The sequence below is a fragment of the Clytia hemisphaerica genome, unplaced genomic scaffold (assembly GCF_902728285.1).
Source record: "Clytia hemisphaerica strain Z4C2 unplaced genomic scaffold, Clytia hemisphaerica genome assembly, whole genome shotgun sequence".
In the NCBI taxonomy this organism is placed as follows: Eukaryota; Metazoa; Cnidaria; class Hydrozoa; order Leptothecata; family Clytiidae; genus Clytia; species Clytia hemisphaerica.
The window spans coordinates 265,204-337,292 of NW_027104495.1; the positions used below are offsets into that span (position 1 = coordinate 265,204).

Sequence of the window (72,089 nt, forward strand, 5' to 3'; positions counted from 1 at the left end):
TACATATTTCCTCGACCTCTGAACTGACCGACGAGAATGTGCGGATGGAATTTTAAGGATGGAATTTCGGCAAATCCAGGAAAGATTGTTGAAAATCTTTTCCCGAAATTCTGATTTCGTTGATCTGAAAGAGTTGAAAATTTGAGAAAAATGCACTGTAAAGAAGGGTATGAATCTTACCAATTTTTTGCTGCACTGTAAGGGTGCGATTCTTAAAGCCAATTTCTTCGCCGCACATACCGTCAATTGGTAAACCCACTATCCCCCCCGGGAATGATACTACCTATTGATAAATATTGTGTATTTACATATATACACATATCAAACAAAATTGACTTTAGGATTATCAATGTTTATACCTGTTCATTGTTGAAATCTTGTTGTATCTTACTCATTTGGAAATAATAAATCACTCCAAAATATAATACCATTAATATCGTGATTTGAGATACAAGCAACATTATTACTACATAGATCTGAAAGAAGAAAAAGAATTGGTAGAGTGAAAAACTTTTCAGAGCTGTTTTTTAAAAGTTTTGAATGAAAAGTTTTGAATGAAAAGTTCTCTCAGATGGCTCCTTAGTTCACAGATGTGGAAATTGTATTCTAATGAAAAAAAACTATCAAGATATCTCGATTCTTAGAATCTTTTTTATCATTAGACGAAGTGCAACCTCGTACCCAGGGTATTACCAGCTTTTCTATGTTAATTGTTTGAGAAAAGATACCGGGTGTCCCAGAAAAAAGTCCCCCTCTTTGAAGTGAAATTTCTCGAGTTCCATGAACTTTTAAAGAATCAATCCTTTTGCATTGGTAAGAGGAAGGATAAACTTAAATTTTGAGGGGTTGTTTGTCAAATTTGGTTAACTTCTTTAACAGTTCATAGAACTCGAGAAATTTCACTTCAAAGAGGGGGACTTTTTTCTGGGACACCCGGTACGACTACATCCTCAGTATCTATCAGAAACGTAATAAACCCTGCGATACACAGGTACAAGGCTGTAAGAAGTGTTCACCGAAAAAAACAACATCTTCTTCAAGAATTCAAAGAAATAAATAAAACCTACATTCCCAATTTGCAATTATACCATCAGTGTTCTTTTTAGTTAACGTTCATCGTTTTCTTTCTTTGGAAAATAATCTAGTATTTGAATTCGTAACTTGAAACTGTGAAGATAACATATTCCTGCGAAATTACTATTTTACTATTTCAATTTGTATTAGAATTTCAAAGAAATCTCTTAGTATAGCCGGGAATGTTATAAGAACATATAGACTATCATTCTACTCCATGATAAACGTATGAGAATGTTAAAGTTTTTATCAGAACATGAACGCGTCTCGTCAGAAAAAAAAACACAATCAAAACTACTTACTGTACTATACTATAGAAAAAAGATAGTATCGAGCGTAAAAAATGGTTGCGACAGTGAATTCATTTCAGAGAATTTCAATTCATAACAGAGAATGCCTAGCAGCTGCGCATATTATTTATGTATAAAATGCTTGCTTATTGACTGCAAATTATTAATGATTTTATTCATCTAATTCATTCACTGCATACTGTACTTCAATCAACTTTCACTTCACTATGAATGTTTATATTCACGTTTCTCAGAATCGATTCTTATCGGTTAAAAACTGACTGATCTTTCCATTTTTCTTCGAACAAGACTAATAGTACCATCCATGAGCTTAGCCAGGGGTTAGTATTAGAAATAAAACTCTTTGTTTACTTTAACAAAACAAAAAGGAAAAGTCAATATTTATTTTGATTTTCATCAGTAAACTAGAAGCCTCTCGAATATAACCTGAAAACAGCTGTGACTGGGGTTCAAAAGTGGACTTTGTCAGGACCAAAAATCGAAAGATTTCTCATTTTCAACCCGAAAAGTCGACCCTCTCAGATACACATTTTGAAGATTAGTAAATTTGATACCCTGTCAGATATCTTCAGAGCCTTAAAAAAGGGACCCTGATCATCAGCGGCACGTACCCGTACCGAATTTTACCTCAGTGCCTCCCCCAGGGGTTTGGGTAGAAATTTTTATCCAAACCTATGAATACTGTAAGAATATTTTTTAAGAATAATTCTCAACTTTCCAGTCTAAAAAATCTTTTTGATTATGTGCACTTAACCTTGTCTCAACACATTTGGTGAGGAAGTAAAAGTTGTTGCTTCAAACAACCTCGGCTGTACTCAAATTTCCACTAATGTATACACGTTTTCTTTATAAGAACATCCAACAATTTTGAAGCCTTCGGATGTTCTTAACTTTTTTCGAATTTTAAGCTTAAAAAGGTTCTTATTTTCCGCCATTTCTTGAAAACTTCTGTCCATTTTCCTAAGAAATCAGGTGTTTTTAAGTCCACAAAGCCTTAAAATGTTCTTAACTTGTTCTTGAGATTTTGGCTACCGAAGCCTTATGTTCTTATTTTAAAAACGTACGTGTATAGATAAATATTCATCTCCAATTTGAAAAAAAGGTGCGATACAATTAAAAGAGGCCCTTTGCATAAAAAATATAGTTGTTGAGTTTACCATATACCTTAAATATTTTTCCAATATGCAACTCAAAAGTCCTCTCTCGCGACAAACATAATTATATAGACGCATCATCACTCTTTCAAAATTGCATAAATTCAAGAAAAATGACAGATCATCACGTGTTGCGTGTCTGTCTGAAAACTTCGCATCTTGAAAATAGATGGATTAAAAAATAATCTTTCCATGTTATTGACTAAAAATAGTGTCAGTTTCATAATAGACATCTCATTATCGTTGGACGATTATATGAAGCGGTGCCCAATCCTTTTCAATTTGAAAGATGTAGATAAAAATAACTTTGATCTTGACTTTGAACAGAAAAAAATACTCCTTGAATTTCCAGCCCCTAGGAGCTGACGGTTAGCTTTCGATTAGTTTAGATCCTGACTATATAACTGAGGACGACGCACTTTCACTATCCTTAATTTTGCGGTTATTCCAAATTGCTTCACTCCGCAGTCCTCAAAAGTAAAATCGCTAGTAATAATGTCCGCAATAGATGTGCTAATTTTCTAACAAAGCCTGAATTCTACAATAAAAACCAATCAAATTTTCGCTTCATCATCAATTTTCAATAAACATGTCTTGTGACAACGTTCCTTTGTTTTCAATTGGATTTCAGAATGTTTATTTGGACAACTCTTTAGATACGATAGTGAAGTAACCAAGCTTCCACGAAGAGTACTGATATAACTTTCCATCAAATTTTTATCATGAACGACTTTATCCATGCCAGTTTTCAAGATTTTCAACCAAGTTTCGATAACGTAATTCAAAACATAGAAAATACGGAGCCTTCGAATGCTTGATTCGGTTATACCTTATACATTTCCCTAATGGGTATATAACTAGGGTTGATCACAGAACTATCCACCATATTTTCTTTAGTCTTCTTCACAATTTCTTACTCGAAAACCACCTCTGTATCTGAATCAGTTCTCCATCAAAAATCAAAATCTCCCTCTGGTTCCGTATATTCAACAAGTTTTCGTTTTTTAGCCAAATCTTGTTTGACGGGTGACTCGTCTGATGATCGCTGGCCACTGTCGCGTCGAGGTCCGCGTCGCTGGTGAAAATGGTCACCTGAATGACGTCGGTTATTACGGCCAGGATCATCTGAAAACAACAAAAAAGTATATCGTTATTATGAATTATGTTCTCTTTTATGCACTCTACCCGGGGGGGGGGGCAGTGGGTTTACCAACTGACGGTATTTGCGGCGAAAAAATTGGCTTTTAGAATCGTACCCTTATAGTGCAGAAAAAAATTGGTGAAATTCATACCCTTACAGTGCATTTTTTCAAATTTTAAACTCTTTTAACCCTATTAGCCCCAAGCTTTCTTGACTTTTGTATCCCCAGGGGGGGGGGTAGAATCTACCATCCTCGATTATTTTTGATCTAGGAGAGCTACGGTCATGAAATTTGGTACAGATGTTCTCCATCATGACACAAATTTCCTGGAACAAAAAAAAATTTGATGACGTCATTCAAAAACCGCTGACGTCATCACAAAATTTCCACCTGTCGGCATAAAGCCAAAATATATGGTTTACAAAAATGTCTATTACAATCGAACCAATAATGATATTTAAATTCTGTTTAAAAATTCTGAAAGATAAAAGGTTCTTCTTTAACATAATTGCCGGTTTTATAGTTTCCATGAAGATTTTATCTTAAAATTTGTGCTGAAGATGAGTTAAATTTTCAAAATTTGATGACGTCATTAATGATGACGTCATCATTTAAAAAAATTTTTCTCTAATTTTTCAAATTTATATTGTCAATACCTATCACGTGTCAAAATTTGAAGATGATTGAATAAATTGTTTAAAAGTTATCAACAATTTAAAATAATGAGTTTTAAGCGATTTTAGCTGGGTTATATGTCATGTTTCACAATAAAGTCATAAAACTTGATCTGGACAAGCTATAACCCTAAAATTTTGCAGAAATACTCTTAATAAGATTTTGTTTAAAGTCAGAAAGTTTCAAGTCGGGCGAAACAAAAAAAATTTCTTGTTTCCGGAAACCGGCCGGGTGAAAAAAATTTTTTTTCTGACTCGGCCGCAAAGTTTCGTTCGTTAGTAGTCCGTACTTGTTGTAATTTAGGGCATAATTTATGCTGTGTTTATACATAAAAGTTATTCTTAAACTCTATTTCAATGAGCCATAAATTATCAAAAATAGCAAAAAAAATTATTTTCCGGCCGGCCGCATGATAACTTTTTTCCTTCACCCGCATTCCGGAAACAAAACACTTTTTATCATTCGCCTCGTTTAAAAAATTTTTCTCCGAGATATACGCAAAAGAACTCCAACGTGGTAGATTCTACCCCCTCCTGGGGCTAATAAAGCAAAAAAAATCAACATTTTCGAGCAAAATTTGCAATTATTCCCAGATTTGCTGAAATTTCCACCCTTACAGTGCATTTATCAAAAGTCCAAAACACCCCTGTGTCACTTACCCGCTGGGACCCCAGTCCCACTGGATAAATAAGCAAAAACTTCGTCCCCGGTGGGAAAATACCCTTGAATTTCAGCCCCACTAGGAAATTGACTTTGATTTCATCCCCGCGAGACAGGGGTGTAAAATAGTACGATTCTTAAAAAGAACAGAAATTTTAGCGGTTTTATCTATACTGGTATTTAGTGATCAATTCTTTAAAAATGTACCCTTTATTGAAATGAGGAGCTAGTTTTCAATAAGAGACTGAAGAAAAGGCGGGTACCTGGCCGAACGTTGTTATGCCGTTTTGTGTATCTGTTGTCATCAACGTGGTAAGGTTGCCGTCTTGCGTATACAACTTTCAGAATACAACCATCTACTTGCGAACCATGTAACTAGAGAAAATAACGGGGTTTCCATGGTAAGGGAATATGATAGTCAACTTACGGGACTGAAAAGCTACAACAATCTACCCACACATCCTCACTAGTAGAGGACTTTAGTTTGCAGGTCGCTTTTCAGAGCAAAAGAAGAAATAACATCCAATTCTATTCTGGTTACCATCAGGTCGAGGAAATTAGCTTTCACTTAAAGTTTGAAAAGAGAAACAGGCTTAGAGATTGAGGAAAAAAAGACGTCCATGCAAGATCGGGTATTGTGTCGGGAAGGTTATTCAGGTTTTCCGGCGTAAGTCGAAAGATGATGAATATAAAGCATATCATCTCAACGCAATGAATATCGGTTAAATATGGCACAGAATTACTATTTCAAACTCAAAGTCTTCAAATATTTCCCGCTTGGACCTGCAAATAATTTTTTTTGTTTCGTGGGTGAAATTTATATCAGTTAGAAACAGGCAGCTTGCTTGAGGTTTGCTTGAAGATATTGCCTAACTGGATTTTGCTGAATCGGACTATAATACATCTAAAGCTAAACACAATAGGAGTGTAGTTGAAAATGTCACAAACTATCATTAGTGCGAATAGGAAAAGTAGGAAAAAAATATCGAAGCACGCATATATAATTACGTCATTCATTGCTTTTTCAGCTGCTTCTGGAGTAACAAAATCCACGTAACCACATCTGTAGAAAAAGAATGGAATAAAAAGTGTTTTGTGAGCCAATATAACAAAAAATGTCCGACTGTTCAAATTGATGACATTTCATTGACTCAATTCACTCTAATGATATCAAATAAATAAATGTGTCGCGTTAAAACCAAGACGTTAAACCAGTTTCATCAGCCCCAATAAATTACTTTTCTAAATTGCAAAGGAGACGATTCAAATGACGTCGACTTTGCTTTTACCCCAGGGTGACCCAAAAGAAGGTATAAGGGTTTAAAGGGTAACTGTGTCCGATATAATTTGATTTTTCACTAGATACTTTTTCCGTTTATTGTAAAGAGGAAAGATAAACTTAAAATTTGGTTTTTAACATTTTTCAAAAGTGAATTTTGACTTCAAAAGCTTATAACTTGAGAGCCGCTGAACTAAATGAAAAAGTTATACACCAAATCTTAAGTTTGCCTTTCTTCTTTACAATGGAAAAAAAAATTAGTAAAAATTCATATTGTTTCGGACAAAGTAGCTCTCCAAACCCTTATATTTTTTTCTTGGTCACCCGGTACAAAAAGAAAATCATGTAATGCTTATATCCACAGTATCGATATGGGGTGGTAGAGCGTATTACGTCGTAATAATCATACTTTAACTTTGAAAGCCAATATAGAAGGTTTTTAAACAAAGAGTGATAGGGCGAGACCAATTTAATTTGTTGTTCTACGCGCATATCAAAATATGAGTCGGTCGGTCGGTAAAATAAAAATAAGATTTTCATTAATCAAGGAAAGACATAAGGCTTTAAGTAATATTTTCAAATAATCTTGGTCGAAAATTCATCATTCATCTTTGATGGAGTTGGTAATAAAATCTTTCGTGCATAGAATTCACGATTCTAGATTCTTTTCAACTTTTTTTAAGTGTAAAATTTTTTAAATGACTAGTATTAGAAATTTGTGGCATAGGAAATTCAATATTATTATTTTTTCGTTGGCAGCAAATGCTGGGTCGGTCGCGCCCGTAGAACAACAAATTAAATTGGTCTCGTCGCCTAGTAGGTAGAAAATATTACCCTTTGTCTTGGTCGAAGTAACTGCTTCTTTTGGACGCTGAAAATAACATCAAAGTTGATTCAATTCCCGAAAAAAGAAAAATGCAGCGCTGTGGAAAATGTTGGGGTTATCTGTTATAAGTTCCGGCTTTAAAAATCAGTTTTATTGACAATTGAATCATGCTTGATTATGGACATTGTTATCAATAATGTTTTTGGGTGAAATAAACAAAGAAACATGAGGAACAAGCCCAATGAAAATCTGCAAAAACGGCGATTACTGGCATATTCCCGTCATTTTCAGCCAGAAAGAATTTTCCAAAAAAATTGGACTCGATCATATTTTTTAAATCAGAAAAAACTAATAAGCCAATTTTGAGAAAAGCTTGTAACGGAGGGACGGACGGAGGGACAAACGAACGGATAACGGTTAATTTATAGGACCTCCAGGTGGGTACAAAAACACGTACACTCAAATTAAGAATATAAACAGTAATTGAAGATACTAACAATGCCCTTCGAAAGCTTTGTCGAGAATGGCCCTCGTCAAATTATATCCAGTTATGTATAACTTCCTCTAAAACGATAGAAAAGAAGGGTAAATCAAAACATTGATTCACTCTCTGGCAAATTGAAAAATCTGAAAAATACTGTAACATTACCTTTTTTACGCAATTTTTGCGAAATTATTCCTCGCAAAAAATATATATATTTAGAATTTTTTGACAATTTTTGTGAAAACGAGGATGATTTCCACATTGAATTTTGAATTTTTATCGATTTGGTGCCAGAGCAGAGAAGAATTATAGAGGAAAAGTCGAACTGGTCGGCAAGGATTCCAAAAGCTAAGCAATTTTTTTTCCAGTTAACCTGTCCGTTTCTTCTATTGTGATCAAAATGTTTGCGTGGACTCGCTTGTTGTTGATCATTATCTGAATAAATGAAAGGAAGATAAAGAAAGAAGAATTCGATAAAAATGATAAACGGAAATCCATCTCATCTGGAAAATGATGTTTTACACGCTTTTTATTATAAGAATGGTGTTGTTCCAATTCATCATGAATATTCTAAACATTTTGGGAAAATCATACTGAAATATTCTTACGGTATTCTTAGATTTAGATCTAAACTCAGTCAAAATCTAGCAAGTCATACATACTTCAAGCAAAAATTTGGCATTTTTGTTAAAACTTTAAGCATTCATGGGTAATGATTGACAATTTAATGGTTAAATGTCCTAAAAATGGCTTAAAGTCAGTTGCCAAATTTCATGATGGTGGTATTCTTACCCTATTCTTAATTTTTCGGCCAATTCCATCATAAATATTCTTATAAAGTTTATTATTATAAAAAATAGCGTGTACATCTTGTTCTCACAACGTTGTTTCAACGTTTATCTAACGTTCAAAACGTCCATATAACGTTAGATGAACGTTAAAACAACGTTGTCTGGGTAAGCACTTTTTATTGTTTTCGTTCACGATAACCAAAAATAAGGGGGGGGGGGGGTAGAAAAACTTATTATATCAACAATGTCTGTGCATGGGGTATTAGTTCCAGGAAGTTATAATTCCCTTGAGTCTGCTAAATGGCGTGCCCTACGTGCCCTCATTTTTTTGACGTGCCTTCGTGCCCTACGTGCCTAACGTGCTGGCGTGCCTTGACCTGCTGGCGTGCCTACGTGCCCTCCGAAATTTGACGTGCCCGACGTGCTTGCGTGCCCAAAGTTTTGACGTGCTCTCGAATTTCGACGTGCTCTCAAATTTTGACGTGCCCTCGAATTTTGACGTGTCCTCGAATTTGACGTACCCTAATATCTGCTCTTTTTATAATTAGGCTGCCTTAGCTCCCTGGAGGAGGCGCTTATTCAAAGGGGAGCGCTTATTCGAGCGGGGCGCTTATTCAAGCCGGGCGCTTAATCAAGCGGGGCGCTTATTGGAGGATTTACGGTATTTCAAGTCACCTAGAAAGTCGTACACCGATCTAAGTCGTACAAGAGCTAACCAAGTTCCTCCAAGAAACTTCAAATAAGAACTTACGGAATCTTGTAAACTCTTATAAGATCTTAACAAGTTTTTTGACCAGGGTTATACATTATAAAAAAGTTGCAAGTGGATATATAAAAAAGTGTCGTCGGATTTTTTTTGGTCGAACTAGAAAGTGTCGGACTTCTGAAAACTCCCTCTTCTTTTTTAGACTTTTTGTTACTTCAATCAAATAGACAGTAGTCTTTATAAAAAAAGGCTGATTTTTGGGTTGATTCGGATACAGTTTACTTTATTGTTTGCTTCCAATCCGAACACAAAGTAATTCACAAACGAGACATATTCCTTCGAGATACTCAGTTGGTTGGAGTAAAATCAAAAAATAAGATCTATAGTGGAATTTTTTACCGTTTAGTTTACCCCAATTGACAAAGAAAACAAATTTTCTCCTTATTCTATGAAATCTTGGGGCCACATCAGAATTCCAGAATTTGAGGGGACGTCAATACTTAAAGCAAGGCACGTCAAAATTTGAGGGTACGTCGAAATTTGGGGGCACGTCAAAATTCGAGGGCACGTCAAAATTCGAAGGCACGTCAAAATTCGAAGGCACGTCAAAATTTGAGGGCACGTCGAGACTTTGGGCACGCAGGCACGTAAGAACGTCGGACACGTCAAATTTCGGAGGGCACGTAGGCACGTTAGCACGTTGGGCACGTGAGCACGTAGGCACGTCATGCATGTAGGGCACGAAGGCACGTCAAAACAATGAGGGCACGTGGGCACGTGGGCACGTAGGGCACGTCATTTAGCAGACTCAATTCCCTTGTTTTTAATCATGTATAATATTTCCAACTGCCCAAATCATTTTGAAATTTTGGATCTTAACGAACTTTTCATCGAGATATTATTATTATTTCATACCTTTTTCGTTATTAGAGTGAACGAAGCTGAAAAAAAGAAGAAAAAAAAAACGATAAGATCATGCTACAAATGATCGGAGGTAAATTCAGTCGGTGAAATATTGAAAATTATCGGCGATCCAAAAAATATCTGCAATCTGATTAGTTAAGAAGCGTACAATATATCTAGTATTTTACATGTAAACATATAAATTGACGAAAAAATGTTGTTGCATTGTAGCCTGTTGTAGCAGTAGAAGCAATCTAACGTCACTTTGCTAAAAAAGTGTCCTTCTTTTTTTAACCAAAAAGTGCATTTTTTGGGTCACCGGTAAACCAGTTATCAGACATTTGCTCGTACAATATGGAAATATTTCACTCGTTCTGGATTTTCCGTATATTTTCCTCCCCTACAGGTTCGGAAAATATTGTACGAAAAAACTCGAATATACGAATATTTCCAGGAAGTAATTGGAGAATAATTTCGAGAGGGTATGAAGGGGTTGTTTTTCATTTTTCCAGGGTGTAAAAAGTTATGTTAAACTTTCCAGGGGGTAAAAGGCCGATTTTAGTTCGTCCACCCTCACTTTTAACGTATAAAAAGAATTTTTCTTAAGGGTTCTTTCGCAAATTTTCTAAGAACTTTGCCTTGAAAAGGTCCCCCCCCCCTGTATGGAAATTTAATGGAACACCCGCAATGCATTGTTTGATATATCTTACTTGTTGTATGAGTCACGGCGTATATTATCGATCTTCTGGACTTGTTGTGGTGTTTGCTGTTTCACCTCCTGCAAAGTTAAGAAAGGTAACGTCCATATCAAATTTCAGTTTCCCGATGCCCATATTTAGTAGAACGAATTGCAGAATTCTACAAAAGCACAGGTTAGCATAAGAAGCACAAATCTGTAAGTGGGTGCCAACAGCCTAATAAGGCCAAATGAAATTTCGAAAGCGAAGTTTGGTCCAGAGCAGAACACAATTTCAAATTTGGACTGTTTCATTGCCGCTGAAAGGTACATGTTATAACACTTTTAACTGCCGTGCTTTTTTTTTAAGGTGCGACCTATTTGCAACGAGAAAAAATGCTGATTGATAATGTATTGAGATTTCTTAGAATCTTTACTATATATCAGATTATCCATGCTGCTCAAGCTATCACGTAGATAACCTCTTCATGGGACAGGACATTGAAAGATCGCTTTAGAGAGAGGTCGTACACAGGATTTAGCTAAATAGTAGGGGCAAAGCCTTGAAGTTCGGTGACGTCTTTTTTACGACCTAGCCATTTTTAGTCCATCCGAAAGAACAGTATATCATAAGATATTTTTGAGAGGGAGGACACAGATTGGGCCCTTTTTTATGGGCAAAAATCGGAAATTACCCTATTTTGGCCCCTCCGAAAAATCACCTTAAAGTCGATATTTACAAATACCATCATATTATATACCGTTGGATCGGAAATTCTTCGCTGATCAAGAAAAACCTATCACAACTAGTTTGGAATGGATGTATCTCCCTTCATAAGCTATGGAGTGTGGTCTTGATAGAAAAGGGGACGCATGTGGGCCAAAATGTTATTTCTAAAAAGAAGACGTTGATTGGTGCCATTTGCATATCCTCTTTCTAACGTTTCTTTTGTAAGTTGTTCACGTAAAATCAAGATAGCACATAAGAGGTCTTTGTGCGCCTGCACTATTGAATTTATTTATATATATGAATTTACGCTAAAGATGAAGTTGAAGACTTTTTCGTTGAATCGAGCAAAATACGTCATGAATGAACGTGAAAAATAAACACGAAAAACATGTTAATTCAATTAAGCTCAAGCTAAGAATTTTTTCTAAATTAGAAATTATTAGACTTTTTTGTTATTGGTCCCAAATGAAAATTCATGGACCCATTGTTAAAAATAAAATTTTCAATGGAATTAGTTTCAAATAACTTGGATCTCTTTGGGCGCCTTTTCCTCGATGCTCGTGATTCGAAGAACGTTGTTTGGACGGAAAATCGGAGTGTCTTTTGTAACGGCTTTAAAAGCCTTAATTTCACATTCCTTTAAACACAGACCACAAAATACAGTAAAAGAAAAGATAAGGAAAGAAAAACAAGACTTCCTGACCGAAGAAAATGTCGAAAAAAAGTGTGAACAAAAATAAGAAAATTGTAGGGAAATAAGCAAAAAAAAGTTTTTTTGAAGATGACTCGGCAGAGATATATTTCTTTCTCCCTAGAAATAATTTGGAAGCAGATGTCTCTCTATATATTATCATTAGAAATTGATATGGTTGATGGGAGATGATGGAGGAGACAACGAAGATCAAAGAAATTGTAAAAAAGGAATGAGAAGGGGGTTAGGGAAAAAGATGAGGAGGGGTATAATGAACTTCGTTTTCTTCGCAATCCCATCACGGTTGTTACTAAGTGTGCACAAACAACCCAACTGACAAACAAGTTCTTTCAACGCGCATCTAACGTACGTTATGAACGTTAGATAAACGTTGAAACAACGTTGTGTGGCAACTTGAAAGATTTTGATTATTGTATTTTTCTTTTTTAGTTCAAGATAATTGCAAGGAATGAAATACTACGCGTAGAAAGTAATATGGAATTGACCTTTGAATGTCATAAAAGTTAAACAAAATCTTGAAGGGTTTTTAACACGTGCACCTGATCGCTCAAACTACCTGCAATACTACAAAGTCCAACCGTGCTTACAAAGATATCGGCAAGTTGAAGACCACTTACTCCTTGTTATCTAGACAGTCCTAGGGTGGATTCTATCGTACCAAAGAAGTAGTCAGCATAATAATAAATGCGAACATACACACTATGGATACCTGGGAACTAATCAGCCTCCCATTGAGCGGAATTGTTGTTTTATTACACTTTTATGGAATTTACATGTTATGGCGCGTAGGTGAACTGAGTAGTTCAAAATACGTTCTCATTGCATCCTTCTCGTTCAGTAATATCGCTTTTGCGTTCCACAATCTTGTACGATTTCCTATCTATGAGAATTTTCCCGTCGTCTACGCATATTTATCATTAATTGTTGAAGGTCTACGTATCCCGTTTTACGGAACGATGGTGTTACTTACGTCAGAACGTTTCCTTGAAGTTTATTTACATATGAGATATTATAACAGTTGTTTTAATAAACATAAATTGGCCCTAGCTCTCTCCTTATGGCTGATGTTCTTCATATGGAGCATCGGCTCTACAACGGCGTTGGCCTTGAAAGTGCCAATGCACACAATCGCTGTTTGGATATCGATAAACTTTTCCCTTGCAGCACATTTCGTGATTATCATCCAATTCTTGATCGTTTATGCGTATGTCTATAAGAAAATGAGTGAACACAAAAAAACGACTCTTTTACCGACACAGAACTGTCAACCAACGACGACGGTAACGTCACGACGACGTGTTTTTATCCCTTTCTTCATCGTATTAACATTCATTATATTCGATACGGTACCAGACCTCTTTATCATCTTTGCGGGGATGGATTACAGCAGTTGGATTCTTCTGTTGTTCCGATTGGATACTTTCTTTAATGCTGTGATCTACTTGTTCTTACAACCAAGAATCAAGAAACGACTCAGTCGAAGGTTTCGTGAAAGTAAAATAGTAAAACTTCAATTACAAGATATATCTATCAGCTTCACCAACACTGTTAGTAAAGCTACACCCCGTATCATTCACAAAGTCTATCAAAATGAAGATTTATCCATAGAAAGACCAGTAACTTAAACCATGTGCGCATGTTACGGTCCCGTTTCGCTCCCGAACAAAATGAAGCCATTCTAGTGGTTAGAAGTGACGTAATAATGAATCAAACCAATAGAAACTCATTTAGTTTCGAATCAAAACTCAACCATAGAAAGACGAGTAACTTAAACACAATTTCTTGGCGGGTCGTAAAATCCGGGTATGACCAGCAAGCCAGTTTTCATACCTATTTCATATGATTCGTGCACCTGTTACATGCTGCTTTTTATTCAATTTATTGGGGGCGGATGCAAATCTGTAAAGAATCCCCTTCGAGAAAGAGGTTAAAAAAGAATTGATTTTTTGTCATCATTTTAACGACTTGGAATTAAATTAAACTCTTTACATTGTTGTTGCCTTTGTAGTTTTTCTAATTTAATAATTTTCTTAAATTACTGCGAGTCATAAAATTTGTTCATGAAATCGACAATATATTTATTTTGACAAATTTCTTTGATAACAACAAGAGTGACACAAAAAATCAAACTTTGAAAGCAAAATTTGAAAAAAAAATCTACCGTTGTATAATACCTATGGTATATCAGGAATTATTCAATGGCTGTTTTAGCCAAAATGTATATAATAATATCTTTTATATGATGAGCTATGTTGAAACATAATATGATCTTTCAAAACTATTGCTTAGCTCGCCAGTCACCATATTATTGTACAGTTTGCACCAATTGTTAGCGCTTTGCAACAGATATTTCTTGCTTGCTGTATTTTTTGCCAGATTGAAATAGTGATGGTTCTGGCTGCAAATTTAAAAGATTGAAATCCCCAGAACCCTTGTCAAATTTCATTTAAAGAAACAATAAATTTATTTCTGAAGTATGTTTACAACGTATTTTTCTTGGCTAAAATATTTGGAGAAATATTGGTAAATTTGTTAAGTTTTCTTTTGATAAAAAAAACATTTTGACGAAATTAAACATTTTGACGAAGTGTTCTTTCGATAAAAAAACATCTAAAGAAATTTGATAAAAACATCTGATGAAGTCCTTTTTTGATAAAAACATCTGACGAAATTTGATAAAAACATTTGACGAAATTTTGATAAAAACATCGACGAAATTTGATAAAAACATTTGACAAAATTTGATAAAAACATCTGACGAAATTTGATAAAAACATTTGACGAAATTTTATAAAAACATCTGACGAAATTTGATAAAAACATTTGACGAAGTTTTCTAAAACATTTAACGAAGTTTTCTTTTGATAGAAATATTTTGACGAAGTTTTCTTTGATGTTAAAAACATTTGAAGAAGTTTTCTCTTGGTAGAAACTTTTTAACGAAGTTTTCTCTTGATAAAAAACATTTTGACGAAGTTTTCTCTTGATAGAAACATTTTGACGAAGTTTTCTCTTGATAGAAACATTTTGACAAAGTTTTCTTTTGATGTTAAAAACATTTTGACGAAGATTTTCAGTATTTTAAAACAATCAAAAATATATCATAAACAGTTTTAGGCTGTACCTTAAGGAAGCAAACTTTAGACGAGTAATGGTGTCAACTCATTGTCATTAAAATGTCCATCACTGTCAACTACAATTTCACTCTTCTTCGGAAAACGTCTCAAAACCAGGTCGGGAAGGGTTGAATATAAATATGCGGTTTTTCCTTCACATAGTTTAACATTTCCAATATTTTCACAATATAATCATTATCTAAATCACCTTCGAACCGTGAAGTATCGCTTTTCTTTCTATATTCTTCAATAGCCTCTTCGCTCAGTAAATTAATGTCCGGTATCCAAAAATGAGGACATGATTTATTTTTAAAAGATTCGATGATGTTATCAAGTAGCAAATGAAAACATTTTGATAAATTTTCATCGTCTCTTGAAAGCCATTGGTTTGGTTCTGTTTTCTCCAAGGTGTAAAATAAAATGGTTTTCAATAGATAACTCGGTATCTTTGAAAAGGTAAAATCGTTTTTCCGTATAGCTTTGATGGTTATATAACACATCCTAGCTACTGGTGGGATAAGTTTTGAAAGTTCAACTTCATTTTTAGAAAATGAAAGTCTCCATGCCATTTCATCGCCATTTTCAGGAGATTTCGGTACAAGATGACATCCAAAACTCTTTATTGTTTGAACCTCTTCGTTTCTGGGCCATGTCTTTGGTCGATGCTCCCAATCGGATATTTGACTAGGCCAGTCCAAGCAGTGAATTGAAAAAGTGAAGTCGTAATAATGTTTATAGCCAACTATGGTCCTTTCAAATACGGTTACTGCAGGCCCATTGGTCTCCACGGACATACGATCCGTATCACAACAGCTATCTGACGTCATGGCTGTAGCAAAAAAACAACAATAATAATCCCAGGTTTTCTTGGTTTTAAAACTGCTATCTGCTAAGTTCAAAACGATGTTTGTCATTTGTTCTTTCAGTTCGCTGGCGGAAAATTTTTCGTTATTTTCCAAAAGATACACGAACCCAATACACAAGTTTTGATCGTCTTCCACAACTCGAAATCGTGCATTTTGGTCCATTTCAAAACTTGCTGATACATTTTTTGAACTTGCCATGAAATCGAAGTCAGATATATTTCCATGGTTAAAATTCCAAAGCCCTGGGTAGTAAGGCAAGCTGAATTGCTCTTCTACACTCCCGACTAGCACTAAATCAATATTTTGAAATAAATCATTCTTCGACGTTTCATCGTCCCCTTCAAGCGGTTGGTCAAAATGAGCATCGATATTCTGTTCGATTTGTTGGCGGTCAACGGTATCTACAATGTACGTATAAAGTTTGCTCATTGCGATTGGTAGTGGTTTTCGGCGAATGTAACTTAATATTGTACGTTTCTTTTCCGGTGTCAAATTATTTCGAAGCAAACGACTCGTTAACACAAATGCATGTTTGCAACAACATATCATGAAATTAAAGTATACGTAAACAAATAAACAACCAAGAAGGGCAGTGCTTGTAAAAAATAGACCTTCATAAACATCATAAGAAGACTGGTTTTGTTTTGAAAAATCAGATATGTTAAAATCAGAGATGTTAAATGAAGCATTGCCACTTTTAACGTTTTTTATTTGCTCACTTGTGTTTTTCGTTGTTATTCAAGAAGATGAAAAAGTCTCCATGGATACAAGAATTTGAAAATAAAGGATAAGAATCGATCTTTTAAAATTTAAACCATTCATCCCTTTGAAACATCTGTCCTCATAATCTCCGAGCAGACTCTGACTACTCCGCGCTCGTACGTATGCACCCTACTTACGTATGCTCTGGCTCCGTAATCCACATTCGTCACTCCCCCTCGAGCAACCATGTGCTCTGTGTGCACTGTGTGCGCAGATGTATAGTTGTTTTGTGACGAGATTAAGCAAATCGCAATAAAATGAAGACTGAAAGTTCACGATGTTCATAAAGCCCCATGAAGGAAATCTATAACAAGTTTGAAGTCTTTTTATAAGAGCTTTAACAGGTGACTTGCTTTAACCATCGAGAATCTGAGTATTGTATTATCTTTAAGGGGCATAAAAAAAGTACTGTCGCGATAGAGTTCAGCGGTCGCTATTTTTTTTTGAGGGGACCTGGAAGACATGAGGAGGCAAATTATGTTATGCCCTGCCTTTATGCAAAAAACAAAACAAAAAACAAGTGATACGTTTATGGACCTACCTGCTTTTCATTTAACACATATATAATTGATATCTACGTGAGCATGACCGTTAAACAATCATTCAGAATAGTGACGATCTATTAAAATTGTTCATTTGTTTCTTATAAAAAAAACAATGAGAAAACAAAATTTCATGCTCTAGAAATATTCTTTCATATTCAAGACTTCATGAGCAAAAAAAACATCTATCTCATCAAAAAAAATGAGTAATTTGGTTAAGAGCATTAATGTATGATTATTAATAGTGATTCTTATAGATAGATGCGTTTTTTGAGCTGAAAATTTTTTTTTTTACAAAAATCTGCTCGAGCCATCTTTTACCTACTTTCATGGAAAAAATATGAAAAAAAACAATGATCCAATATTTCACAAACCCTTTTTTTAGCCGTTTTTTAGCTGAAATTTAGAATTTACACAAATTTTTTTTTCTCCAAACATCGAGCTCCGTCACATTCGAGGGTTTATAATGCATCTTTGTGCAAAAAATCATAAAGAATGAAAGAGCCAATCTCGAGAAAAGCTAATACCTAAGTAATTGATAATGTGCTTATAAAAAGAATATCGAATTTGGCCAGCTTTTCTATAAAAATACGCCAAGCAAATAAAATTTCATGTCTAAACACACATATTCTTCAAAAGTAAACCCTCATGAGCAAAAAATACTTCTATCTCATAAAAAAATGAAGTAATTTGACTAAGAACATTGATGTATGCTTATTAAAAGTGATTCTTATAGATAAACATGCGTTTTTACCCAACTAAATTGTTTTGCAAAAATCTGCTTGAGCCATCTTTTACCTATGATGGTACCCTACTTTCATGCAAAAAATCAGAAAAAATTAATGATCCAATTTTTCACTAAGTCCAAAAAACCCTTTTTTTAGCCGTTTTTTGGCCAAAAAACTTGCCCAAAATTTTTTTTTTCTCGAAAATCGGGCCCCGTCACATTTTGGCCACCACCATTTTGCACCTTTGTACCAAAAATCAAAAGATTCCTATGATTCAATCTCGACAAAAGTTGGTAACGAACGGACAGACGGAGAGAGGTTAATTTATAGGACCTCCACCCCACCGGGGTAGGTCCAAAAATATAGACCGTAATTGATTGTTATGTTTACAAAAAGGAACTGAGTTAAATGGCTTAACTGATATTATGATAAGGAAGAGTTCTCTCGAGAGTAGATTCTTACTTTGCATTCAAATAGGCTTCTTTCTAAGAACACAATATGGTGAGAAGAAGTTAACTGTAAAGTCTTTTGTACAAGTGAAACAATCTTGGAGTCGTCATGTTCAACAGATTTGTACGTGACTTTTTTCAGACTTTAAATGTTTTTTAAATGTACTTTATTTATTTATTTATTTCATGTTTTTTATAAGAACAGATTTAGCACTGATGTACTTCTAAATTCTCTCAAAGGTAATGAAACGAGCTTAAATTGGGTGATAGTAACGAACTAATAGCTTAGTTGGGAGAGCAATCACCCATTAAGCGATAAGTCGTAGGTTCAAATCCTAGCTTCGAGCAGAATTTCACTACTCTGTGCATTGCACGTATTCCCGCTAAAAGCCATGGCTCCGCAAGACAATCTGTCCAGATCGGCGTACAACTTTGAGACCTGTCATCCAAATTTTGGATAAATCTTAATGAGCTTTTGAGAGCGGTGATTGTGAGCAAATCACACTAAAATCAAGCGCCAACCATAAATATAAACAGTAGAAACGGGTCGGTTTTGGTTTTGCTTTCGCTTTCGTTTTCAAGTAAAAGGCAACGTGGTTTTGGTTTTGCTTTCGCTTTCGTTTTCAAGTAAAAGGCAACGTGGTTTTGATTGTTGGCTGAGCAACCAAGTCAGACCATCACATTCGCCATATTCCTTTAAGGGGCGTGTTACGAATGCGCAAAATGAATGACCTCTAAGCACATCAGTGATCTGTCGATTAATTACTACAAATATGATACGCACTTGGTATGGCTAACAATAATAACATCTAAGGGTTGAGATTTCGGGTTAAAAAGTCTTTTGTTCTGGTTAGAACAATAGATGAATAAGAATTATGCTAACACGGACTTCAAAGTCAACCAATTCTCATAAAAAGATGAAAAGACCAAAACTATCTCCTCCTGGCGAAACTGTTTTAGACTGCGTCACATTAGAAATCTCGTCAGTTTCCTAAAATCTTACACTGGTATATATATATCAATTTTACCAAAATACTATGACTAGTACTATAGGGGTGGGAAGCATCGAGAAATCCAGATCAGCTGATCTGGATTGCAAGATACTTCCCACCGATCATCATATCAGCAAGAACAACTAGAAAAAATATATTAGAAACTCATTTTCTCAACATAGCCATACTGCAACGAATTCCACGATTCTCGACTTCACCTCTGAGCTTGGTGTGTTGATATTCCAGAAGCATTGCGATGTAGTGTAGACACCTTTGAGGAATTTATTATTCTCCCGTGCTGTTCGAGTTTCGTTATCAGCTTCGTTATCATGTTTCCCGAACAAGAGAGTCTGTGACGCACAGTTATTTCCCTTTCCCAAAGTAGTGAATGCTGTCGTTGGATAGGTTCAAAAGCTTATTCCGAATGTTATTGTCATATAGAATTCAGGGCACAAGCATAAACTGACACTAGATGTGATTAACGACAAATCCGTGGTTGACTTTTTCAGTAATTAAAATATAACAATTAGAACTTGAAAATGCATTCAAATACAATGTTTTTGCCTTCGAGATCATTGAACGATCGATCGACTTAGAATGTCGAGAGATACCTGTAGCTTCCTCATAGCTCAATACAAAGACCGTCTCTCCATCGACTCTTTACTCCGCCAGCCCAAAAACATAGAAGTGTTTTAAATTCATTCACGAGGCATAATATAATTAAATGTTGAAGAAGATGGCTATAGAGATAGTTATAGCAAATAGTAAAAGAAAATGGTAGATCATAAATCCACCATGACATTATTCTCTCTCCAGGATGACATAATAGTGAGGTTAAGTAAATTGGTAAAATCACGACGACGAACGAAAATTTAACAGGTTAGTGAGTTTCAACCAATCAAATTTTGTATTTTCACTAGCCTATTACATTTTTCGTCCGTCGTCGTGATTATCCTTAGCGAGTTTATGTATTCGAGATAGATCGAGAGGAACGGCATGAAGCAAAGTTGACATGTCTCCAAAATCACCGTCCACTTTGCTCGACGACGGTAAAAACACCAAAATACCGTCGTCTATTTAGACGACAAAGACGAAAGTAAAGACGACATAGAACCGTGCATCAATTATCGACTTTCTTTTGTATCATTTCACTTGCCGTCGCTCTCGATATCCTCCGATACATAAACTTGTATGCTTAACCTCAGTAATAAGTCAGAGAACCCCGAAATCGGACAACAGACGGAAATGTAAATTTGTTAAAAATATCCATTCAAGCAATACACTTTTCTCGAGATGCATAAATTTATTGCTGTCCTCGTTTTCAAACAGATTTCATTGCTATAAAATGCATCTCGAGAAAAGTGTATTTAAAGGATGTTTAACAAAGGAAAAGGTAATTTTTGGTGTAGACATCTTGGAAAAATGGACCATTCCATTTTGTATCCATAGAGGAGGGTTGACGAACATTTCGAGGTAGATATCCCGAAAAGAGGTTCCAAGGGGTCTGAGGAAAGTTTGTTTTTTTCATCTTTCCAGGGGGTAAAAAGTTATTACTGGGTGTAAATCACTAAATCTACTTCGTCTACCCTTACTTTAGGGTATGGAGAGAATTCATTCTAAGAGTTTTCAGCAAATTTTGCAATTTTTCAGGAGGTATCAACACATTTTGAAGAATTTATTCGAGCCTGAAAAGGTTTGCCCCCCTACCCCCCTACCCAGTGGAAATTAAATGAAATAGCCCAATCTCGTTGAATATTAGTTTTTTTTATTTAGACTAAATGCTTGATACTGACTTTTTCCCGGAGACCTTTCAGTCACACATCTGAAAAAATAGGGGACGGTTTCTAACAAAATAATAAGAGGAAAATAAGGTCAGAAGAAAATGTGTGATTAGACCTTCCCCTTAATCGTGGCTTAGTAAGCTTCTCAAATACAGGATATCTCTTCTTCAACACAATGAAGTGATTTCAAGAAAGCTTCAAACCTATCTTGGTGTCTCAAAAAAAAAAACACCTTACAAAAAGAGAAGAAAAGCTTTCCTTCAAAACAACTCTTTCATCGTCCAAATAAAAAGGAACTTATTATTCCATCACCAAAATATGAAAAGATAAAATGAGAATGAAACAATGAAACAAATGAAAGAATAACGAAAATGAAAAATAAAAGATATCAAGATTTTTACACTGTTTTTCTATATAATCATAAACAGATCATTTTGGAACAGAAAGCCATTTCTCACACAGGAGATATGTCACAAATGCAAAAGTCAGTTTACAAAACGGCTTGAGTGATGTAACACGACAGGGATCAACCAAAGATTGGATAATAGAGAAGAAGTAAATAAAAAATCAGTCAGACTCACACCATCTATAAAATAATGGAAATCTGGCAAACAGTATCCGCAACGTTGGCATGCGTTCTAATGCTTGTACATTGTACCTGCCTGTTTTTCATTCGCAACCGTTTGATATGGGACAAACTACCTGTAGTGGTCAGTCAATCCTTCAGCTGTATCCTTTACAGTTGCTTCACGTTACTCAGACTGCTGCTCCTTTCCACCAGTGCACTGCTAGAGCACATCGAGATCTTCGTTATAGGGTCCTATATACCATTCTACGGATCAATCATACTTCTGATACAAGGGATGACTCGGCAAAGGGATAGCACTGAAATCAAAGCCAGAGAAAGCGAAGGGAAATTAGTCACCTTCTCTTGGTGTTTATATCTCGTGTGGTTGATATTGATTTACATTATTATTTACCAATACAAAGTCTCCATCAAACAAGTGTTGAAATTCGGCGAACATCATTTGACATTGTTCGGCCTTGGAGCTATCATTGTGATGCTGGCATTTATGGCATTTTCACCGTGCTATAAAATGATGAAGGAAAATAGAATCAGGACAACAAGACGCAATGAACATCGATCAAACAGACACCAAGATGTTATCATTGGAACGAACTGCAATCTATGTATGGCAACAATAGCTCCATGGTCATTATCTGCTGTTTTATTCTTGTTCGAGTTGACACCGAAGATTGTATTTTTGTTCATCGACGATACATATCGTTGGATGGTTCTTTGCCGCTTACTTCAACGTATAGTCAACGGGTTCATCTGTATCTCCTTCACACAGAACTTGTGGGACATGTCTACTCCCTCAACTGAAGGTAACCGCAAGAAGAGACAGCAACCTGGTCAATTGCAGGACACAGTAGGTGGGCAGGTTGAGGAGGAAGAGGACGACAAGGAGGATGATGAGACCAAACCCTTCTGCGAGGGGCAACATCTAGAGCAGCATCAAAACACAACCATTCGATATAATGGATGTTTGTATCCAAAGATTTTGGTGGTGATCACAGATGAATATGAAAATGTACGTGAACAAACTTTATTTGGTCAAGATGTCTTTTTCATCCCCACCAGAAGTAAATAATGGAATACGAATGCGGCTGCTAATGAAAACTAACAGTTATACGATACTGTGGTCGGTTACTCGTGGTTATTGAGATAAACAACGGATTATTTATACATTAGAGTCTCCGTAACTCGAACCTCTACAAATCAAATGTCTCCTCAAATTGGGCTTTTCCAGAAAAAAAAACCGTATACCCCCTGTTGAGGAGGTCCATCCCTCTGTGGCTGGAAATGCTGTAACCCCCTGGAATTCCAGGCAATTTCAGGTTTAAACACCTTTGGAATTCTGAATTTTAGTAGGATTTAAAAAGCTACTCCCATGGAATTCCAGTTATTTTTGACCGATTTATGTATCTCCCTATAGAATTCCGCCACATATCAAACCTTACCCCCTTGGAACGGAAATGGACCTCCTCAACAGGGGGTATACGTTTTTTTTCTGGAACAGCCCATTTCTAGTCCCTTCAGATAACAATGTCTTATAAACCTTACTCCATAACTCAAAAGTTGTGTTCCCCGTGCGTGTTCGAGTTATGGAGATTAAAATAATCAAGAATGAGTTGCATCTTATCGACGATAACAAGAAAATTATTGACATACGAAAATGTGTATATTGAGAACAACCTTAGGACCTACATACGTCTCAAGTGTATAAGTGGATAGCCTGATGACGTTAAATACGAAATGGAAATTTGTGTTGGGTTTACATTCATTCGACTTTATCACTGGAGAATAAAGTACTCATTGATAGTGGTAGGCCTGCAGGGTCCTAGAAGTTCATGTACAATATTTTGGTAGCTTCGACTTTTTTTACCTGAAAAGAACGCCGAATCTCTTGGATTAACATTTTTGTTTTGTCCGATGTCGGTTTTGTCGACCGGTTACTCAACAGAGCTGCATAGACTTCTTTTATTTTCCTTGTAGAATATATCCGCAAAATTTTAGAGCTGAAAGCTCAAGTTTATAAAATTAATACTTATAAAACTCGCTGTATCTTGGGATTATGCATTGTATTTTAAGCATCATTATCAAAATTGGTATGATATACCCAAACTCGTTACTTTAAGTTTCCCCAGGCTTCCCCCCACTTTTTGCCAATCCTCTTAAACACGTCTTTAAGATTTAAATGGGACAAATGTACTTTTAACAAGAATCAAAATATTCATACCACTGGAGCTTTTTTCGGTTTTCCATCAACAGTTGAACTTCTTGCTCTTTTGAATGGTCTGTTCCCAGATTCCTTACCCAACTTCAGTTGCTGAAAAAAAAGATTATCATTAGAACTTTTATATTAAGATGAAATTCTGAGTTAATAACTTTGACACAGACAAAACCTGTAAATCAAACTTTAAACACCACTTCTCCCTAATAAACATGTTGCTATTGCTTTTGGCTTAAAGAAAATATTTTTAGAGCAATCAATCAAAGTGGATTCAAATTATCTGGGAAGCTACCAAAGTGTGGAAACCTCAATCTAACCACAACATGTTTTTTTGAAGTATAAATTCTGAATCGACTTAACCTAAAAAAGTAGTGTTTCTTCTAGAAGGATGGATAATTATTATGCCTCATCTCTTCAAAGGAAAAGAACCAATGAAGTGACCTCAAAATCCTCTGTGTGATAGTCTGTTACACTAGGTAAACATGTCAAAAAAAAAACCCGTTTTTTTATTTCAAGTTCAAATTCCTATTCCTAACTTTCATCGAACTTATTCAAATTAGTTGGAAGGAAGACGAGAAAGCCCCTGGCATGGCCATTATGTCACCCCTGTCAGCCCCTGTCTCAATAAACCAGTGGAGTTTAAAAACTCACCGGGGTGACTATAGAAATTACAGGATATCACCGGGTTAGATTTTGACAACTGATCTCTCATAAAAATCTGGATATGGGGAGCTTACCCCTGATGCAAGCATCTTCTTTGCTTTTTCCATCGCTTCTTTTGCATCTTTAGGTTTTACTGGTTCTTTGGAGTTTGTTTCTAGAAAAAGACTTTCAACTGTCAACTTGTGAAATGAATGAAGTGCACATCCCACATACTATAGGCGTACAAACTTCCGTGAGCAGAAACTTTTCAAATCTTAGCCCTTTTCACGAAAGTTAATGTCTTTGCAAGAGCCATTTACGAAAGTTTATGCCCGCAAAAAATTCTTGACAAAATAAAAGAAATCTTTTTACTTAACCAGGTTTGCCAGAAATAAGTTATCCTCTTTGACTTGATATTTTTCAAAAATTGTTTCGTAATCATTCAGAGAAAAGCCTAACTTAAAATTTGGTATTAATTTAATTTTACTTCATTGGTTCAAAAGTTATGATCAAAAACTTAAAATGTCAATTTTAAAAAATGTCAAAACTTTCTACTGTCTACAATATCAAATCAAAGAGGGTAACTTATTTGTGGCACACCCGGTAAGATCAAATGTAAGAGTTATGGCTCTTTTAGCCTGTTTAAAGCCTCACAACTCAAAAAGTTTTTATACAGTTAAAGAAGCGCATTTGTCCCATTAAGCAGTTTTTCACGTGTAAAATTTTCACTTTATCTCTTGATTCGAAAATGCTTTTTTCATCAAATTCACGAAAAGTAAATGTTGTAAATTTTGCAATTTTTTTGCCCTCGCAAACGTTTCTCCTCGCAGAAATTTTGTATGCCTAAAGCATGTTTTAAGGGAGGGCTAACAGAAAAGCAAAAAATGTATGAACCCACTTCTACAAGTTCCTTGATTCAACGAATAGAAAGTCAATCTCTCATATATGTCAGTTTACTCAACAAAGAGTGAAAATATCAAAGAAGAACAATTGAAGCCGAATGATAGTGAAATAGCGAAAGAATTACCTTTTCTTGGAGCTGTAACTTTAATTATCTCCTTCGATTCATTTGCTTGTGATTTTTGGCTGTGTTGCGCCCTTTTCTATGATACAACATGGCATATGAAATGAAATTTATTACTTAAGGATTGAAAAGGGTATTCCCTCGGATTCTTTCCCAAAATTGTGGAGCTCCTCAGAAGCAGCTGTTACTCTCCTTTAGAAAAAGGTGTTAAAGCCCCAATATAAAAGATTTGTGCGACACTCATCTTATGACATTTTATAAGAGTATGGGTGTTATTATTTAAGGTAGGTTACGACATATCTTCCTTCGTTTCGAGCGTAAAACTCCTACTTTTTGAGATATGGGCACTGCTACAATTTTTCCAAATACATCACATGCGCACTGAGGTTTTTAAACAATAGAGAGTTTCGAAACCTAAGCCAATCAGCTGTGTTTTAAGATGCCTTGATTCGAAATCTCTATTGGTAAACTTCTTTTGTTAAGAACTTCGGTTGGAGTCACTGGTGGCCGCCTATAGCAGTGTCTGATAAACCAAGAGTAAGACTTAAAAGCTTGGATATGCCCATTGTGCTGTCCTCCTACATTTTAAGGAGGTTTCCTGTAAGCCTTGATATTTTCACAAAACAACTAACTGTTATTGTAAAAAGACTTCTAGGGTCAGGAGGGGGAGGGGTGAATGTATTAACGATGGGGTATAGGCATATGCACATGTTTGCAAAAGCTTTTCACAAAAAAATTACCTTTTTCTTTAAAATAGCATATTTGTTGACTAATGCTTGTTCTTCTTCCGTCAGTTTGGCTGGGTACCCCATCTTAAAATGTTGTTCTTCGAACTAAAATGTAGCTACACTAAGTGTCTACATCGGCACTTGTATTTATTTCTTAATGATAAATTTCTCAATTTCTAAAAATAAAGAATTGATTTAAACGTATTCCTATTTGAATCACACTGTAATATTCCTAAATAGACTGACACAAAAAAGATAACATATAATAAAAGATGTACACATAGAAAGGTGTTATCAGCGCTTTTTTGAGCTTGAATATCTAAGTTTGAAATGGAGGGGTCACCGGTTCAACTCCAAGCTAGGTCAAAAATTTCATAATTTTAATTAAAAATATATTTTTTTTCACTTAGTAGACACTAGTAAGTAGTAACCGTTCTGAACGTGTAGAAATCTCATCTTAATAAAATGGGACCTAGATTCATGATACGTATATGCCTCTGGGATGTAAAATCTAGCTTGAAAACACACTTAAAGTGAGTTTTTAAACCCCGCAAAAACACTCAAAAAATATGCCCAGAAATTGCAAGATGCGCGAATAATCTATTTTAGCAGCTGGGCGAAATTTAAAGATACAAAAATGAAAGGCGCACAAAAATTAATGGAATTAAGACGTTTATTGCCAGGCACTAACCACTCAAAAATGTTTTGAATGTCAAAAGAGTGGACTGGGCGGGTGGGTAACAAGTCACCAAGCAATTTCAGAAGAACAAGAAGAGTGTACCAACCTCCTTTCAGTGAAAACTAGGAGAGGTAAATTATGGACCAAATAGATAGATGAAATAGAATTGGAATACTTTTGTCAGGAAAAAACCCAGGGGGCTACTGAAGTTAAGCGATATATATCCGCATGTAAGGTATGTAAGGGTGTAAAAAATGGAAAAACTTTTGGTGAAAAGTTTTGGAAAATTTGACCATTTTTTACCTTGAAATATAATAAAATATATAAATTTCAAGAAAATATTGAAAATACACCGTATCGATTATTTGCCTAAACTTTCTCTGCACTGTAAGGGTCCAATATTATTATTTTATAAGAAGCATTGAATTTCGATTTGCATTCATAAATAAAACATCAAATTTGGTCAACTTGTTCCAAAATTAGTGGAGCTTCATAGTTCTTGAACTGTTACATTTGTTTTTAAATTTTGTTGCTTTGATTGGTGCAGTTATCTTCCTTGACCTTTTTACTGTAATTTGTAAAAAAAGTAGAACACAAAAAATCAAGTTTGTCCAGTAGCATCCATGAGACAGTTTTTCCAAAAAGCATACAAAACAGCTTACTATACACAGTTCACAACAAACCTTGATATCTTCAAAAAACTTTAAAACATCCTTTATACAAAAGTTTTCTTATTGATTTCCCAAATATTTGTCTTAAAGAGCCATTGTCTGTAAGAATCAGACCGAGTGAGGAAGTGAATTTTTTTAAATTGGCTCATTTTGATATATTTTATTCCAATTTATGAACAAAAGTTATACTCGATTGAATGAAAAAGTTACTTACAGAAAGTGCTCGAAATCATTAAAAATCGACCTATCAAATTTTTATTTTAAAATTGGCAATCACAATAGCCTTTACATGATTAAGAGCATTTTTCAGTAACTAAACACATAAATTTTGAAACTGAAGGGTTGAAAGGGTTTAAAATCTTCATCAAAATCACTTTAATTTACTTTTACCGAAATTTTCCTCAGATTTTTGGTTCTATACTGGATAAAGTCTATGTAAGACTGGATCTACCTCGAAACCCGTATTTGATGTACTTTTATGAATTTTACCAGATTTTTTGGTCTTTTTCGAAAAAATTTTCTTCATTTCATTGAAATTCAACCTTCCTTTATACAAAAACGTCATTTAGACAGCTAATTATCATTTTTAATGACTGAAACGAAAATACTGATGTATCATGTAATTATGCTTCCGTTTGATTTGATAGATCAATTTTTAACGTTTTGCAGCACTTTCTGAATGAAAGTAACTTTTCTATTCAATTGAGCATAACTTTTGATCTAATGAATCAAATTTAATAAATGACCCATCAAACTTTAAGTCTATCTTTCTTCTTGCCAATGAAATAGGAATGGTTCTTTTAAAATTTTTAGATTTCAACAAAATTAGTTTCAAAGAGAGAAACTTTTTTGTGGCGCACCTGGTAGGAATTTTGACCTCCAATTCTACTTAAAATTGACTGATCCACTAGAAAAACTTTTTATTCATCCAATTTTCTGCAAATCAAATTTTATCCATTTACCTAATGCAATTACACAGGGTATTATTAACTTTTAACTTCTACTGTCAACGGCTTTAACTTGGAACGAGTGGTGAAACATGGAATTGTTGATTTCTGGACTGTATCTTCACTTACAGTACTGTTGAATTTCTTTGAGAACAAGTTTGTCTTGATACTTCAACCAGGTTTATCAATCAAACTTTGTTTACCATGCCACAATCACAACTAAATGCATTCAAAAGCACTTCATAAATACATAATTTCATGAAGTAATTAGCAATTTAATGCCTCACACACGTTGCTCCTCTCAACGCCATCTTTATGTATGCCTCTTTCGTGCGCGATTGAAGCTATCGACTATCGTGTGCGATACTGTAAGTTGGTCTAATATGTCGACATCCCTCTTCTAATTTCGACATCTTCTATGGAGATAGGAATAATAGGAATGTCAGAATCATATTATTACTATATCTAAAGAAGGGTGTTAGAATTAGAAGAGGGATTTTGACATTAAACCAACTTACGGTACATTAAAGGAAGAAATTGTGGTGGGAAGAAAATTTGGCAGATTTGTCATATAATTATGACACTGCTTTAAATTGGGACGAGTGCTAACAGTGGTCAAATCTCTGCCTAACCCCCCATTGCCAGATGGGATTAACAAATAACGAGTGTGTAACTTTTGCGCGAGTGATGTCAAACGCTCCATCGTTTAGCCACTAATTGGTTCTTCTTTGTTCCAAACATTCGCCTGTGTTATCGTGTGTTCCACTACGTATTTTTTCATATTTCAATTTGCCTAATCGATGCGAAAGAGAAATCATGTATCTTTTAATATGCCATTCATTGACAGTGTAGCTGGAACCTCGATATTCCAGGATTAGAAAAAGCTATACCTGTTATCTTTTTTCTTTAAAGAATCAATAAGCCATCAACATTATTTCAATAAATTACACACATTTCCTCAGAAACTTTTAAAATTATCTGCCATTATGACTTTCTTGAAGCCGTTCCGCAATTAACCAATCAGGTAAGGTATTGAAATTCCTATGGGAGTTCTTTTCCGAGATTTGTAAAATAGCTAAGTCGGCAAAAAAACTTTTCCCGGGGGTTTGAGGAATAAATAGAACTGTTATCATTTGTTTTTTATTTAACCATATATTTTTAAAAATTTGCTTCGAATCTTTTTGTTAAGTGTTCGAATGAACTCCAGAGAACGTTCAAATGATTTGAAAAGTCTCTGACTCTAAAATCAAAACAAAAGCAAAAGGAAAAGTACCACAAAAGAAGGAAGAAGGTGGAAGTATTTTATTTTCATGTTTTCACTAGAGTGAAAACCGTTCGAGAATAATTTTCATGAGCTAAAAATTAAGATTATAAATGATCAAGATAACTGTATTATCGGAATATCAGCAAAGGAAAAGGCGAGTAACATTTTCTTTTTGAGAGATTAAGCTGTTGTTAGTTAAAAGGTCGAAACAACCAATAATTGTTCCTTTTGGTTTTGGTGTTACTTTAATAGCTGTGTATGAAATACGAAGAAAAATATTGAAATGCAATTTATAAAAGGGGAGATATATGTAAATGAAACAGGGATGTCTAAATAAACTAACGAAGGGACACAGTGCAATTCTATTCTAAGGAGGATTTATAATAATCTTTTCTAAATGGATTCATAAGAGCGAATGAGTCAAGGTTATAAAATACAGGAGAGTATGTGATTTACGACGAAAAAACTGTTTGAAAACAATTTTGCTTATAATCAGTATTTCGGCTTCCGTAAAACGTTCTGGACCGGTTCGTATCGGCCTGGGCCGGACCATATCGGCCTAGACTGGTCTTACATTGGCCGAACATCACTGTTTTTGTTTCATCAGGTTATTGTAACTTAACAAAACCGGACCTGGCCGTTATTGGCTGATCCAGACCGGACTTGGCCGATCCGAACCGGACCTGGCCGAACTAAGCCGATTTGGGCCGTAGAATTACTTGGCCGATCCTGGCCGATCTTGAATGTGCTCTAAATCGCTTGCAGCGACACATATTCAATATTTGTATCTCTCAGAAAATAAACACTTACAGAGAACGACATCATTTGGAACACCCCCGTGTTGGACCATTCTATCATGGGCGCAAAATAGAGCGGAAACTAAGTAGCACCCTCAGTGCAAGATTGACTCCTCATCTTTATTCGCCCGCACGAATATGCGAGCTAATTATTTTTTTCTCGCACGAACATGGGGAAAAGGAAAGTGCTTGATATTCTTTGAAGGAAAAACGTCAGAAACAAACCCAAAAACCAAAAGATGTATTTGGTTGTTGAGAATCGATCCTGTGAAGATGAAAAAATTTCTACTACCTTATTGGTATATATTTTAGCGTGTTACAAATTTTCGCGAATCGCGAAATTTTTTCGAAAAAACGTGTTTCGCGTGTTTTAATTTCGCGATTGCCGACTTCTGGAAAATTTTCACGTGTATTAAATTTCGCGATTCACTAAACTAGGTATTTTCAGAAAGTGGGAATATAAAGCAAGAAAAAGACTAATTTTGCTTGAAAAACAACGTTTTTGATGTAGAAATACTAACAAAATACTAGGAAAAAAATTTTCGCGTGTATTTAATTTCGCGATTTTGTAATTTTGAAAAATTTAAAAACAGTATTAAATTTCGCGAAAATTAACCAAAAAACTCGCGAAATTAAGTACCCGCGAAAATTTGTAACACGCGAAAATATATACCAATAAGGTATGCGTTTTTTTCGGAATGCTGAAAAACCCTAATTTCGATCTTCCTTAAGGTAAAGAGGTTGGGAGATTTGGGGGTTGGCAAACGATATCATACTCCAGGATGCACCGTCTCTTATTTTCCCCTTATTTTCCAATTTCCTATCTTCTGTCCTGATTTTCTGTATTCTCAAGTGTTTCTAACTGTTTTCTACCGGTGCCCCTACAAGGATCCCTACGGGATCCAAAGTTAAATATCAGGGTACGAAATACCCCTAAGAAGGCCTTCGGCCTTATATTATGACTCTCAAGCTCCAATTCTAACCCTAACTAATAATAACCGAACCCCAGTCTAGGTCCGCAGATTGGAAAATTTCACTTGCATCCTGGAGTATGATATCGTTTGCCAACCAGATTTGGGTTAGCGAGGCAAAAATCGCTAAAAAACTTGTAAAATTGTAATCCTCAAAAATCGAAGTTCCAGCTTCACTGATTGACACAAATCAAATGACTTTGGACGTTCAGTGAAATGGTGGCCAAAATATCGTCCCATGTTTTGTCAGATAGTCCCAAAGAGCAGTTGACGGTATCAAATATAAAAGTTATCTTCTGAAAATTTCATTCTTCTCCATAAATGCAACAATGAAAAAACAAAGAAGCTTTTGTTTCCTGATCCTCTTTATAATCTGCCATGAAGCGTTATAAAATTCCATATTGAAAAACACATTCTCCTACAAAGAGACTTCAAAAAAATAATAATGTAGTAAAAAGTTGTTAAAAAGTTTGTCATTTTATCTTAACAATTTCGTAAACTACCGTAAGTTGGTCTAATCAGCCTAGACAAATGTTAAATTTTGTTTCTGCGCAAATTCATCACATTTTGTCTCGATAGCCTCATACCTACGGAACTTATCCTTAGAGGCAATGGAGCAAGAACAATAGATACTTCACAATACTGATTCTTTACCCCAAAACGAAACTTTTCTATTTTGTAAATCTTTCTTACACTTCCCCATACGTAAAATATAGAGTACTTTCGTTTTCCCCCCAAACTTACAAGGGAAAAAAGTTAAGACCGTGTGTTGTCCACGCGGACTTCCCCGGTATTTATTTGTGTCATGTCATAATGTTATTGTTCTCTTTCTCAGATTATTACTGGCAGCATTTCAATCGCTTACGGGATTGGACAATGGTTGACAATAGATCGTGACGTATAACAATCCAATGACGCGCGACAAATGAAAGTTCATTTTGGGTGGCTTGATAACACTTGTAATTTCTTTATTTTTCTAGTGTATTTTGTTTTTTCGTTTTAGAAGAAGGACTATACGGTAGAGAAATAAGGTTTTATACTATTATTTTTAAATTTGATATTTTAAATGCCTATTTTAAAGAAAATTTCGTAAGTGGGCAGAAAATAAAAACGCCTTTGTTTTGAACGCCCGACTGCCAAAATCTCGGGATTCTGGGACCTCTTTAGAGACGGGGGTTAGACATGAAAACAAAGAACTAAGTAGAATCGACTTTTTCAAACTTATAAAAATACAATTTAAAATATTTTTGTAATCAGAAATTATATTTAACAATTACGTTGAAAAGTAATAATTCGTTATAAGGAAAGATAACTTGTGCAGAAAAGAAAGTCTTCATTTATTGACCCCCGGATTTTTTATCGCATAATTTCTTCTGGAAATCGAAAGTAATTTCATTTGGCTTGTGATGTTTGTGAGCTTGGATGTTGGGAAGCTGCAAGGATAAAGGTAAACAAATTATAGTCTTTTTTCTGAAAGAAAATTTAACATTTGTCTAGGCTGCTAATATCGACATCCCTCATCTAATTCCGACACCCTTTTTTAGAGACAGGAATAATATGATAGCCATTCCGGGTTTGCTTGTTTTTTATTTGACGCTTATCAAAATCTTCAATTTTAGGTCAAACTTTGAAAAGCAATTGTTCTTTGTGTAGTTGAGCTATAAAATTAATTATTTTTGAGTAATTTAGAGCTTTCTTTTAGCTTTCCAACCATTAATATGCGTGTAATTCTACACTTGTCTAAAAATTCGGTTTCAACTAAGGCCATTTTTTAAAAAATTTATCTGCGGACACAAAAATTTCACAACTCATCTTTGATTTCAAGCGCTGCGGAGGAAAAAATTCAGACAGTGAAACTTTCATATTTATCAGAAAAAGAGAAATCCAAGGTGCTACTCTCTGAAAATTCTTTCATTAAAGTTAATTTTTTACTTCATACTTTGGCAAGCATTTTCAGCCTAAAAATGAGGACTAGAATTATGAGAGTGATCCCACGAAAAATTTGACCCTTTTTAGCCTAAAACAGTTATTTATATGCCATGGGGAATTTTCCTCCGCAGCGTTGATTACAATAGGTAGGTTCAGCAATTTTAACTCCGCTTATAACGTTTTTATTGTTTTTTGCAATGCATGTTTCTTTTTCAAAAAATGTCTTCATTCTTCCTTGAATAAGGGTTAGCAAGCCATTACAAAAAGTTGATAAAAGTTGCAGTCAAAATGAAGATATGAATATCTGATTCAACAAAAGCTTGAATTTTCAATTTTCGCAGCATATTTCGGTGCCATTTTATATGCCATTTCTGGGCTAAATTGTCAACCTCAAATGTCTAAAAAGGTGCTATTTTAGCGGAACCAAAATCTCAATATCTCCGGAACCCCTTATCATTAGGAGGTGTATGACCCCTCATTTTTTTTCTTTTTTGAAGCTCTACAAGATGAACTAGGTTTGATTACCACCAGAATAGTTTCAATTTGACCCTGGAATGGCTAAATATGAAAGCTTGAATCGCTGATTAAAAAAGGATTATTCCTTTCTGACCACTAGGCAAAGAAAAACAGTTTCAACCTTTCTATCAATTTCAGCTGATAAAAAGGGTGTCGGAATTAGAGGAGGGATGTCGACATTAGACCAAAGTTACGGTATGTCACAACTACGGAGCACTGACTTCTATTTTAACGACTTGTTCTCAATTATTTTGTTTCCGTAATAAAAAGAAAGTCGTTATTAATTGTCACTCAGTCAGGCACATATCCTGACAAATGAACGGGGTATTTTTCACTTGCGACCATTGGCAAATGAACGGGCATTTGCCAGGATGTGCCTGACTGATTCTGAACTTTGTTTTGAACATGATGCTTTTAAAAATCGAGGTACTTCCACTTGTACTGTAATGAGAAAGCCTCACCACACACATAAACAAAAATCTATACAACAGCCTTAAGATACCCAGAAAACAGAAACTGGTTTGTAAGACTTTGCATACTTAAAGGAAATCTGGAAAATTATTGATAAGGGTTCCTCAGAAAATCATTCACCATGAACCAAAATTTCATGTTCTCGCTGTGGAAGTCTACCATGTTTGTTGATGTTATTCGGTCACGGAAAAATCGTATATTAGTACTAATATGACGTGCTTCCCGCGCGATGCTGTATTGGCGGCCGCCCAACTTATCTGATATTCCGATATGGTGTATTGGCGGCCGCCCACGCTAAAGCTCTGAAGGAGTGGGCCAATATCACCATCGGAGACCTATAGTAGTCATCGTTTGATGTACCGGATCGGTCGGTGGAAACACTGTACTTTGTCTTGGGTTCAGTTAGGTGACAGCATTCTTATTCTTATTCTTATTCTGCGATTACTTTCTCGTCTTACTGGTACATGCTGCTAGTAACAAAAAGAAAAAACAGATTGACATTGAAGATATTTCGATTTCATGATATAGAAAGAAAGCGCACCTCTTCAGCTGAAAAAACAGAATTGAGAAAAGAATTTATGCTCGTGCGGCGCGGGAAAAAGGGAAATAGGAAAAGTTGTGTGAGCAGATAGAAGGAGATGATGCCGTTAAATGATTCACCAAAAAAAAATAATTTCAAGTTTTCGAGATTCGATGACATTGATATTCATTCACTTATGGTGGGATACAAGACAGAACAACACCGTGTCAAATACCCAATGGGACCATATCCCACCTGAAAATGATTTGAAAACTTTACCAAGCTCTCATCTCAGAGGAGAGATACTGTAATTTTGGTCCAAAGGGGGATACTGGGTTTGCGAGGTGACGGTTATGTCGTCCGAGCCAAAAATCGAAAATCAACCTTTTGAGAGGGGAAACATTTACGTTTTTGGGACCCGTAGAGAAACTTTTCTCAAAAGTTTTGTCGATTTTCATGCAATCTTTGTTCAAATTTTGGAAAATCACGACCCTTTGAGAGAGGAAATTTCGATTTTCGATTTTCTTACGGAGACTCAATTTGCTTTCTTATGTTTTTTGTACCCCTTTGAGAGACTTTCGAGGGTCCGAAAAGGGATCCTTATGGCTCGCACTAACCTGACACCCATTTTGCTTAAGGAACCCTCCCCCAAACATTTTAAACAAACGATTTTCTACCCCTATTGGCATTTACCCTTTGTTGTATTATCTCAGATACCTGTAAATTTTTATCGGGTCATTAAAACAGGTCTGCGAAATTAACTAAGGGCATTCAAAATTTAGTAGTTGCAGTTTAATTAATTTCTGCTCTGTCATGCATAATCAAACTGGAAGAGCAACACGTGCGTTTAAAATGCGATTTGGTGAGTCAGCAAAAAGGATTTGAAGAATACTGAGAGAGCTTGTAAAAAAATACCAAATCTTTGTCGAGAGAGGTATTATTTTGTTGTATAAGCATTGGAGTGTAGCAATGAAGCACCTTAAAACTAATGTTTGATCCAAAACCCACAACATGAAAAATTATTCACTCAAGTAAAGGTATTTTTCCTCCATTAATTTATGTGAATATCTCTTGTTATCATTTTCCCTAGCCTGGGAATCCATGCTATGATTTCTTCTTTGATAAACTGATGGCGAAATGAATAGCATGGTTTGGGCTGCCAGGTTGAATTTCCCAACTCCAAATGACAGTTGATGAATTAGCCAATGAAAGTTTGTTTTAGTTTCTATGTTCAAACTGCTATAGAAAAAAGAGCGATTTTTTATTGTTTACTCATTTTTATTTAGTGAGTGAGTCCTGCGCTTTTTCAACTGTAAGAAATGAGAGTCCAAAATTGGATTCACAGCTCGAACCCGTCCAAATTATAAAAAAACACACGACGGGTCTCCTGTCTACATTTTCCCACGCACATCGAAGGACAAAATTGACGATTTCTTTGCAAAGATCACAAATTTTTTCCGTAAGAACACCCAGCATTTTTTTAACTATTTGGATGTTCTTAACTTTCCGAGTTTAAATCTAAATACGTTGCTATCTTCATGTTCTTAAAGCGTGTTCTTATAAAAAAATGTGTATTTGCAATAAAGTCTTCAGGACTTTTTCCTTTGCTGATATGATCTTCTCTCCCCCACAAAAACATTAGTAATTATAATAGAAACTTGATACTTTGCGATGCATCGTATTATGACAATAGGGTAAAAATAAGTTGGCGTCTGTAAAGATTTTTCTTATAAGCTTGGTTCTTTCAATAAAAAGAAATAGAGTAACTTTTATAGAAAATGACCCGTGTCAAACTCTCGTTTTAAACTATACTTAACTTTTTGAGTTTTAAGCCTAAAAATGTTCTTCCATTTTCCTAATGGATGTTTTAGAGTCCCCAAAGCTTTAAAATGTACTTAACTTGTTCCTAACATTTTGGCCATCAAAGCCTTACACATGTTCTTATATAGTTTGTTCTTATAAAAAATAACGAAAACGTGTACCTTGTCAACCCGGCTGGAAATGTTTTACTACCTCCAGCGAATCGATTTACAAATTTCCAAGGTAGCCTTTCCCTGATTCAAGAAAGGTCCACACATCAAACTTTTATCCCCCCCCTGTAAAGGTTATAAAACCCCTTCAAGTCAGGAAAACCCCACATAATAAGAAAAACAGAAAGGAATTGAGGCGCAAAGTGCCAAAAAACCAAGAACAGCCAAGTCTTAGCAAATCTTTACTGGTTCTTATAAAAAAATTGCAAGTCACCTCATTTGTTATTATACAATTATGATAAACTTAATCTCAATGGACGACGAAGTAAACAAATCAAGTTTATTTGTTGATACAATCATTTCTGTAAGGTTTCATTTTGGCATAGGCTGTATGTTTAGTTTGCCAAAAATTTTAACCATCTAATACAATTAATTAAGGCTCACTACAATCTATCGAATGAAATGATGATGGAAAAGAAATTTCTAATTAGCGTAACTAACCAGGACAGTAAAGTCAATGGCTTCTCCCACCCCGGGTTCACCTTCCTTGGGAATAGCTGAAATTTTCAACCTAAAAATGATAACCTTAAAGAACTCAGTCAAAAAAAAATCAAAACAGAAATTTCTCCCTATAACATTGAGCATATAACCCCAAATTCATCAGGGTTGATACTATACTGCGGGAATTAAATGAGACAGGGGTGTTTTTCGTAGAGATGACATCCTTAAATCATTGAAATCTTGCGTTTTCAAGCATTATAGTTTTAATGAAAATCAAAAATATTAGGTAGAGTACACAAGGCTATTTAATGTTTTCATTAACAAGCAAACATTATGATGTTGGCTATACATAACCAAAAGTAGTAAAAGTTTCCAATTGGATAATAGTAAACCCAAAAATCCGACATTACTTATCAAAACAAATTATAAGTTTTCCCGGGGACTTAACTTCGCGGATGGCTTTATATAGAGACAATATTTTCCCGATTTTGTGCCTTTCTACGCCAAATTTTGCACGTTGGTCTTCGAAATACGCATTATTAGCACTTCTTTGACATTTGATGCTAGCATACTTTATAAAAGTAGTTATTTTACATTTTTCTTCCAGTTTTTCTGAAAAATATTTCGTGGACTTTTCAAATTTCCATCGGGACTTAATTTCGTGGATGACACGTACCCAAATGAACGAAATCCGTGCGGAATTTAATCCCTGCGAAAATTTATCCCATTGAAATAGACCAGTACAATGTTATTGAGCATTATCAAAATATCGTCAAAATAGAGGCTACCCAGATTTTTGAAGCTCGTTAGAAAAAAACTGTATCACACTACAACGCTCATCTCACTGTCCATAAGGGTAAAATACCCTTACTTCTACCCAGAATCCGACATTAAAATTCCACTATATATCTATTTAATGGTTGATGACTAATAGCTGACATCAGTTATTCTTGGAAAAAGTTAAAGTTACAGGGACATTTGTAATTGACAGTTGCTGAAGTTGACAGAAAATACTTGTAGAAAGAAAGTTTTTGTCACGTACATCTAGTGTAAGCAAATCCAAATAAATAGATTAGTTTTCACAGTTGAGTGATTGATCTATCTGTAAACTTCTAACTTTTTTGTTTGGATTTTTTTTTGCTTAGAATCGTTTTATTAAAAAGTCAAGAAAGACAATATCATGTACCTTACATTTACATAAAAGGTCAGTGTAAAATTTATGTGGGAGAAATTATGCCTGGGGGAATTTAATCCGCTCTATAACTGACCTTTCTTGTAAAGGGCAACAAACTTTTGCATTTTTTGAAATTATGACAAAATAATTATTTGTTGGTCAGACCATTTACACTTCTCAGGAAAACCTCCCTCCTTAAGCTAAGGTAGTTCATGCTCATAGGGTTTATAATGTTGATAACTTTTTTCCAAAAATCTGTGCGATTTTTGCAAGTTTCCTCGTTTTTACCAAAAATGAATTCAAAGTGTAAATGACTAAAAATAATGATACATCGTTAACATTCCAGGAAAAAAGATTTCAATTGAAATAACCGAGCCGCAAGCTATAATTAAATGAGTGCCACGCGGTATGCTACGTCTTTTGCTATTTCATAGTATACGCTCATGACAGACCGCAGGTTGACGAGAGCTGGGACGAGTGATGGAAAATAAATTTTGCATATTTGCAAGAATTTTACGTAGTTTTTAGTCCTTTACTTCGTGTTTTCTGGCATTGATTGATTGTGCTCACGATTGTACAACGTCTAACAGTAAGATTCAAAAGCAATGCAAGTTTAGTTCTGGGTACAAAATTGTACGAGGACCAAACATTTCAAAAAAAATTTGAATTAAAATAAACACAAGTCCGTTATTTTTACCCCCACTGGCTGAAAGAATCCTAGCGGGTCTGTGAGAAGGGACAGACCCGCTAGGATTCTTTCAGCTAGTGGGGATAAAAATAACCGACTGAAACTCAATGGGGATTGATATTCCCATATCTTTTTATGGCTGGGAATTTCGATTCTTTTGTTTTCAATGAGTCAGAAAATTCAGTGGGGATGGAAAAAATAGCACAACATTCTGCAGTGAGGATTGGTTTATTTGATTATTTTCAGTGGGGGCAAAAATTGGACGATAATTTTCCCCCGGGGACGATATTTTGGACAATTTTTCCAGTGGGAAGGGGTCCCAGTGGATCTGTGAGAAGGGGGTGTAAATAAAAAAGAAACGAAAACTTTCTTGTTAAAGACACAAAAACAACAAAGACACAAAAATCCTTGGGAAAAATGTTAATCCAAGTCAGGTTGATAGAAACAATGCACACAAAACTGCTAAAACTAAGAGGCATTCACTTCTACGGAGAACTTTTTTCGGGAAAATCCCACTTTTTTGTGCTCTTGAATTATGACGTTTTAAGCCGACATCTTCAGCCTTAAACTTTATAGGGCCTAATTTTGTTACATCTTCAAACACTGGAAACGCTTGAAAATGGCAATAATTACGTCAGAACTAAAATTATTTTGATGATTTTGATGGAGTCCAACATTTTCTAAACTTCCATGAGGTTTCTGAACATGAGCTCTTCAATGGGGTTGATTGTGTAAAACTAAAAAGGGCGACAATTTACGCAAAAATTACATGGTATATTTCACCATAATGTGTAGATATGTAAAAATCCGTAAATCTACCATATGTGTAGATATTAATTTAGAATCCGTAAATCTATCATATGAGTACCTTAAAGGAAGAAATTTTGGCGGGAATTTAATTTGGCGGATGGCCGAAAAAGTTTTTTCAGGGGGAATTTAATTTGGCGGATAGCTGCATAAATTAAATTTGACGGGAATTTAATTTGGCGGTCGCAGGATATTTTTGGCCAAATGCGTTATTAAATAAGCGAAAAACCCTGTTTTAAGGCTTGAAATAGCACGAATTTGGGGAATACGTGAAAAAAACTAAGTTTGGCGGGAATTTAATTTGGCGGATGGAGGAAAAAATAAATTTTGGCGGGAATTTAATTTGGTGGATTTTGGCTAAATCCGCCAAATCCGTCAAATTTTCTTTCCGCCAAAATTTCTTCCTTTAAGGTAGTTACGGTTACTGACACAATGTGCAAAACAAATCGAAATGGGTGCAAGTCAAAACTATGAAGATACATCAGATTTTTACTATCAGTAGACTTGCAATTCAGGGAGTTCAGTAGTCCCCAAACAAATCCTTACTGTGTAGTTAGCTAAAGAAGACCCTTTTACACTTTTAGTGCATGCGATCAAAGTACAACCTTACATACAGTTTATTTTATGGGTCTCGAAAAACTTACCTTAAGGGTGGTACATGCGGTGGGTCGCAAAATTATCGTTCTTTATGAAATTTGTCGTTTTTTTGTCTATTTTTAGTGACGCAGCATTCTTTAGATACACGTTTTTTTATAAGAATACACTTTATAAGAATGTCCATGATGAAAATGGCCAAAAAACTAAGAATATGCTAAGAATATCACCGTCATGGAATTTTGCTACTAAAGCTAAGAATGCCATTTTAAGAGCATTTTCAATTATAAATTATCAATTATCCCCAAGTTAGGCTCACTCCTTTTACAAAAGTGCCATTTTATGCTTGAGACGTTTGTACTAAATGTTAAATCTAGTATGAATTAGGATCCTTACCTAAGAATGTGCTGAAAGAATATTTTAGAATGATTTTCCCAAAAAAGTTAAGAATATCAATGATGAAACGGATTTACACCATTCTTATAAAAAAAAGCGTGTAAACCCCTTCGTGATGACAAAAAATTGCGTGATATCTAGACTAGTAAACCACGTCGTTGTATTTCGCTGCAGATTAAACTTTCAATGGGATCTATTTTTTTTATATGTTCACTGAATACAACGACTAGTTCCAAGAGGCGCTTTTTACTAAATAAACGGTGGAGTGCTTTTTATACCGCGGCGGAGTGCTCACTTAAAACAGCGCACTCACTCTCACGGATTAGAATAAAAAAGTAAACAAAACTCAGTACTTTTTATGCTTTGAAAGCCTTTATTATTATTATTATTTTTTTTTGAATGAGACTTTTCTTGAAAAACTAAGTCTATTCACTCAAATTAAAACAAACTCACATGGCCTGATTATTTTTTTATTTTAATGTATTATAAAAGAAGGTGAGTACAATGGAATATCAGTCAATTTAGAAGCTTTTTTTTTTTGAAAAAATTGATAAGTTCTTTCTTCCAACAACAAGACACAAGGAGTTATTCACAAAAAGTATGATATTTTTGTCTGAATAAAACGAATATGAACTGGACTGTACCTATCAGCTATAGGTACCCCAAAACAAAAATATTCATATAAGGGGAAAAATCTTTTTCAAAAGAAAAAGATGAACATCTTTTAGAAAAACGACATCAAAAATATAAAATATCAGGCCACTGCATGCATAAGAAAACTTTCTTTTTGTGGAAGCTAAAAAGAAAAATACTTTCAAAAAAGCAACAGCTTTTACAAAACATAAAATTATATGTATTTGTTCATATTAACCTCTAATTTTGCTATAAAAATTATAAATATATTACCTACAACATAAAATTACTTCCAAATCCAAGTAGGTTTTTTTTAATAAATATATTACCTACAACATAAAATTACTTCCAAATCCAAGTAGGTTTTTTTTTAAATTGGCAAATTGGCAAAAATCCAATCAAAATTTTCATAAATTTTATTAGTATATAAAGAGTAAGTTTTGAAAGACTTTAACAGTAGGTATAAATTTCAATCTGAACTTGTTCAACAACACCAGGGCGGGACAACAAAAAATTACAAGGTAGAAGTCTGCCCCGGGGGGGGGCACTGACCTTGACGGGGACGTGCCGCGCCTGGAGTTTGAAAAGTGGACCCTGTGAGATATGAATGTTTGGTAAATTTGGGACCCTTTCAGAAAAATAAATGATTCAGTCGAAAAAAATCGGTAAAGTGGCAAAAATGACTTAAAGTAGAAGAAAAATTCATATATTTTCTAATTTCCACCCTAAAAGTAGGGTGGGGCGTCAAATGTCAAAGTCAGAAAATTCAAGATGTAGTGTTTTTTTATGAAAATTTAACCTATTGTGAGGCATTCTGCGCAATTTTTAAGGTCAAAAGTTCAAAATTGGCCGAACCCCCCTGGGGGTACTGATTCGCACTACAGGCAAAAATTGGAAAAAATGGCATTTTCTGGCCTTTTCAGGCCTGTAAATATGTCAAAACTATTGCAAATCTTATTTTTTTCACTTGCTGTACTAAATTTTATGAAGAAACAACAAAATAATCATATTGGTTTGAAAATTGTGCCCATTGGAGCCCTAAACGAGCCGTTTTAAGCCAATTTTGGGTAGCAAAATGCTTTTTAAGGCCAATTTTGCAAGCTCATAAACTTTAAACTGATTGATTCACATGTCTGAAATTTTCAGAGATGGAAGTCTTCAATAAAGTCTTTAAGCAAAATGAATTTCAAGTTTTTCACTTTTTTCAAAAAATCATAATGGCGTCTTCAAAAATCGCTTTTTAGCAAAAAAAAATCATATTTCTCAAAAAATAGCATTTTTAAGGCAAGCTTCTACAAACTGAGTTTAAATGCTGACTGAAATTTTTTTTGTAGTGATAGTATACTGGAGATACTCCAGGGAAATCAAAATCATTTGCGTCTGGGATGGGTCTATGTCCGCCATTATGGAAATAAAATCCCTGCTAAGAGCCATTTTTCAGGCAAAAACCCAAATTTGGACTGAAAAAATCTCTAAAATGTCAATAGACATGGGTCCAGATTTTTTTGCAGTGATAGTATTCTGGAAATACTGCAGGAAAATCAAAGTCATCTGGGCTTGGGATTTGGGTATATTCACCATTTTGAAATTGAAATTCCTGCTAAAACGCAATATTTCAATCAAAAATCCAAATTTTGACTCGAAAAATCTTAAAAATGGCAATAGACGTGAAGCTAAAATCTTTTTGCAGTGATAGTCTTCTGGAAGTACTCTAGGAAAATCAAAATCATTTGGGTTTAGGATTTGGGTATATGCGCCATTATGGAATTGAAATCTGTGCTAAAACTGGCTAAATTGCAACATTTCAAGCAAAAATCCCATATTGACTTAAAAACTGCTCTAATATGGCAATAGACATAAACCTAAAATCTTTTTGCAGTGATAGTATTGTGTAAATACTCTAGGGGTAAAAACTATTCAGGTATAAGATGCTTCTGGGACCGTAATTTTTAAACTGAAGCCAGTTTTAAAATGTATATAATATTTCAAGCTAAAATTCAATCTTTTTTTGACGGAACAAGTCTTGAAAATTGAAATGTAAGTGGGCTATAAAGAATTGTTGAGTGAAATGGGATTTTTTAAATAATTTATTTCAACTAGTATTTCTAAATTAAAGGATTTTAAATTCACATTCCTTGCTTAATATAATATACAAAATATTTAGTCAATTATGATGTATCGGATGGAAATATGTAGCATTTTAACAGAGATTTCATTTCCATAAGGGTGGATGTAAACAAATCTCAGACTGAAATGATTTTGTTTTTCCAGGAATATTCACAGAATACTATCACTTCAAAAAAAATTGGGTCCATGTCTATTGTCATTTTAGAGCAATTTTTATTCAAAAACGAGGTTTTTGCTTGAAACGTTGTATTTTAGCCAGTTTTAACACATATTTCTATTCCATAATGGCGGATATACCCAAATCCTAAACCCAAACGATTTTGATTTCCCTGGAGTATTTCCAGAAGACTATCACTACAAAAAGATTTTAGGTTCATGTCTATTGCCATTTTTAAGATTTTTTGAGTCAAAAATTGGATTTTTGATTGAAATATTGCGTTTTAGCAGGAATTTCAATTCCAAAATGGTGGATATACCCAAATCCCAAGCCCAGATGACTTTGATTTTCCTGTATTATTTCCAGAATGCTACCACTGCAAGAAAATTTGGACCCATGTCTATTGACATTTTACAGATTTTTTCAGTCCAAATTTGGGTTTTTGCCTGAAAAATGGCTCTTAGCAAGAATTTTATTTCCATAATGGCGGACATAGACACATCCCAGACCCAAATGATTTTGATTTCCCTGGAGTATCTCCAATATACTATCACTGCAAAAAAAATTTCAGTCAGCATTTAAACTCAGTTTGTAGAAGCTTGCCTTAAAAAATGCTATTTTTTGAGAAATATGATTTTTTTTGCTAAAAAGCGATTTTTGAAGACGCCATTATGATTTTTTGAAAAAAGTGAAAAACTTGAAATTCATTTTGCTTAAAGACTTTATTGAAGACTTCCATCTCTGAAAATTTCAGACATGTGAATCAATCAGTTTAAAGTTTATGAGCTTGCAAAATTGGCCTTAAAAAGCATTTTGCTACCCAAAATTGGCTTAAAACGGCTCGTTTAGGGCTCCAATGGGCACAATTTCAAACCAAATGATTATTTTGTTGTTTCTTCATAAAATTTAGTACAGCAAGTGAAAAAAATAAGATTTGCAATAGTTTTGACATATTTACAGGCCTGAAAAGGCCAGAAAATGCCATTTTTTCCAATTTTTGCCTGTAGTGCGAATCAGTACCCCCAGGGGGGTTCGGCCAATTTTGAACTTCTGACCTTAAAAATTGCGCAGAATGCCTCACAATAGGTTAAATTTTCATAAAAAAACACTACATCTTGAATTTTCTGACTTTGCCCCAAAAATGACTGTTGACGCCCTACCCTACTAAAAGTTTTCTAAAATGACCAAAAATCGACCCAGTCAGGTCTACTATCTTGAAAATTAAGTACAAATTTGGGACCTATCAGATATCTCTAGAGTCTGAAAAAGGGACCCTGATCAGCGGCATGTCCCCGTACTTAATTTTGTTGCCTAAGTGCCCCCCTGAAAGTCTGCCAGTAGTGAAAACTCAAAACATCCTCGTACATCTAACATTTAGAGTCAAGGTGAAATCCAGTTAAACGACAGACATCCGAAAACACAGAAAACCAGTCATCTCAATGTAAAATGTTGTTAATTTCATTCACAAATAGAACCAAGATGTGTCTCAGTGGTCAGCTTGTCAGAATATTGTTTCCGTATAAAAAGCATTCAATTTTTAAATTCCAAATTACCACTTTTTATCATTTCGACACCATATATTGCACCACCAAAAATGTTGTATAAATACCATACTTTCCATCTTAATTTTTGAGGATTTCTGTAGCCATTTCAAAGTTACATTCTCTGGGATAAGGTTATCAAGTTCAACTTGTACTATAGAAAAAAGCATTGATCTGTTACCCAATGAATGTGAGCATATTAACATGAACATTCCCTGCAAAAAGTATATCCTGCATGCAGTCATAGTCATGGAATCTGTGCACTTGTACTATAGATTTACCAACGTACCAAGCCAACAAAATTTCAAAGATCCCAGTGTTAAAAGATGTCATGAATGTTTATAACCATACATAATCAAAAAATCTTTCAATCACAACAATCACATGAAAAAGTGAAAATATAATCCATATTATGAGTTTGTTTGTTTTTTGAATATATCAACGTCCCAACCAAGCCAAAAACCATGTATGAATAAAGTATCTCAGATAGAGAATGCCAAGACAGGTTAAATCTGTGTTTATAAACATTAAAGCATTAAAAATCTTCTCTTCTCAATTTAGCAAAGAAGTTGGACGAAAGTCCTCGCCACGTTTTTCTGTTTTTGTTTAAATTTTTTTTCTCATCCATAACTCCGAGAAACTCAAATATTGCGATGAGAATAGAAGAAAAAATAAGCCGTGTCCATTCATTTTATCTTCCCTCTTTTTCGAGGGAACGTTGCCTGAGATTAGATTGAAGCAAAATCCCGTATTGCACCACTTGGAACTAGTCTGTCTTTCCAATCCACTTTCCCGCGGCAATTTCTATTTTTTATAAGAACTCTTTATCATAAGCACTATTCCTGCGTTCCTGTGTCCAAGGAAAGACAGACGCTTGCTAGTCTACGTGATATCGTGATCAGAGTTGCCGCTGGGGGGGGGGGGTCTTCTTATCCCCTACCCAGGTATAAATTGCGTTATTGCCATTGGAGGGGGCGTTCTTACAGTTGTTAATAATACAAAGAGAATAAGATAATAAAACGAGGTAGCGAAACAAGAGAAAGGTTGATAACAGAAAAGCACATGGCACTCAAGAAGTTCAATCGTAAAAAAATGTTCTGTTCATTTCATAACAATCACTCAACAATAGATGACATCACTAATTATTATAAAAAATTCATTTTTATTTGCATAGCGCAAAGGATTGTGGGATTGCATAATTTTGTAAGATAAATAGAGCGTTATTGAAATAGAGATAACAAAATTCCATTTGCAATCATAAGACAAATCAACTTCGCAAGAGATACGAGAGACAAAAAAATAAAAAGAGTTTTATAATATTTTTGTTTGAGAAATTATTAGAGAAGTATAATAGAAGAGAACGAAAGTTGAATTTTGTTTTCATGAAACTTTAATATCGACGTTAGAAGAACTGAACTGGGAAATTTCTTCTCTTGGCTCTGTAAAGAGAAGAAAATAAATTTTTGATAAAACATCCAGAAGAAAAAAGTAAGTACAAAAGTTTGTTTTTTTTGCATCAAACTTCCAATTGAACTTTTTTATATTAGAGTCCTGGTTTTATTATATTACTGTATTATATATAGATTAACATAAATTTCCTTGAGAAATTATGAAAAGGCTGAAAATACCACCGATGTTATAATCATGTTTTCATAATTTTCTCTTCTTTTTTTACACTATAATACTCCAGTCACTCTTCGACTCAAATGCTTGACTTGACGTTTTTATGAATGAAATCATTCTTTCGTGGCTACAGCAAAGGAAATCTACATAACTACTGAACAATATTCGAAAAAAGAAAATTGAATTTTGTCTTGAAACTGCTTTAGTAATCGCTTCTATATTTTTAACCATTTTTTTACCTAAATCTTAGAGATTTTGGATATAGAGGATAACAAAACGATATAACATCAAACGAGAAGAACAAAGCGAGAGGAAAGACAACCTAAATAGTCCACAACGTAAGGGTTTTACCACAAACATATCACAACAGTCAACAATGTACCAGCAACAACAAATTATGATGAACAATTTCGGTGACCAATTAGATTATTATGGTAGCGATGGCGAGTCTGTGATTTCGGACACGATGGTCAATGGACAAGTCAGTCCATCAAGGAGTGATTGGTCCCCAGTCCCCCAATGCAACACGTGGAACGATTATCCTGATCAACAAGACTTTTCAAATATCTTTACAGGTAAAGAGAAAATGATCACACCCTGTCTCAGTGTCCACTTCAAAATTTCTTACTTCGTAAACACCCCCTTCTCACAGACCCGGGAAGATTGACATTCCCATGTTTTTCATGACTGGGGATTTCATTTATTTTGTTTTCAAGTCATAAAAATCAGTGGGGATGGGAAAAACAGCATTAAATTTTGCAGTAGGAAGGGGTCCCAGTGTATCTGTGAGAAAGGGGTGTTCGTAGGGATAGAGTGTCAATGAATTAAATGGCAATTTACTGTCAAAGTTTAATTTATCCTACTATTTTCAATCAATTTTCGCTATAATATTTATCTGCTCAGTCACTGTAAATATTTCACGATTATTTTCGGAGGGGTAATTTTCTAATCGAATTTGAAGAAGGCATCACGCCAATTTAAAGACATTGATTTTTAGTTGTTGGTGCTTTCAAAGATCATATATTTGAATCACAACTAAGCTTCTACATCCGCTATGCATTAAAAATACAATAAAAACACAAGTATACAGTAATGTCATTGTCATTAAACTTGAGTTAGGAGAATTAAAATAGGCCTGTCGGAACATAAAAAAGAACGATTTTTGTTTCATCGCAAACATCCTGATGTCGGCTAGTTGTTACAATTTTTCGGATGTGCCTACCAGAACACACAAAAGGAAAACGCCAGGCTAGAATGACAAAAATTTCAAAAAAAGAAATATTTTTCTTAATCTAAGAATTTCGATGTGAGAAAAAATTCAATGATACTTGAGACACACATAGACATGAGATAAGTATTGTTTTTGCATTTCACATTTGTTGGAATAGGAGGAAAAAAGGTCTTGAAAAAGTGTTATTATTTTACGAAAGCATTTTAGGTGTTTAATACGACACCTTAAAGTGTCCCAAATAGTTGGATTTAGATATGAACGTTAAATGAACCTCCAAAAAACATGACATCACTGAAAAGACCTTTGTACCCTTTTGTTTTCTTTTATAGATGCTCTAACAAATGGAACCAATAACAAAATCAATTTCAACAACAATACAAACACAAATCAACAATTTGAAATCAACACAGACACACCCACTTGTTCCCAACCCCTTTACCCAACATATGGCAACATCAACAATGCTCCAAACCTAAATAAAGAAAGCATGCCAGCCTCACCGTTAACTTACGAAACAATGCAAAACCCAATTTATCCGATGAATAACATTCAACAACATCCATGTTTTCAAACACCTATCTACAACCGTGAATACTCAACAGATCTCAACAACTATCTCCCTGAAAATATGTTGTTGAACAACACAAGCAACATGAATGACGACTTCAACAACGTTAGGATGGACGACCTGCTCAACACTGGCTACTCCACCAACAACCCATTTAACAACAAAGAAATGAAAGATACACCCATCTTCAGTATGAACCAATCAACGATGAACAACAAACGACACGAGCTTTTCCTTCAAATGATCAAACAACAACAAAACAAAGTTTCAATGGAATCCCTGTCCATCCAATCATCGCCAGCACCTCTCACTCCTTCATCTGATTGGGACAACATTCCTTCACCTGTGTCTGAATACGACATGAAACCTCTCCACGATACTATCAACAAACCTACCAAACCGTCAACAACAGCCCTCAAGCCTAAAGTTAAGAAACCAAGAAAATCATACGCTGCCAAGACTGGTAAACCAAGACTTTTCCGCTTCTTGAAAGACATCTTGGAAGATCCAAATCAATACAAATGCATTGAATGGGTCAACAAGTCGACTGGTACCTTCAAATTCCTTGATTCATCAGAAGTAGCGCGTCTGTGGGGACACCGCAAGAACAAACCCGCCATGAAATACGAAAACTTCGCAAGATCACTTCGAACCTACATCGCCAAAGGGATCTTGAAGAAGCCACGAAACAAGTTGGTGTATTGTTTTGCTCAACCAGACACTGAGTAAATCAATACAAAAGCAACTCCTACACGCCGAGTATTCGTACTCACAACAACACGAGTGTGAATTATTATACACTCAGTTTTTTTCTGTGGATTCGTGCTTGTCACGAATTCATAAGTCTCTTTTTTAAAGAAACCCATCTACCGTTTATACTTTAGACTGGGGCTTTGGAATCTCTCTTTCTAAGCGTTTAGTATTATAAATTTATGGATTGTATCCAACTAATAATGTTTTGAGTAAACGACAAAGGAGAGAGGATGAAGCTCTAGTTTTAAAGTTTTAGTATTCACTATGTGGAAAAAAATTATTATACTATTATCTTAAAGTATCTTAAAAATATATATTCTAGGGCTAATATCATTGTAAGGGGTTAATAATTTGGGGTGGAGTTAAGGGTGGGAAAGGGCGCAAAGGGGAAGGCTAGAGTAAGGGGTGTTGATTTTTTATATGTAATGTAAAATAGTGTGAATAGAGCGAGAGTCTGCAGTCGTCGTAAAAGCGAAGCATCAAATTTCCTTCAAATGATGATAGCTTTCCGAATTTACTTTGAAAATTTTATGGAGATGATGGACGCCTAAAGCTTTTAAGATTTGTCTGTCTGGCCACGTCAGATCGAACGAGAGAAGGAGAGGAGAGAGTGAGCGAGAGAGCAAGGAGAGTCTTTGTGGGGGAGAGTGTAGTATTTAAAGTATTTAATTATCATAGCAGCGATTAAATGGTTTTTTTAATTGCCATTTAGTCAATATCATAAATAACATTTTAGATAGCTAACGAGTGCCAGCTTAATTGCCTTTTGACGCGTATTGGATGTTTTTTTATTGTCTAATTAATAAATCTACCTTTGATTGGTTAAAGGCATTACAAAAATAACGCCAAATTCTTTTTCGCTTAGACAACAAAAAATAAAATGGTACCAGACTGTAACAAGAGATACCTCTCATCTTGGTGTTTTTTTTTTCTACGTAGCGTTGGAATAACAAATTTTTTGTAAAAGAAAACAAATGAAATTGATCCCAAGTGTTAGCAATTTGATTCGGCTCGGATATCCTTTAACTGACGTCTATTGACATTAGTAAAAAACATCATTTTACTGACTTTGCTTAACCAAAATGTAAATATTATTTTTTTTGATTAGTATTGTTAAAACTTTGTAATCATCAGTATTTAAAAATTTGAAAATCTTAAAAAACGAAGATGTTCTTATATTAAGAATGTTTTCACAAAAAAAAGTTTTAAAAATAAATCAAAATTTGAAATTTCCTGCGTCTGCTCCAACTATATACGAAAACATTACGCTTAGGACAATCAACTTCAATATCTCTTTTGTTATAGAACAATTAGAAATTTAAGCATGCTGCCTAACCTGTTGGGCTACCATATGGTTGATAAGAAAAACATCATAATAAACGTTTTTTTTTTATTAGAACACCTAAAATTTGACTGAGCCTGGATGTGCTTATTTTTTTAGCAGTTTTCAGCATAAAATGTTCTTAAATGCGTTCTTAATTTTTCAGACTACTGGTACTCTAAATCGACAATATCATGCAAAATAAAGAGCACTTAAACTTGGTAAAATTTGGACAATCTCTGACTCTCGATTTTAGAAAATCCATCCTTAAATTCGGCTAAAACTGCTTAAAAAGAGGAAAAATTTGTAGTTTCTTGTCATTTTTTTCCACACTGAGGCTGGGCATGTTTTTACGATGTTCTTAATTTTTCGACGAATTTCAGCCTCAATGTTCTTATAAACTGGGTTCTAATTAAAAAATAAAACGTGTAGTCTTAGGGATTGCAGGTAACCTACTTGTGGCAACAATCTCTTTAAAAGTTCTAATTTTATCATTATCAGGAGAAAGACTTATGAAATTGAATTCGTAGCACGTCTTATACTTTCAAGGCAGTGGCGTTGTGGGAAAAATTTTCTGGAGGGGCCAAAGTCAATTTTTTATAAATGGCGCCCCCCCCCAATTTTCGAAAGTGGTGCTGCCCTCACCCACCAGTTTCTAAACTTTTACTAATTTATTTGCCTAGGCCTAATGAGGAAGGAAATATTTAATGGAGAAGAGTAGATATATCTTTGATGAATGGAAAAAGGGAAAAACAGGCCCCACCATGGTTGGGGCCGACTAGAAAATTTTTAAAAATCGACTGCCAAGATACCCTAAATCACTAAATAAAAATAGACAAATTTGACACTTGCTAGAGTGAAAAGAAATTTAAAGAAACAATATATAATGCGAGCGAAGCGAGCGGAAAAACTGATGGTTCATGATTTCAATATTGTTGTCAGCAAATTAGTCTTGGGGCGCAGTTAGATTTTCATTTAAGTGGGCAGAAATTACAGATTTTTTTCCCAACAAGGACGAAAATCTGTCCAAATCGTACAATAGTGTAGGGGTCTCACCGGGTCTGCAATACTGTAAATTTTGAATTGGATGATTGAAGAATAAGGGCAAAAAGCATGGCCCCTCACTTTTTTTGCTGATAATTTTTTCGTCATAAAAAAATAAAATAATGTTTATTATCCAATGAAATAGCGTTTTAGGGTGTTTAGTACTTTAAAAATTACTAGATGCGCGAATATTAAAGAGTGCGCGAATTTTTAAGAGGAGCTCGAAAATTAAAGAGATTAAAGTAGATGCAAAAGTTAGGTCCGAAAGGTTTACCCCGTACTATTAGGTAAAGATATGTGGGTTAATATCTATTACATTAGGATAAGTCTTCGCGTATGAGCGCTTCTTGTGGAAAATAATGTAGAAATAGAGCCCTTTACAAATTCCCATTTCGACTAAAATCGCGGAAGACACGATGGTATATGATAACACCGTAATTTTTTTTGTAGTTTTTGTGTCGATGATGTCTGTCGATACAAGTTGTGAACCTCTTGCCACAAAAAAAAACAATTTGACGCAAGACTTTGCTTTTTTTCCCAGTGCAACACCCCCAGCGTTAAGTATTTCAAAATGAATGTTTTGTCACTACTCAGTACATTACACCATTACGCAAGCACTTTTTTGTCAACAATATTTAAAACACCCCCTTCACATAATAAATTGTGTTGAAAATATATTTTGAATTCTTAAGCTCCTTATTTTACAATTTAAGAATAACGCTGACCCTGGAATTGCTGAATTTCAAGCACTTCAAGGTTCAATCAAATATAACCTGGTATAAAACTTAAAATAACTTAATTATGCACTAAAAATAAAAACAAGATATGAAAAATTAGATGGTTGAAGTACCAAAAAGATATGAAGTAACGTGGCTCTAAAAAATTAAATCGTTCTTATAAAAAAGTGCGCCTGAATGGTAACTTTTTCCTCTGTGGAAATAAAAATTTCTATTGAAATTCAAATGGGAAATTCTATTATTCCAAGGTTAAAGAATCTACAGTGAATTTAGCATGGGGACAAAATCTAAGTTAAATTTTAACGTATTTTTCCCACCGGAGACGAAATTTTCCAGTGTTACTTTGGCCCAAGGGGTCCTATATTCATAGGAAACTAAGGCGATTTTTGCTGGTCGAATAAGCCCCATCTAAAGGAAGGCCATTTAAATCAGGGAAAAACAAGAAGCTCTTTTTTAAATATATCACAAATTTTTTAAGACATAGTTTTATAAGTTTTCAGAAAATCCTATCCACAAAAAAAAGTAACTCGAATTAGAATTTGGTTTACAAAATTCAATGAAAATATTTGTAAGTGGCTCTTCTCTTATCACTTCTACCTACGCATCATTAAACAAAGAAGATGATATTTCATGACAGTACGTTACGTGGATGTCTTATGGACGGACAAATAATTGTTTGCATTTCAGTGAATATTTGTAACCACATAAAACGTTTTTTGTTTTTGGATTAATGTTGTCTTAATGCAAAAACAAAACAGACAAAATAATGATATAAACAACACAGCTTTATGCTAAAATGACTCTACAATCAGTGCCAAAACATATTGGCAATTTTGGCTATTTTATTAAATATTTCCCGCTTTCCAAAAGGGAAATATTTATTAAAACGGGCTTTCTCCATAATTTCCCGTGTCAAAACGCCTTCCGTACGCCCTGACTGACGCCCGTTTTTATTTTCACAGCGAAAGATGCATCCAGTGAATTATAAGTAATACATCATGATTCAAGTCGACTGATAAACTATATATATAATATATGTTACAAGTTCCTTACGGATTCTCAAGCCCAGTTATAATAAAACTATTACATGTTAGTAGCAGACCCGACTGGCAATTGTTATGTAGCAGGTTGAAACATGAGTATTTGCTGCTAGAAAGATGCAGTTTGTTTTCAAGTTAAAATCTTTAAAATAAATCAAACTGTGTGGGTTTCTTTACTTCCAAACAACCTACCAGTAGTTTTGGAACACTCCATAATAAAGGGAGATGGCTGTTCTTGTGGATTGACTTTCTGGTTACCCCATATAAACACGATGTGACATGAAAGTGAAGAGACTTGTTGGTTTTTTGATTTGTTGGTTTTTGTTTGATTTCTTGACTCATATATCTCATGGCAAATGGGATAGCAAATGACTTTTCATGTATTGCTTGGCTTTACATATGATACATCTAACTTTGAACCCTCCAGAATGTTGAAAAAAGCATTTTATGAGATAAGTTTCGATTGTGATTGTAATTTTCATGGAAATTTTTAATCGACAGATTTGACTTGGCGTCAGTTTTGTTTGGTTGATAAATCTTTAGCTTTACCATGACCGTGGGATGATTTTCAATAAACTTTTGTTGTTATACACAGTTTTGTTTCCTACACATGATGACTCCAGCCATGATTGGTATCAGAATTTTGGAAAAAAAACATCTTACGACGACGAGAAATTGTTGATAGAAATTATATTGACTTATTTTTACAATTTTGGTGGTGTGGGTTTTGTTGTTGTTTACACCGTGGGATCCTGTTAGGGTATCTTGATTGTTGTTTGTTGGAATTGATTACCAAAAAAAAGAGAACCTTTTTTTGATAAATACTTTATTTTTTTCATGAACCGTGTGGATGGTTGACATCTTTCTCTAGTCTTGTAAACCAATGCAGTGTCTGTTTTCAAATCTTGAATTCTCTATACCTACTGAACTGAATTGAAGCTCTGACTAGCTCTGTTTAAAGCTATTTAAATGCTTTAAAACTTTGAGGCATATTCTTTTCTTTGTTGCTATTAAAGATAGATTTTTACTTTGTCCTAATGTAAATTTATTGTAAAGTTTTAGTTTTTGAGTTTAGTTCATCTGCAGTAGTATTTTTTTCAGTAATCCTTAAATCTTGTGAATAAAGTAACATTTAACCAGACTTATTGCCCTCATTATATTCAAATTTTTATTTTTTTTAGGACTGATGAGTACATATTTTTAAATACCAAAACAAAGCAAACAACATGCCAGTTCTTTCTGGACAAATATATATGTATACTTTATTATGTGTGCTTTGATTTCTATTTTAATCAACCCTCTCAACTGCTGATCTTTCAACTATCATTTAGGAGTATAGAATGGGCTTTCATAGTACCATTTTCTCTAAGTATTTTTTACCACTTGCGTGGATTAAAATATTATTTTCTCACGATAAAAGCTCACCCTCAATAGGGTGACACGACATTTGTAGAGTTGTTGAACAACTTAAGACTTGGAATTGTAACTTGTAACTCTCACCTTGCTTTCTTTTACTAAGGCTAATTATCCCTTTTTATATATGTCAATAATGACCTTCATTTTTAAGGAAATATTTAGTCGCAATTTTGCGATTCTTGTTATTTTTCAAAAATTGAAGTTCAAGCGAGAATGTCAATTTCGGGCCTTCAATTTCATCGTTTCATCGAACATTTCGATCTGGGAGGGATTTATTGGTTTCTAGGCTATATTTCAAGCCCTACTGGACCATTTTTGAATTTTTGGAAGTCTTAAGTCTAGCGTTAAAACTCTAGAGCGAATTTAGAGCGCTTCCAAATTGTTTGTGGTTATACAATTTCGTGGGGAATTTCCTTTTTATGCCAAGTATTTTGGCACTGATTGTAGTCTAATACACCTTTTCGACCGTAGTCGCACAAACAGGCGTATGTGACTTTATTATTTAATTTACCACCGAAAAAAAAGACTGGGACAGTTTTAGGGCGGCAATTGGCGGCTACGGTCGAAAAGATGTATTTCTGAATCATAATTTAAACTTAAGACAGAGAAAAACTTTTGCGAAAGCGTAACATTTTAATCCCAATACTTTTAGATAACTTTTGAAATATTTATCAAATTGAATTGAAATTTTGCAAGTATGTACCAAATATGAATTTTCATCTTTGCTCAAAATTCTGGCAACACTGAAAATACCGAAAATAATCTTCTCTAACTTTTGAAAGTCATTATAGAAACTTTTGAGATTTTTTAATATCCCTATAAAAGATGCTTCCCAACGAAAAAATTGGGAGAATGCTGGCTTCATTTTCCAAATTCAATTCTTATCCCCGGACGATTAGCCTTTGTGGTTGAAAACGTTCAATAACTCTTCTTGTCTGACGTTCTTTAAACACTGCTTTTGTGTTTCTGTCAGGCTTCAACAGTATGACGTACAACTTGAAAGAATAGATGAGCAAAAAGTCTAACAAGTTCATTACCAGAGTAAAAGCCCACATGATGATATCACGAGTTTTCGCGCTTTTCTGTGTGAAGTAAATGGCGGACAATGCTGCCAGTAGCAACACTGTTGTGAAGGATGAATAGATTACATGTATCGTCTCTTTGTAATGCGAGGGTAAATGACGTGCACGTATAGCTTATATACCATTAGCTAAGGCCAAGACTAGAACATATGTAATTTGAATAATAAAATGATTATTGTTTGAGTAAGTTATTTCTTGGACAAGCTCTATGTCATTACGATTAACTTCGGGAATAGCTTCTCCATTTTGAAAAGCTAACACCAATATAGCAACATTGACGAGTAAAGCAATTCCAACGATGAGCCATTAAAGAATACCAATCACTTGCTTTCGTCGCTTTCTCAGGCGTGTGTTCTTCTTAAAGATGCCCGTTGCTGTGAAGCATAAACCAACTAAAACAGGTTTGGCAATACATTTCCATGGTGTTGGCTCCTCCAAGAATACTATAGGTCACATTGTGGCTAAAAGGAAATGTCCGAAAAGTTGGAGAGCTGTCATGGAGCGGTTAGCGGCTTTAACCATAGGTGTTTCTCTTAATTTGATCAAAACAAAACTAGAGGACACAGTACGATCTATTTCATCCTTATACATTTTCTCAGCGCATGCTCCACAATACCAAACGTAGCTATTCTTCCAACCATCTTCATGGTATAAACCATGCTTTAATTCTTTCCCTTTTTGACAAGTTTCAAGAATGGTTTGATTACAAAACGGTTTTGATTTTTTGAAAACTCGAGTGGGATTATATACGAATATTTTTCTTCCCATAATTCAGCATCTATCGTGCTCGGTACGATCTAAGTTGACTAAATGACAGAATTATCCAGTTTGGGGACGCTCCTTGCAATCCTTCTGTATGTTATCCTTGTCATTCAGTGATTCTTGGACCTACAGAACTCCTGAGTAGGTAATACCAACATCTTTGGTGACTTGGCTATTGAAATCGTTGTGATTTTCGATGAGATACACGTTTTTTTTTATAAGAACAAACTATATAAGAACATAAGGCTTCGAGGCCTAAAAATTTAAGAACATTCTAAGAACATTCTAATGCTTTGGAGACTTAAAAACATGCAATTTCTTAAGAAATTACATCAAAATGCTCAAAAAATGCTGAAAATAAGAACATTTTAAGAACATTTTTAGGCTTCAAATCCAAAAAACTAAGAACATCCGAAGGCTTCGAAAATTTTTGACGTTCTTATAAAAAAAAAAACGTGTAACTCGCGCCTCATGGCTGTGGATGTTGAACAACTTATCGATCAATTGTGAAGGGTACATTTGATGGTATGTTATGCAGACTAAAACAATGTCTTCATCAATAAGAAAGTAACTGATGAGTCTCGTCAACATACATACGTCAAAATAAGACTTTTCTCTTCTTTCTTGAAAAGAGTTTTGCGTTCTGATTTCGGCAATGAGTACTTAAATCTGATTCATTCCTCCCAATAAAGGAGACAACAAGTTCACTGGTGAACTCTCTTGAGTTCCCAACATAAATAATACAAGTCTTGTTGTCTTTCAATTTTGTATCTCGAGCTGTTGGTGTTCCGCTTTGCAACATCGCAAAGATAGTTTTCTCCTTGTTCACAATTAGTCTCAGTAAATAAACCAAGAATGGTATCGTATCTAGCCTGGATGTAAGTCATAAATATAAAGATTAAGCAAAATATAGACTAACACCGGCTTTAAATCTGCATAACTTCAAAGAAGAGTGATCAAAGTTGTTGAACTGGAAATATTTTCTTAGTATGGGTGTCAACTTAAAAACATATTACTTCCATTTCAAGTTTCATAATAAGTGACATACCCATGCCATTAACAGCCGGACGCTTAATTTACAATTTTTTTTATTCATCACACCCCGTTGAGAATATTTACAGGAAACAGGAGCTATGATGACAGAAAGTAAAATTATTATTATCTCATTACGGGCCCATAATATATATGTCAAATATACAATAAATTAAAAGAATGATGATCGAGGGAGTCGAAAGTAGAATGAAAAGGGAACAGGGGAGTCGTACTTATTTCAAGGGGTCTTCATTCCCTTCATCATAAAGCTACCGGAGAAATCAGGACTCCCCACCTATACGTAAATTTTCTGAAAATAATAAAATTCAAGATTTAAAATCCACGGAACATCTTTTCTCTTTCTCATTTCTATATAATATTTGGGCAAAGAACGAATTTAGTACCCGGTGCGCTCTGTGCTTTTCTTAATTCGTAGTAGAGATTGACCCTAATTTATTAATACACCCTGGAAAAAATTGTCAAGAACGACCTAAATTTTGGGGTAATGTAGTAGTAAAAGTAGTCAAGTCAAAATTTATTCAAATCCTCTACTCTGGTCAAAACTTTTGAAATTTATTGGACTGACAGGTCCAAAAATTGCATTCAGTAGGTCAACCCGGTCAAATGAAAATTTAAACTCTAGGAAAACCAAATTGGCTGATGTTTTGATATACAAAGTTTTTCTCTATCCCAGTGAAAATCGAGCTGAAAATTCTCAACCCTGTTTTTGAGGCCTCAAATTCAAACCGGGTCCCTGACACATGGAGATCTTAACTGTTGATAGTTGTGAAATTCATTGTAAACTAATAAGAGAACTGTGTTTCTCCACTTGAAGAAATACTTCTTTAGTAAAGAAAATGACAATTATTCTACTCTAGAACTGGACGTGGACAGTACCTGGCAATTATTCAAAATTATCTCACCCCCCCCCCCATTTTTCGATGGCGGACCAATAATTATCAGGGTTTAGATTTGTCGATGGAAATTATCATTGATGACTCAAGCGTTTGACGTCATCAGGTTATGTGTAGCCTGACTACCATCACGCGATTACGTTCGAAAATGGTTGTAAAGAGCGACAACCTCCACAAGAAGAAGAAGGTTTAAAACACGTTCAAGAAACGTCTATAAAACTAGGAAGTACTTCCAATGAGATGATAAAAGCATTTTTTTCTATTTACGTTATAGAAAGTTATAAAAACAATTAATTGGTTGATAGATGCAAGAAAAAGGCGTTGGCACCGGATATCAGAAGCAATAAAATTCCTCAAAGTTATTTTTAATCATTTAAATATGTAATGTTGCATTTCCACTGTCTCAAGGTTAAAAGTGCTTTTTATAAGAAAAGAGTTCCAATTTTAAGATAAAATCATACCATGAATAGATAATTGCAGTTTCATAAAAATCTGCTCTCCTATATAAATTTTGCACCCCTCTTGGCTTCGCTACTGGGCGTCATTCTTTCTCCCTCCATTGCTTCGCTTAACATTGATCCTTCTCTTAATTACTGAGGGGCAAGTAGAGAGTCATTTTGCACCACTTTTGTACTAAGTGCAAAGTATAACCCGGTCAGGGATTGAACCCACCACCCTGTGTACCGCAGCCGAATACTCTTTGAACTACGGCGCTTCAACGAGTTTCTAAGTTATATACAAATCTGGGAATGTTCAAAATTCTTATAAAGGAGCTCATTTCAAAACGATAATATCAATAGATAGACTTTTTGTAGGAATTATGGAAGAATTTTCTTGAGCAATTATTTAACATTCCCTATTCACGTGTAAGTTGATTCATAAACCAATAAAGTTAATTATAAAAAGGCATTAAAGAATGACTGTTTTTACTTCACTTAATTGTCTTCCAAATCAAGCATTTTAACGACCTTGTAAAACCTGGTTTCCTGAACAGGTTATTTGATGCTTGGTTTTAGAAATTTGACTGACAACTTACATTGTACATATGAACCAAAAATTGGTTGGATTCCCTTTAACAACTTAAAATTGTCATAAGGTTGGTACCAACAATTTTGTTATTTTTTTTTGATAATTTCGGATTATTATCCATCATCAGGTCTAAAAGTAAAATTTATTAAATCGCGGGTGTATTTCATGAATAAATAACGCCTCTAATATGTCATTAGACAGTCCTCTGATGCGAGAATCATTACGTCGTCAATTGTGATGTTTACATTTCAAGTATTGAGATGACTTCCCACTGGACTAGATATGCGTTGATGCTCTTTTAAACGTAACTTAAAATTGGTCCAAAACCTGTCTCCGCTGGGAATGATGGGCCCATGTCACTTCTTAATCTCTTAAGTTAAAGAAAATCAATAGAACTTGAAATCCTAGGCTATCAACAAGGGAGTGTCTCTTTTAATTTCAGGTCTGTCGGTTTATCTCCAAGGGATGAAAGAAGCCTCCAAAAAGAATTGAAAAAAAACAAAACCCCTACTGGATGAAAGGGGACGAGTTGGGACCAAGAAGATAGAGAATGGGGTCTAGAATTTGATATTGAAAAAAGTTAAATCGCAAAGGAAAATATGTTTCGAAAAACAATTTAAAAAGACAGGATTTCCTAGAAAACAAGCGATGTAATGTGAAAATTCCATTTGCAGGTTGTTTGATCAACTATTTGTTAGTCTAGCTGTATGTACACACTAAACGAAACCAAACAGTTTAAGTCACTCCGATCTGAACAATCTTATCATATCCAAGAGAAAACAAATGGGAAGGCATATTGACATATATTGTATACATTCCCGAAACATATATATGTTTAGCTTCAACATATAGACATATCATCAAGACAGCAGAACAGACAATCAAAGCAAGCAAAACTTGTAAGCCCAACCTTATTTATTTTTTCTATGCAAGATTTCTTTTCAAAATGATTTTTTTCTCCATTTTAATGCAAAATTAAAACTCCAAAAGAAAAAAAGATTTCTTAGAATAAAATGAGATCATAGTATAAGAAAGCCGCGGCTTTCTTTTACTATGATGAGATTAATAATTTTCCAAATAACTGAAAAATATCTTTGGACAAAAAGCTAAATGAAGAAGTTAAACGCGTATCTTTTGAAATAAAAGACATTTTGAAAATCTAAATTTGCTAATTGATAATCATTTGATGGTTAAAAATAGTCGGGAAATGTAAGCAAGTAAAATTACAACCCCAATAACCTTATTCCTTCAATGTTTTGCATTTTGCTGCGAATTCTCCTTTAGAAAAGAGATTACTCAATGCAAGAAACTCGGCTCAGAGGAAATTTAATTTTCAAAACCACTGATAGTAAATTGAGATTACTTAAATTTGGGTAGAACTTCGAAAGCCTAGTTAATTTTAAAGTTTACGTATATCTTATATATTGAAATGAAAAAAATATTTTGCAAATTGGAATTCTTTTATTGATGTCATTTGCTGGTTATAATAATTAAATATCAGTGGCTTAAAGGTAATTAAAGGTGGATCAGGATTGGATGCATTTAGAAGAACAGCCAAAATTTTGAAGCCTTCGGGTATGTTCGTAACTTATTGATGCAGATGTTTAAGCCTAAAAATGTTCTTAGGATGTTTATTTTATTTCCCCAATTTGTAGGTTTTTTTCCATTTTTCTAAGAAATCAGATGTTTTTGAGTCCCCAAAGCATTTCAAAACGTTCTTAGCTTGTTATTTAACATTTAGGCCATCGAAGCCTTTTTACATAGTTTGTTCTTATGAAGAAAAGTGTAACAATGAGGATATCTTTCCAGCTTCGAAAGATGCAGCAAGTGCATAAATTAATGTGTGGAAGTGCAACATTCAAGTAATTAATTATGCAAATGGGTTAATTAATTATGCAAATGGCTTTCGATGACATCAGAACGACAGTTGTAAATCATTAATAAAAACCACAACAAGAAAAGACCGGTAAACCTTCTGTTATTCGAGCAAGATTCTATAATTTGAGGTACTCTCGTTTTCCAAATTCGATACTTTGCTAACTCAAGGCCTAAAAAACTACAGATTCGTAAAATGGCGGAGAGTCTGTAAGTGACATCACGAAGAAAGGTTTCAAAAAATACAACTGTGGTGCTACAGTGGAGAATCTATAATTCAAACATCCGTAACCACACCCCTTCTCATAAACCCGGTAGAATCTTTTCAGCAAGCGGACATAAAATTGAAAGACTGAAAGTCGATTGGGATTGATAATTACATGTTTTTTATGACTGGGAATTCCAATTCCGTTGTTTTTAAGTCAGAAAATCTAGTCGAGATGAAAAAAATAGTACAATATTTTGCAGTTAAAATATGTTTCTTTGATTATGATCATTTGGGAAAAAATTGGGGTATAACTTTCTCAGGGGGACAATATTTTTGCCAGTGGGAAGGAGCCCAACTATTTTTCTACCAATAAAGTATACTAAACTATTTAATAGTCTATCGGTGTTGTTGAAGCTTTTTTTGTCAACTCCTAAAAATAATGAAGTCAAATCGCCAGTGATTTGCGATCAAGAATCATGGGCTCAAAATAAATCTTAAGGTTTTGTTAAAAGAATGTGGATGTTCTAAGAGAAACACGATTGCTATACAGCATGTCCTAAAAAACAAACAATTGTTCATATAAAGTAAAATCCTCAAGGCTTAGAATAATTTAAATAAGATTACAATTTTCTGCTCGATCAATTGAACTTTGACCCTAACTTTTTTCTTGTAATACCGACCGACCGATGGACCGAATTTAAAATGGGAAAATTAACATTCCCAAGTATACAACCCAGAATAATGACCGAAGCTCACTGATATGCTAATGATATGCTTATTTTTCACCAAACCCAGGGTTCAGTATGCTTATGAAAAACAATTAGAGCAAGTGGGAAGATATTTTTGGTTCGAATATTCGAAAAAAACAAAAAAAGATCCACCTCACAAAGCATCACAAAATTATCAGATAAAAGATTGGAATATTTACCTACGTAATTATTACCATGACATTGACAATTAATTTAATTGATTTGATGCATTATATTTTGATGAAAGCCCTTAGGCAAAATCAAGTCAAAAGATTGTACAAAATATTATTACCATGACATTGACAATTAATTTAATTGATTTGATGCATTATATTTTGATGAAGGCAAAATCAAGTCAAAAGATTGTACAAAATATTATTACCATGACATTGACAATTAATTTAATTGATTTGATGCATTATATTTTGATGAAGGCAAAATCAAGTCAAAAGATTGTACAAAATATTTTCCAAAGGGAAAAATTTTAATAGCTATCGAAATCGAAACTTCAATTTATTAATAATTATGGAGACCTTTTTTAATAACAAAGTATTGAAAGGTATTGCTTACACTCAATGTCGTTCTAATGCACATTTAACGTCCATAACGGCCACTTTTAACGTCATATGAACGTTGAAACAACGTCTTAATCAAAGGAGTATGTGACAATATAAATCAAGGGGGGTCAGAAAGTCACCTTTGAAGTTGATTATTTTAAAAAATGAACGTAATTGATTCGAAAGTTATCATAATCAATGTAAAAGGAAAATTTTGCGGCGAAAATAATGACTCGGAGGTAAACATTACAGATGTTACCAACACTTGAATATTCCAAATTCTTCTTTGGTTTTATTTGAACAGTCTCTTTCAAAATGCAAATGGAATAAGGTGATCCTTCATCTACACAAATAAAGCTGTATAGCTTCTTTGAACGACTCGCAAATTGAAAAAGTATTATATCCTAAAAATTGGAAAACAATTTTGAGGGTTCAAAAGAAAGAAATAGAAAATTTAAAGCTCATTGTTTACTATCTCGACCTATCCTACACAACTCATATCCCGAAAATAATTGAAATATTCCAATTTTCTCTTGGAAAGATATCACAAACCCATGACCCAAGGCTCCACGATTCTAAGGAAGAACTATGTCAACATGCATTACAAATCTGTTCCCCATATTTTAAGTCTCAGGGTCTTGTGCAGAAATACCTCAGTTTTCGAGGAAAATATCACAACAGAGAGTAATGAGGCCCATAAAAGAAAGCATCCTAAAGTCTGTCTCAATATAATTTGCAGTGGAGACAAAAAAAAGCTGTAACTTTTGATACAATGCGAATTAGATACATAGGTGCCAACTCTCGCGCATTGGACGTGAGACTCACGCATTCCAACACTGTCTCACGCAATTTTTCAAAAGTTTGATTTCTCACGCATTTTTTATATTTGAAAGAAATTTCCCCGATTTTCCGATTTTTAGGGGAAAAATTTCCCCGATTTTCCGATTTTCGGAATAAATTTCCCCGATTTTCCGATTTTTGGAGAAAAAAATTTCCCCGATTTTCCGATTTTCGGAATAAATTTTCCCGATTTTCCAATTTTTTGGAAAAAATTTTCCGTTTTCCGAAGTCGGAAAATCGGAGAAATCGGGCTAAGATTTCGGATTTTCCTTCGAAATTTTTATCTCACGCCAAATGAACATCTTAAGTTGGCAGGTCTGTAGATAGCGGTTTTGTGCTCGTTAAAGAGATGATCCGAAATGGAATATCATCAAAAAAAAAGAAAAAATGAAAAAACAAAGATGAAAAGTGAAGAAGAAAATCAACTTCTGGTAGAATAATGCTATGATCTTCATTCTTATCAGGGCAGGGAGGGGGGTACCGAGTCAGTGTACTGACCCATAGCTGGTGGGGTGGTGTATTTTTTAGGTTAAATTAAGCTAGTACAGTGTACTAAAAGGGTGGTCCTCTGGGTGGTGTTCTGAATTGATACGCACTGAGAAGTTTGTAAATTGTACTAATTTCAGTGGTAAAAACACACAAACCCAGCAAATTCCCATGTATATTTGCCATTATTTGTGGAGAAAAGCTAGTACAGTCTACTAAAAGGGTGGTATTAAAAGTCCGGTCGTGGAGATAAGTTAGTACAGTGTACTAAAAGGGTGGTATTAAAAATGGAGAGTATTTTTAACTTCTGTTCCTCGGGATTTTGTGATCTTCTTTGATTTTGGTACTACCCTTGCCGACCGACGGGGGTGTGCCGCTGAAGTTCGAAAAATGGACCCTACGTGGGACTCGTTTTTTTTTAATTGACCCTGAATAGGACTGAAATTCCGAAATTTTCTCAAAATATTCCATGTTTTTTCATAATTTCCCGAAAAAGGTATCCTACGAGGAACTGATTTTTCTATTTTGGTGTTTTTGCGACCCTACCTGGGACTCATCCAGCGGCACATCCCCTTTTTGCCCACCCCCGGTAAATCAAAATTCTCAAGTCTACTGAAAGGGCCTTGAAAATCTAAATCATTCGTCTGTTCCAAACATTATAAAGCCTCAAAAACACCCCCTTCTCACAGACCCGGTAGCATTTTTCCAGCCAGTGGGGATAAAATTAAAAATAACGGACCAAAATACAATGGCGATTGATATTTCCATATTATTTTGGCTGGGGATTTAAATTCTTTTGTTTCCAAGTCAGAAAATTCAAAGGGGATGCAAAAAATAGCATGATATTGGGGATCGGTTTATTTAATTATTTTAGTGGGGATTTTTAGACGATAATTGTCCACCAGGGACGATATTTTGGACAATTTTACCCGTGGGAAGGGATCCCAGTGGGTCTGTGAGAAGGGGGTGTTCACAAGAAGGATGTTTAATAAATTTTACAGCCCAAGTGGGAGTGGTTGTGATGGTGGCTCTTTAAACCTTAATCAGTCATGTTCTCAGTCTAACTTTAGTGTAGGTAATCCCAACAATGTTGAATTCGAATATAATTCCTTAAAGATAAAGACAAAATAAACATTTTCAAAAACAATAAGTGCTGCTAACCAAGCTGTGGGAAATTTTTGAAATCAGGATATAAAAGTTCTTCGGCAATGGATATTGAAATAGTTAAAAAAAACCTGAAACAAAATCCCACATGGATAGCCAATCATCAACACAATGTAAAACACTGATTGACTTTTTAGTGATTAAGGATCAAATTTTTCAACCTGATAACTCTAGGAATTATGGCTGATTTAATTTAATAATGGGTTTGTTGTCAGCTCGCTAGAGTAGAAGTCTTTGAAAAACTGCATGAAACTTTCATTTTCCTTTAAATCTTTACTGCTGAAATACTGCCATTTTTTATCAAATAATATGCCAAGTAACAGTAACAGTAACAGTAGTGTTACTAAAAGATTTATGGTAAAAACTGTCAAAGAACACCCCTGTCTCAGTGCCCCGGTGGCCTGATTTCAGTACATGATTTTTTTCAGTACATGGTTTCAGTACATGATTTTTTCCTACGTCACTGCAGTAATCAAATTTTTATTGCACTCATTTGTGAATTGAGATATAAATTGAATAAAGACAGCGACAATAAAAAACAGTTCTTGAATTCCCAAGCCATTTAGGATGATTACAAATGAGTGCAATAAAAATTTGATTATTGCAGTGACGTAGGAAAAAATCATGTACTGAAACCATGTACTGAAAAAAATCATGTACTGAAATCAGGCCACCGGGGCACTGAGACAGGGGTGTTCAAAGATGTAAAAGGTAATAGATTTTTTCCTCTTGAATATTTTGAGAACAGGAACTTTCGGGAAAAAATAACATTATAAAAAACATCCCATAATGTATATTCATTAGGGAATGAAGTCTATTCGCTTTAAGTGTGTATTTAGATTTTTTGTTTTGCTGACCATTTTTTAACCAATGCTTCAATTCTAGTATCATTATGCAAATTATGCATAAGATAATTCAGAGCATTGATATAATTTCTAAGAAAAATAGTTTAAAAAATTTTAGAAAGTGAAGATGAAAAATGAATGAGGAAAAAATTGATACAAAAGGTACTCTGAAATCTTTTGATTTCAGCTACATAGTTATTATTTCTTCCATAAATTTCTTCTAGAAGGTAGCTCATTGTCGACAAGCCCTCCCCCCAAGTTTTTTACTGTTTTTCACTCCAATGAGCTTGCAAATGTAAAAAGTAATTGTATAATTGTAATCTGAAAGCAGGAGGTTTTGATGTACCACTGTATCAAAACAAAGTTTCTAGAACTAGCATAAAAAGTTCACTTTCTTTTTATCTTTTCAAAATTTATTGAATTGTTTTTCTCAGAAATTATAGTGTTTTAATCTTTTCAGCCTTATATAATATGATTTAAAGCACTGGTTGGAAAATGGCAAGCAATACGAAAATTATTGCACTCTTAGAGGGTGGTCTCAGAAAGTATCTACTAGGGGATAGAGAATTCTAAGGAGGGGGGTGTCAAAAAACTTTCCCACCCTTAGGGAGGGGGGCTCAAAATTTATTTTTGAAAATAATTTTCACCCCACCCTAGCAGATACTTTTGACCAATCCCTTAAAAAAGTGTATATGGCTAAAAAACGCTAAAACCTTTTGCGAATCAGCCTTTCAACATTTTTATCAAAATTGACTTTCTCAAATAGACTCGAGAAAATCACAAAATATCCTGAATATTCCTCCAAGAAACAAGTAAAACAAAATCTTGTACTAATTAACCATTAAGAATCGAAAAATATCCATAAATTTTACTTCTTTAAAGAAGCTTAGCAGCTTGGAACAAAATTTTACATCAAACGAAAACTAATAAAGCATATTCCATCACCTGAAAAATTGCAATTTCAACTTGTTCCTAAATTATCTTTAAATCTTTCAAGCTTCAAATTTATTGTAATAAAATAATTAAATTCTATTGAACTCAATAAAGTGCTTTGAGCATTATTGCAGCTGAAGCAGTTGATGGGCACTTTCACATAATAGTTCAACAATAGATTACTCAAAAACACCCATTATATTTAATTAAAAGAATGAGAGCTGATCACATGCACCAGGGCCTGGATGAGGACTAGCATAGAGGATTTGATCGGTTTTGGATACTGATTATAAGGGTTGGTCTAAAAAGCAGGGTAGCCAATGGGGTAGCCAATTGGGCTAGGTTATGGGGTACCTCTTTTTGCCTAAACTTTTGAAATCTGAAACCTGTTTTCATGTGGAAATAACTATACAACATCTTGTTAATGATTTCATGTAATAAAATTTAAGATTCCTTTCGAACTTCAGCCACAATAGCCTTTTTCCAAAGGTACTGAACTTTGTTACTTCTCAAGAGACCTGGCGCCATTTTGTCTTCCTTCTTGGCTTCGTTTGAAAATTTACAGACCCGAATCAAAAATATATACAAATTAGTTTTTGTTATTTTAGATTTAGAATTTTATGTTTTTTATTGTTATTTCCGTGAAGCTGTAATTCGATGATAATAGCTTTGGAATTGCCTTTGGGCCATATGATCTCTAATCTTGTCATATCTTAACAATCCTTTGTTATTGAATCTATTGTTTAATTTATATCATGTTTAGATGTTTCAAACAATTAATTCCTTTCAAAATTTTTAAATATGGCAGCTTAAAATAGGTACAAAAGGTCTTTGAAATAGCTCTATCATAATGAAGCTCTATTTCTTACTCCTCGTGCATTAACACGTGGTAATTTATATCTTTGTTTATCTTTGTAATCATACATGATCAATCCAAGGATTTATTATACACTGGATATACAAGTAACAGATTTTTGCCGATTTCTCGTGTACTAGCTATGTCCGCAGTAATGATATTATTGTTCACTCTCCTTCCCTCATTAAATGATTTTTCGAAGCATTTTTATTGCATTTCTTATCGAAAATCAATCATCCAATTCCCAAAAGAGATTTAAAACTTTCCTGTGAGAGTCAGATTCTTCCACTTAATTGCTAATTATAAGTCGTTATGACGTTTCAAGCTGTGAGAAAGATGCAAAAGACGTGTTGTTTATAAGAAATTTAATGTTGACACCGGAAATTTTCAAACTTTAACCGCAAAAAAACCTCCTTGCCACCACGTGCCTCCGAAGGATTTTCATACCACAGTGGAGCCAAGACACTCAAGTCTTATGTATGTTAATTTCAGCTCTTCTGGGGACAGTTTTGGAAAGATATTTCCAACTGAAAATTTCGTGACACTATAAGCATTTTGTGTGAATTTCTTGTCTAATGATGTTTTTCTCACATTAGATTTCACAAATGTATCCAGCTTGGAATGCTAGCCTTACTTTCAAACTTTTTTTCTGCAAATGTACAAAAAGAAAGAGCTAGAGAACTTTTTAAAATAAGACTGATAAACATTTTTAAAAATTAGACATCTTCGAGCCGCCATGACAGTTGTCCTTTGCGGACAAAGCTAGAACATCAATTGTTTTCTGAAACAATGAAAATACAATGATCGCTCTCCATCGTTTTATGAGTCGTTTATCCAGTGTATAATATATCTTTGATCAATCTAAGTATCAATCAGATTCATGCTCCCTGGTCAGTAAAATGTGGTTCTATGCATTCATTTTCGGTATTTCTATTCTGGTCTGTAAAATATTTAGGTACCCCACAACCTAGCCCAATTGGCTACCCCAATTGGCTACCCTGCTTTTTAGACCAACCCTGATTATAAAGGATTTTGAGAAGCTGCTTTTTCACAAAAAATGCGAAGTTTGAAATGTAAATTTTCAAAAAGATTTTTGAATCTTTTCAAACTTTTTGACCTGATCATACAATCGAACTATTTCTAAATCCATTGAAATGATTCGATTGAAAAAATTAATCAAACTTTACTTAATTGAACACTCAAAATTTTGGAAGCAATGGAGGAGTTCAATTAGTTTGGTCAGTAAAAAGTTTAATCAGTTTTGGGTGAGAATCCAGTCCTTAACTTTTCTTTCACTTACAAAAGTTTTATCACAGCATGTACCAGCCTTGAAAAGTTACCAATTGAACAGTTCCTGGAATGGTTTACCCAGATATTTACTTATCCTGAATAAAGTATGTAGCTCCTCTGTTGCAATTTCACCCACAGCTGCATGGACGCCAAGGGTAACCACCCTGATAGCATAGACCTTTTGCTAGTTAGGATGTCATGTTGAATAATTAAAAACTCCAGCATTAAAACAATGACATAGTTAGTGTAAGTGTACATTATTTTTCTTAAATCATTGTTTTGCTGCTGGAGTTTTTAATTATTCAACATGACATCCTAACTAGCAAAAGGTCGATTGAAAGGATACAGTAAAAAGTGTGTAATCCATTATTGGAAATGATCTCCTGATTTATATAGACTCAAAACTTTGAAAACTGAAGCTGACATTCCATGGAGAATTTGTTGTCAAACAAAATTGAGTTATGAAACTGATCGAACCAAAATCCTTGGTCAAACTTGATGGAACACTCACAATTTTTGAAGAAATATGAGAGTTTGATCATTTTTTTCAATTGGATAAATAATCTTCCTAGGTAACAGCTGTGTTGTAAAAGACAAATCAACTATATGACGTTATCATCAAAATAACTTATACTTAGTTACTACATTCCCCTGGGAGAACAGAGCGACTTATAGACTCAGTTCTGGAAATCAAATTACTCCAGCAATTCTTCTGCCCTTGTTCTAATTCTAGAATATAGAAGGCTATCAATCCCTGATGGGCAGTCAGTTGGTCACACTAGCGTCTCGCCAAAATCGGCATCAAAGATTAATGCTGAGAAAGGGTTAACTTGACTCACAAGGAAAAAAATGCACTGCAAAACTTCCAAAGGGATTCATGAAAAAATAAACTGGTGTTTTTTAATGAAATTAACATACTTAAAAACTATGAGAAATTACCTAAATTTTGAGCCATAAAGGAAAAAAATTTGACCGTGCCAACCTCCAAAACTACTTATTTTAACAGTCAGGACTTTTTGCCTAATTAGGAAACTCTATTAAATTTTCCGAGACTAGTTCAAATTCGGAAAGACTTTTCTTAAAATTAGGAATAGGAAAGAGTTCTTAAAATTTACATACGACTTTGTTACAGATGCGTCACACACTCTATCAATGACTAAAAGTTTTAATGGATCAAAGCTGATACATTTTGTTCTAAAATTTAAAAGATTTTATGGGCACATGCTTGAAATATAATGCTAGGGAGTTGAAACTTTCCAAATTCTACCTGCAATAGTTTTGTCCAAAACAGCACACCAAAACAAAGTTTTATGATTAGGGTTTGATAAGTGATTATTTCATCAACGCCTTCATTATACCCTCAACTGCTCTAACTTGGGACGATTGGTCGAAACATGGGACCTGTTAATATCTGGCCTGTATTTTCACTTACTGTTAAATCTCTTGCCTGCCGCCTGCCGCCTATCGCCTGATGGGATTAACAAATAACAAGTGTGTAACTTGCCGCGCGAGTGACGTCAAACGCTCCATCGTTTTGGTCTTCTTCGTTCCAGTCCCATGTGTTCCACTACGGATTTTTTTCATATTTCGATTTAAAAGCCTACTCGGTGCGAAAGAGAGATTGTGTATTTCTTAATACGCCGTTCATTAACTCAAACAAATGACTTTGGAGGTTCAGTGAAATGGTGGCCAAATAGACCTTTTTTCAAAGAGGCCACCCTGTTGAATAATTATGTAGTCCAGCAGAAAAACAATGATAAAACCATGCATAATTATTACAATATGCATGATACAGTAATTATGCATGGCTCTATCATTGTTTTTATGGAT

The 72,089-nt window shown here is 34.5% G+C and overlaps 2 protein-coding genes across 2 annotated transcripts; one reads left to right on the forward strand and one right to left on the reverse strand.

Annotated features, from left to right (window-relative positions):
* Window positions 1-2,670: 2,670 nt before the first annotated feature.
* LOC136821629 (negative elongation factor E-like) lies at window positions 2,671-26,731 on the reverse strand. Its single transcript, XM_067077841.1, has 12 exons — window positions 26,564-26,731; window positions 25,827-25,902; window positions 24,895-24,974; window positions 24,164-24,253; window positions 10,716-10,783; window positions 10,018-10,043; window positions 7,979-8,040; window positions 7,619-7,685; window positions 7,130-7,166; window positions 6,025-6,079; window positions 5,280-5,391; window positions 2,671-3,664 (listed from the first exon to the last, which is right to left on the reverse strand). The coding sequence occupies exons 1-12, from the start codon at window positions 26,633-26,635 to the stop codon at window positions 3,492-3,494; spliced, it is 918 nt and encodes a 305-aa protein (XP_066933942.1). The 5' UTR covers window positions 26,636-26,731; the 3' UTR covers window positions 2,671-3,491.
* A 20,412-nt stretch (window positions 26,732-47,143) lies between these two features.
* Window positions 47,144-51,265, forward strand: LOC136821632 (transcription factor ast-1-like). The gene is made up of 3 exons (XM_067077844.1): window positions 47,144-47,392; window positions 47,778-48,102; window positions 49,088-51,265. The coding sequence occupies exons 2-3, from the start codon at window positions 47,904-47,906 to the stop codon at window positions 50,053-50,055; spliced, it is 1,167 nt and encodes a 388-aa protein (XP_066933945.1). The 5' UTR covers window positions 47,144-47,392; window positions 47,778-47,903; the 3' UTR covers window positions 50,056-51,265.
* The last annotated feature ends 20,824 nt before the right edge of the window (window positions 51,266-72,089 follow it).

Excerpts from the sequence above, each read along its gene's own strand:
- LOC136821629 (XM_067077841.1), bottom strand. The coding sequence starts at position 26,635 with ATGGGGTACCCAGCCAAACTGACGGAAGAAGAACAAGCATTAGTCAAC. Across the intron at positions 7,686-7,978 it reads ACAATAGAAGAAACGGACAG|AGGAAGTTATACATAACTGG; the intron begins GTTAACTGGAAA and ends CTATCGTTTTAG. Across the intron at positions 6,080-7,129 it reads TACTTCGACCAAGACAAAGG|ATGTGGTTACGTGGATTTTG; the intron begins GTAATATTTTCT and ends CTTTTTCTACAG.
- LOC136821632 (XM_067077844.1), top strand. The coding sequence starts at position 47,904 with ATGTACCAGCAACAACAAATTATGATGAACAATTTCGGTGACCAATTA. Across the intron at positions 48,103-49,087 it reads CTTTTCAAATATCTTTACAG|ATGCTCTAACAAATGGAACC; the intron begins GTAAAGAGAAAA and ends TTTCTTTTATAG.